General features: G+C 39.5%; 2 protein-coding genes, 1 long non-coding RNA gene and 1 other non-coding gene across 5 annotated transcripts; 2 read left to right on the top strand and 2 right to left on the bottom strand.

The window, feature by feature from the left end:
* Window positions 1-8,966: 8,966 nt before the first annotated feature.
* Window positions 8,967-10,277, bottom strand: LOC131018846 (uncharacterized). Its single transcript, XM_057947545.1, has 3 exons — window positions 10,032-10,277; window positions 9,394-9,905; window positions 8,967-9,294 (listed from the first exon to the last, which is right to left on the bottom strand). The coding sequence occupies exons 1-3, from the start codon at window positions 10,275-10,277 to the stop codon at window positions 8,967-8,969; spliced, it is 1,086 nt and encodes a 361-aa protein (XP_057803528.1).
* Window positions 10,278-15,653: 5,376 nt separating this feature from the next.
* LOC131015919 (chromo domain protein LHP1-like) lies at window positions 15,654-20,514 on the top strand. 2 transcript variants are annotated; one of them, XM_057944422.1, is made up of 6 exons: window positions 15,654-16,062; window positions 16,177-16,202; window positions 16,286-16,372; window positions 16,570-17,400; window positions 19,855-19,915; window positions 20,053-20,514. In XM_057944422.1, exons 1-6 carry the CDS (start codon window positions 15,757-15,759, stop codon window positions 20,095-20,097), a joined length of 1,356 nt encoding a protein of 451 aa, XP_057800405.1. In that variant the 5' UTR covers window positions 15,654-15,756; the 3' UTR covers window positions 20,098-20,514. The 2 variants fall into 2 exon arrangements, with proteins under 2 accessions (XP_057800405.1, XP_057800404.1); XM_057944421.1 differs by having other exon boundaries at window positions 15,655-16,062; window positions 19,855-20,514.
* Window positions 20,515-47,866: 27,352 nt separating this feature from the next.
* Window positions 47,867-49,378, top strand: LOC131015918 (uncharacterized). The gene is made up of 2 exons (XR_009098774.1): window positions 47,867-48,050; window positions 48,161-49,378. It is a non-coding gene; the product is annotated as an uncharacterized LOC131015918 (long non-coding RNA).
* Window positions 49,379-56,609: 7,231 nt separating this feature from the next.
* On the bottom strand, window positions 56,610-56,716 carry LOC131019264 (small nucleolar RNA R71). Its single transcript, XR_009100184.1, has one exon. It is a non-coding gene; the product is annotated as a small nucleolar RNA R71 (small nucleolar RNA).
* Window positions 56,717-72,089: the final 15,373 nt, after the last annotated feature.

Here is a 72,089-nt window from a genome sequence, read left to right as displayed (position 1 = left end):
AGAGGTCTATGCTGCTCAGAGCTATCCGGGGAGGCCTCAATTCGAACAGAGGCCCGTGTTTAATCAAGGGCAACAAAATTCCAACTCGGGTTGGAGAGCTCAGCAGCAGAACTACACTCAAGCTTATCAGCAACAGCAGCCCCCGCAGTATCAGCAGTATCAACAGTTTCCTATACAACAAGGGAATTTTCAGCAGCAGCAGCAGCAGCAATACCAGAATGCTCCCCAACAGTTTCAGAAGCAAGCTCAACCACAGAAGCCGTCTCTCGAGGACACCATGCAGTCTTTCATGGAGATGACCAAACAGAACATGGAGTCTCAGAGTGCTACCATCAAGCGTCTCGAGACTACAGTTGGGCAACTTACAGGAGCCCTAAATCAGCTGCAGCAAGAACAGCCGACTGGAAAGTTCCCAAACCAGGACAAACAGCCGCATCAAGCTCATGCCGTTGAGGTAGTCAAGGACAAGGCCCCAATAACCATGGGGAGATGGAGAAGCAAAACTGTGCAGGCAATCAAGGCTACCCAATGCCCCAGTGAGCCACTGCCACCCGTCACTGTTGCACTAGACCAACCACCACCCAAGCAAGGAGATCCAGGTAGCTTTATTTTTGATATTAGCTTAGGTGGGGTTGAAAAGGTTTTGGGAATGCTTGATTTGGGCGCGGCAGTCAATTTGATGCCGCTTGATATTTTTGAGAGGTTGGGAAATAAAGAGCTGAAATGCACGAACATTAAGATAGAGCTAGCTGACGGCTCCATTAGCAGCCCACGAGGCCTTGTTGAGGATGTTGAGGTGGTCGTGAGGGGGATTAGTGTTTTCACTGATTTTGTTGTACTTGATGAGGAAAAAGGGATTAGAGGCGAGAATGGGCATCTCGTGCTACTTGGCCGACCCTTTATGGCTACCACCCGTACTCGCATCGATGTGGGTACGGGAACTGTAAGTATGGTAGGGGCGGGTAGAGCGGTAACATTCTCTGTTTTTGATCAAAAACCTACTACCCCCACTCGCTTAATTCAAACCTGCTCTTATGTTGAAGCATTTGATGCTTTGGATGAGAACTATATTGTGCAGGAATTCCTTAATCAGCTGCAGGAGGAGGACGAGATCGTCGAGGAATTCCTTGCTAACCTGCAGGATGAGGCTGACATTGAGCAGGAATCTCTGGATAAGCTGCACGAGGAATATGACATAGAGCAAGGCTTCCTGTCTGCCTTGCCACTGGAAGAGAAGCTCGATGAGGTTGTGTCACTCAATCTCCTTGGATGGGTGGATAGAGGAGCATCTCATGATATGAGCATGGAACGCTCATTTGGAGGACCCGCAGCTGCAATTCAAAAAGATGTGTTTACAAGGGCGCTAAGGCAGCTGGAGCTCCAATCGGATTTTGGTTAAGGGACCTTCTTAGTCGGGCTGGCGACTTAAAAACTAGCGCTGCATGGGAGGCAACCCATGTTTTCTTGCTTTTTCTGGTTTCATTTTTCTGTCGTTTTGTTTGTGTTGTGTTTTGTTGCATCTGTTGTTTGGTGCAGGTTGTTGCGTTGGAGACTGCTTGTTCTTTGGATGAGAGAGAGGCAAACATCGTGGGACACTACAGACTCACCACTGGATCGGTATTTAGGGAAGTTTCCTCCTTCACCCCTCTTTTTGTTTGCACTGAGGACAGTGCCAGAGTTTAAGTGTGGGGGGGGTGTTTGTTGGTAGTTGTGATCCTATGGGTGCCTTTTTGTTGTGTTTTTGGGCTTTCTTGTGTGGGGCAAATGGTCTCCTTTATCTTGATTGTTGTTTGGCTTCAAGTAATAATGCACACTTTGATGATTTGTTCACAAGTAAATTTCATGCTTTGTGTTGGCTTGGTTGCTATCTTTGTCTCTCAGGCTATGCATATTCCTCTCTTGATGTAAGTTGTTTAATGTTTTGGATGCAACACCCTTATGAGCTATTCTTGACGTGATTTGTCCGGTAGATGCTAGAGGGAGTGTTTTCATTGTGATAGCCTACGATCTTATCCCTTGAGTTTGAATGTTGGTTTGTTGTGAAGTTTTCTATAGCTCTGGGTCTCTGCTCCTCTGACGGTAGTGTTATGAGCATGGAAAACCACGTGAGAACATTTTGGATTACCTCCAAAAGTGTTGATCTCACGAAAGTTGGCCCATCTATTGAGAATGGAATAACATCACCTTTAAAAGAAAGATGTATAAATTTTTTTTTTTGGTTTGATTGTTTATCATCTTCAAGGAAAATGGGATTTGATTATAAAGGCAATCACATTAGGGAATTCACCTCTAGCGGAGAATTGGGTCTGATCGGATTGAATTGTATCATGTGGTTGTTGCTTCTTAAAATCTTAACAATGAACATCTCGTGAGGAATGTGAATGGCTAAGAGACTTAGATTGGTTGGAGATGTGAATGGTGAGGAAGTTTTCTTGTGAACTATCTTTTGGTGTCGTGACTTTGCTTGAGGACAAGCAAAGGATCAAGTGTGGGGGGGTTGTTTAGCCCTATTTTGTGATGAATCTCTGGGTGTTTACGTGTTATATTGACTTTTATTTTGGTCTCTTTCACTTAAGAGTTGAATGATTTGAGCTTTTGTGCTAATTTTGTTGTCTCAGGATTTTGTGCTCACATTGATTGATATGTGAACAAAATTAAAGTCAGAATTTAGTTGAATGGTCTGATGAAGAATCAAAGTTCGTCTCGATACGAGTTCGTAGGCGAAAACGGATCTAAAATCCGACTTGAAACGAGGGAGAACGGACCAAAACAAAAACGCCGCGCGCACGGCGCCAGCCTAGCCTCGCCGCTCGCCTACTTTGGATTTACGAAAGGGGTAGTAGGCGGCCGCCTACTTCTCTAGGCCACCGCCTACTTCTAGGCCACCGCCTTCTCTAGGCCACCGCCTACTTCTAGGCCACCGCCTTCTCTAGGCGGCCGCCTACTGCGTGATCTGGCAGTTACGAATTTTTTAGTTTAAAACCCATCTCTAGGGTTTCACTTTATATTCTCGTCTCCAGCAGCCTCCATAGGCGATTTTCACCTCTTTCTTAAGGTTTTTAGAGTTCCACAACACTTACTTTCAATCTTGGATTCATTGGATTGCTTTGGATGTCAATTAACACTTCATCGGATTGGTTTTCCTTGGATTGCTATGTTTTGTAAGAACTCCCTTTGATTCTCTTTGTTTATGAATCCCTTGGTTATTTAAGTCTTTGTTTCTTGTCTTTAATGAATATGATGATTGAAGATTATTGTTGTTGATTCTATATTCTCTTGGTTTTATGAATCTTTTGGTTAATTGAGTTTTGTGTTTTATGTATTTGATGAATGTGAAGATTGAAGTTCATTGTTGTTGATTCTAGATTCTCTTGGTTTTCTAAATCCTTTGGTTTATTTGAATCTTTATTTTGTGTTTTGATTAATATGATGATTGGAGATAATTGTTGTTGAGTTTAGATAATCTACGTGATTCGTAGTTTGTTGCGATTGTTTACCCTTTTCCTTTCTTGTTGATGAATATTTAGAGATTTGTTTTATGGAGATTAAGATTTTCTTGCATTCGAATCTTATGCTTGATTGAGTTTCTTGCCTAGGTAGTTATTAATCTTAGATGTTTACGAGTTTATGATCGTTTGGTTTAGTGTTTGAGTTTGAAACTCTAGTTGATTTCGTTAATGTTCAAATGCCATGTTCTAATTAGTTTGTCCATGTGTGTTTGCTTAACATTCATTTGATTAAATGTTAATATGTTATTTCGCCTAGATAATCGTTGTTTATGGTGTTGAATTGATGATTGCTTTCTAGATTGCTAGTTTAGAACCCTAGCTTTGTTTGCCTTCTTGCATTCTTATTGGCTTTCTATCTTTTGCCTAGTTAACTTTATATGCTTTATTTTAATTACGCATTAGTTAATCGGAGAGAAAGTGTCAGACCCAAACTTCTGATTAGAGTGTTTAGGTTTATTTCATGTTTTCTGTGCGTAGCATGATCAAAGCCCTGTTTAGCCTTCCTTGAGAGACGACTTGGGTTAGCTTATCACACTAGGACGACCTCGTACGATTGCGAGTCAATCCATTAGGTGTTTTGGGTTGAGTCAGTTATATATGTTTTGTATGTGTTAGATACATTTGTTGAATTTATTTGTTTTGTATTTGTATAGTATTGAATTTTGATTTAGATATATAGTATTTATTTTTTATTTCGTATATGTTAGAATTTTATATGTTTCGAATTTTTATATGTTTTGTGTAGTATTGAATTTTTATTTAGATATAGTATTTGTTAGATTTATTTATATGTTTCGTATATGTTAGATATAGTGTACTTGAGTGTTGTTACAAGTTTGAGTATAGTTTGAGTGTTGTTAGAATTTTTATTTAGTTGAAGCATATTTAGATATATTTAATCGTGTTTATAGATCATTAGGTTAATTTTACTGTATTACGCATAAAATAATAACGTTTTTAGGTTATTCAGAATTTAAAAATTTATAACATATTAATAAAAAAAAAATATAGAACCACAATTCAGCATTATCCGCCAGTAACTAATATTTTTAAGAAGTAGCCGCCGGGTTTTTTCAAACCCGGCGGCTACTTCTTAAAAATATTACTCCCTCCGTCCGCCAAGATTATGTAAAAATTACTATATTTGGCGTCCGCCAAGATTATGTCACTTTCCTTTTATGGCAATGGTCCCACTATCCTCTTTAATATTTTATCCTTACTAACACTCTTTATTTACAAAAAAACCACTCAAAATTCAATCTCAACCACACATCTCATAAAGTGGTGGGACCCTTTCTCCACTACATCAAAATCATCACCAATTTTATTAAATCTCGTGCCCAAACAATTTTACATAATTTTGGCGGACGGAGGTAGTATTTACTGGCGGATATTGCTGAATTGGGGTTCTATATTTTTTTATTTATGTTTCTAGTAATTTAATAGTTAATTATGCATTATTATTAGTTGATGTTTGTTAATTCATTATGTTTTGTAAATTGAGTTATTTTTTGTATTGAATAGGTCCGTTATTCGAGGCCCGAGACGCTCAATCGTCCAAAAATTGAGATCAGTACGTACTACAATATTAAGTACCTGTCGATAGTAGCGGGGAGACTACAGGAAATTGGCGGTTTTGCACTGGAGAATACATTCAGGCAGGGGATCTTTGGTGTGATGTTGGATTGGGAGCCGGGCTATAAGTGCAATGCTGCATTACACCATATTGTCTCTCGTCATCTTAAGATGACGAGAGACGATGAGGATGATGAGATCTGCTTCTACATCAACGGGCGGAAGGTTGACTTGACTCCGAGAGATTTCGCTCTCGTGACAGGATTGGCCTTTGGGGATGATCCTTTTGATACTTTGGCTGAGCACGATCTGAGCGAGGCTCGGACATTTATACAATTTTGCCGCGGGAAGCATGTGTCAGTGCAGGAGCTGGCGGCTATATATTTCGACAACGGAACCCGAGTGGTTGACCCCGACGGCGGGTTCTACCTCCGTGTGGCCCACTTGTTGGTGCTACACGCATTTGTATTAGGAGTGGACGTGCGACGACCCGTGCAGCCCTGGACTTGGAAGCTGGTGGATGATTTGACGGCTTTTTCTAGATTTCCTTGGGGATCGTGCGCGTATAGGAGCTTGAACTACAGGTTGAAGAACACCACAATTAATATTGATAAGCCCAAGTACCACTTCTACGGTCCTTCTTGGGCCCTATTCATTTGGGGTCTTGAGGTTATTCCCAACTTGGCAGCAGCCATAGCCATATGCAATGCGGGAGTTTACCCTAGATTCAGGAGGTGGTCGTTCGTGAAGACCAAGGTCGCTGGGTTACAGAGTTTATTTGAGACAGAGGTAATAATTTAGTTGTTTATTTGTTAATATTATTTTATTTTATGAATATTAATGTTTAACTACATTTTTTTGTTTCTAGGAGAACGGGATATGGGAGATGATCCCCGATGAGTACGAGGCCACGACGCATTACTGGCTATCGGTGGCAGGCGTCAATGCCGGGATAGGGGTTCGAGTACCAGAGCCGGGAGTCTTTGGTCATAGGCAGCCTCGGGCGCGCTACAGTGGTGGGGACCGCAACGAGCCTACTATTGAGCATCAACCACGGCGTCGCAGTACGAGACAGGATACTGGCAAGCGCCCGGGACGACTAATAATGAACACCTCATCGAGCAGCAGCCATCATGATCAGAGCATTGGGGGCGATCACCCCGTTGATTCTGGTCGAAGGTCTCACAGTCACAGAGCCCCGAGGCCTAGGCACGAGGATCAGAGTGGAGCTCCTGCACCATCACAGTGGAGCGAGCAGGATTGGCAGCGCATGCAGCACATGATGCGCGAGAGTGAGGGACGGATAGCGAGGAACGTGGAGGACAGCCTGGTCACGAGGATTAAGAATTGGTTCGAGGAGAAGTTGGATGCTATGCATTGCCGATGCTCGCATAACACTGATGTTCACGTGCCCAGACCTGCTCCACGATCTCACTCTGACAGGAGACGCGAGCCCGAGCCCGAGCCCGAGCCCGACTCCGATCCAGCGCAGCGTACATCCTCAGAGGCCCCATCGCATCACCGATCCCCTGCACACGAGTCTCCTGCACGAGAGGCGGGACATACTACTAGTGATGCCATGCACACCCCGCAGTGGCAGCATGGTCCGTTTGGCGGCTCGACTAGTTTTGGGGATGTGCAGACTCCGCACATGGGTATCCACCACTTGCCCACATTCGGTGCGTCGAGTTCTTATGGTGGGCCACGCTACTCGTGGGCTGAGCAGGGCACGAGTTCAGCATACCCGCCTGAGCCGGCCCGTTCTTCGATGCCGATCCTTACTCAGGGAGAGATGCACGAGTATTGGAAGCAGTATAGTGGGGTATGTTGTCGTTGAATTAAATTTACAAGTCTGTTAAATTATGTGAACATTGTTTAACTTGTGTTGTTTTAAGTGAATTATAGGGAGTTTCTGAGGGAGTTTCTGAGCCAGTAGCTGCTGTTCCCCTCAGTATTTGTGCACCAGAGGTTCCACGCAGAAGCCACCGACAACGGAACCCGTTGGCTGCACTTCGATCACCATACGTGCACAGCGCCGTGCCGAGACCCGTCGAGCAACAGTATGTTGACGGGTTTGAGCGTATGATGGAAGCTGGCCGCCGTGGACACTACCAGCCGGTGGTGGTGGCAGAGAGTGAGCACCCTCTCCCATATAAATTTTGGACCCAAATGCAAAACACGAGGACTGACCTCTCGAGCAATGTTGGTTAATTTATGAAGCAGTTTTTATCATGTAAGTCTGGTTACTTATTACTAACATTTAAGTACGTGCAGGCTGTTGATATGTACATGATGACGATGAGATCGAGGTTGATGAGGGGTGCTGACTTGATAGACGGTGTTGATGCGAGGACCACTATCATATTGGATACAGAATTATTCGTAAGCATTTAATTAAATATTATGTTGTTATAATCAAAGACGGCTTTTAATATAATGTTTAATTGCTGTAGAAATATTTGGGATGATGAATTCACGGAGTTGCTGTCAACATGGAGCACTATGTTTCCCTCGAAGGTAGAAGGACGGCTTTCGAAGTCCGACGTAGTTTTTTCTTCGTGGGTACCGCATCCAGAGAAGCTGTATCTGGTGTATGGGTATGGGGTATCTTCGACTCATGGCTCTTGGATGCATGCCACAACGGTACACATATATATCTATAGTATAAATATGTTGGAGTAGTTCATTTTTAATTTCCTCTTCACCAATTGCATTTGCGTGTGCAGCTCATTTTGCCTATATATGTGTGTGGACGTTACATTACATGCCGAGTGGATTTGCTGAGGGGTATTTGCGACATCTTCGATTCGCAGTTGTTCAAGACCCTGGCGCAGAAGCGCTTCGATGTGATCGCCGCTCTATATCCGCTGCAGTGCCTGTTGGGTAGGCTGCTTGACGTGTCCAAGTGGTTCGAAAGGACACAGATTGTCCAAAACCCGTTGGAAAACCTCGCATGGCGAAGGTTGAAAATCCAATATGCCGAGGAGAATGAGCAGTTTCAGCAGCCAGATCAATGCAGCTCCGGTATTTTTGCGTGCATGTATGTGGAGCGTCTGATATCAGGCTCGCCGAGCCTTGCGTGGGGCAATGGGCACGCCGCCGACTATAGGCGCAAGATAGGCAGTAGCATCTATGAGTTTTGCATCCCCGCATCACAATAGATTATGTATTTCTACATTTAAATGATAATTATGCAAATGACGTTTTGATTAGATGTTGGAGTATCTGTTTGATTATGTTTCTATGAGTTTCCACTTGCATCCTACATAAAATTATAAAATAAGATGATTTACTGAAGTAGCCGCTAGTAAATGATTATCCGCGATCAGTAGCCGCTTGAAAAAATGTCAGCGGCTACTCACGGCGGGTAATGAATTTCTGGCGGGTACTTGAAAATTTCATCTTATTTGATAGTTTAATGCATAACCAAGCTATCTCTGGGTATGTTATGCTATTAACTAAACTTTTATATAAAACATTGTTCACTTCTCCAAAGTCTCATTCATAATTTCAACTCATAATTGTTAAGACATGTCCATGTTGGTCATTACTAAAGGCGTGTGTTTTCTGCTTCAAATATTTCAAATCAGGCAGCACAACAGCTTCTAAAACATCAAAAAACTGCTAAAATTTTAAGTATCCGCCAGTAAATGATTATCCGCGACCGGTAGCCGTGGATGTTTTTGTTGGGCGGCTACTAGTGCTAAACACTGAATTACTGGCGGGTATTGAGAAATCCGTGGTTTTTGCTAGTTCATAGATATTATTCAAGTGATATCGCTTCGAAATTTATTCAATTCAATACTGCCAACTTCAAAACATCAATTACTCGAATGAAAAAACATCAATATCCATCGAAATTTAATATAACAAGAAATTAAACTACTGCTCCCAGCCCGTACCCTTGCATGCTCTACGTGTGTGGCCAGGCGAGCTACATAGACCACAGGTTTTGGGTGCTCGTTTTCCCAGACTACTTGATGCATCCGCTGTAGTAGTCCTCTGAGTCGGCCTCTCACCAGCTGAAGGAATTCTAGATTCTCTTGGTCGACCAGCTTGTCGCTGAGAAAGGTTTGGCAAAACAACATCAGTTGCAACTTCAAACGGAATTTCCCAATGCTCTAAGGGAGGCAAGTGATTTACTGAACCGGAGTATGTTTGAACCAGTGAACTCCGCAGGTAGTAAGCTTCCACTGGCTCTTTCGCCTCACTGTGAAAAGAATGATTATATTTAGTAGGCATCTAATAACTGTAATTTTATAATAAAATAGATTTAGCATACGTAATGGCTGCGATCGCATGAGAACACGGCATGCCGTCCAGGTCGAATTCATTGCATTCACAGCTCTTCGCTTGAAGGTCAACCATGTAGCGACGATCACCAGCACGAACCCTGTATTTTCTCTCGGAGGTCCTCTTCGCAGTGTAACGACGACTCTTTGAGATCTCCGCACTTATCTTCTGTGTTGCCTCTGGAGTAAGAAGATCATCGCTCTCTTCCGCAGACGCAAGTATGTCATTGAACCACTGCTCCAGAACCATCCTGATTGCCTCCAGCATGGAGCATATAGGAAGGCGTCTGGCCCACAACAAACGGGCATTCAAAGCCTCGGCAACATTAGATGTAAGAAAACTATAACGGGTCACCGGACTTTGTGATCGTGCCCACTTCTCAAGGCCTACGCGCATCAACTTCTCGTACGCCGCCGGCTTCAATTGAGCCATAGCCGACATTGCACGTGAAAATTCTGAGTCCTCGTAGGCGTATGCAGCCTGGCGGAAAAGCTCAACAACAGCTTGCCCGTAGCCCTTAATTTTGTTCTGCAAGTGGTAGTAGCAAAGACCGTGAGTAGCATTTGGTAACTCGCTCTTCACAGCATTAGCAATGGAGACATGCGCATCAGAGACAACTAGTAAGTTGTCGGGCTGACCAAAAGTTTGTCTCACATTTGAGAGGAACCACTTCCATGACTCATCATTCTCGATCGGCCCGACACCAAATGCCAACGAAAAAACTTGCTCGTTTGCGTCTTTTGTCACGGCGACGAACAAAATACCATTGTTCTTCCCCTTCAAGTGTGTGCCGTCGACCACAATCACTGGTCGAAGCGAAAAGAAGAAAGGTGAGATGGAAGCCGCAAGAGCAAGAAACAGATGTTTGAACCGGTTGTTTTCGTCTACTTCCAAATCCATCACGGTGCCTGGATTCGCTTGACTTAGGGCATACAAATATTTGGGCAGAAGAAGGAACGAATCATCAATTCGACCGTATATCTTCTCTAAGCTGAGATTTCTTGCACGCAGCGCGGCATCATATTTGATTCTGACGCCAAATTCACGTAACAACTCCGCCATAATAGATTTCGGCTTAATGACCTCTCCGTCATCGCGTATTCTTTTTTCCACATAAGCTGCAACCACATTCGAATGTGCCTTTATTCGTTTCAAAATGCCCAATTCTCCTTGGCAAGAGTGCTCTTTAAACTTATGCACTCTCCACATCCCTCCGCCGTGACAAGATGCACGCACATCGAACTTGCACTTATCAGAGTGCTTGCACTTGTAATAGAGGCGTCCCTGATCTGAGCATACAACTTTTGCCTCAGCCCCTTGCTTCATATTCCAGAAGCCAACAGCAAAGACCAATTCTTCTTTACTGTTGTAAAAAGAGTTCTTCCCCAAATCAGCAACTCTGGACAGGTCACTCTCGCGAGCAACGAGCGAAGTCGTGGCGTCCATTGGAATCAACAGAACTATCCAATTAGATAGATCACCGGTCGAGTCCGTCGGATTTCCGTGACGGGTTCTACTTTGTCGGATCCAACCTGCTCGCTCGGTCGCCGTGAACTCTATCAGATCATCGTCTAATAAATCCTCAGAGGCGGCAGAATTTGTGCCCGACTCGTTCGTTGGATCGTATTCTTCGTCTTCTTCATCAGAATCGTCATCAGGTTCTTCGGCTTCGTCTTCAGGTTGTACGGCTTCATCCGTCCGCACCTGGTTGAATCTCCCGCACATTTCATTCAGATTCCATGCGGATTCGTCCAACGGTTGCCCATCCCATGAAAAGTATTGTGTTGGAGGCGCGCTCTCGCGACCATGATACGACGTCTCATACTGACTAGATTGTGCTTCATCATCTCCGTATCCCGAAGCCTGGGCAAAATCAAAAGTAGGGATGTACGCTTCTTCGGCCGGGTCGTTGTTGTGCTCAACGTACACCATGGGATATTCGGCAGTTTCCAACAAGCGTTGCACATCATCGTCGTCAGTCAAGCCACATTTCGTCTCCCTTCCAAATCGATTGGTCGCCAAATAATACAATTGATAGTTCGGGCTCAACGAATGCGTTGTCATTACATTGTTGATACTGTATATCAGGCTCACAACTGTTTCATTTAAGAGGGGAAGGACCTCCGTAGCCCTGCCAACATAGTATATACCATCGACGACTCCGTTGTATCTCACATATATGTATCTCACGAATTCCATCTATAAAACCACATAAAATATAGTATTAAAATACGCTTAAAAAGTTCAAAACATCACAATAAGCACGAAAAATGAAGTAGCCGCCATAATATTGTTAGCCGTCACCAGTAGCCGCTGACCTTGTGGGGTCGGCGGCTATTGTCGTCATCTAATGAAATTCTGGCGGATACTTCATTTTTTTTGTTCAAAACATTCAATTATATTAGAAACAGGTTTAATATTTCCCTAACATGCTTTTAAATTTCAGATAATAAAGAAATTCATTAAAATAACGTAAAACATGCTCTCAACGTTAAAACCAACATACGATTAAACATGCAAACTATAATTTATACAAACAATACAGGAGAATCACCTTTTCGGGCTGAAATTCAACACAAATTGCCTGCTCTTGCACAAAACCACTCAAATCTTTAGGGTATATATTCTTAAATTTCTTTTATGAAATTCAGGGTGAGCATTTCAATTTGTGTTTTGGTCATTCACAAATGCAGCCTTATAAGGACTAAACTTGATTCCTTAGAAAAGTTCACGTGAAGTGTAGTGTTCATTCAATACGGCTTCAATCTATTATTGCATGTCACATCACGCATGCATAAAATTAGCATTAATGCCCCACTACAACCAAAATTTTTGCAGAGTCACCTTCTCAGTATGTACTTTTAATTTTTTACTAAAAAATTAACAAAAAAAAAACAACAAATACAAAAGAGGAATGCGTATGTTATATTGAAACATTCATAACAAGCAGAAAAATTAAAAATTATACATATTTTGACACAAAATAATATTTTCTACCTCACAGACCTAGTATCCGCCAGAAAATCGTACAACGGAGCCAGTAGCCGCCCTATCTTTTTTGTTAGCGGCTACTGATGGCGAAAATAATTTTATGGCGGATACTTTACTTTTTGGCTATAGAATATTATTTCATTTCCGAATATATGAATTTCAAAATAATTGGTATATAATTTCTTATTATTTTATGTGCAAGTCTATTATTTTATGTGCAATCAAATCATACATAAAGTGAGTGTTATTACCCCCACTATAATCCAAATTTTGGCAGATTCACTATCTCTCATATTTCCCATCCATGTGTACTTCTTGTACTGTAAATATTTCACTATCTCTCATATTTCCCCTTGTAAAATTAAATAAAAATCTAAAAATAACGGTGCATATGTAACAATAAAAATTCACAAAGGATAAAAATTCACAATTATGTTAATTATGAACAAATTTTTTTTTGAAGCGAATAACACAAGTACCCGCCAGTAATTAGTAGCCGCCGGTCACAAACGTGAGCGGCTACTGCGGCCGGCTACGAATTACTGGCGGATAAGTGGTTCATTGGTTTCAAAAAAAAATTTTGCTTAAGAATTGACATAATCGTGATTTTTTTGGTCTTCGTATTAATGTTTATAACACACAAACGTCCCCTAATTTATTCAAAATTTTCAAATCTATTTAATCTTATAATGCATGAAAGTGACGTGAGTTCACATTTTCTCACATTTTGTACCAATTTTAATTGTTTTCTTACACAACTCTTACACAATTTCCATCATCATCAATTTTTACACAAAAAACCAAGCAAGCCATCACCATCAAACTTGCTTTTCGGTCTTTGACTTTGAATGTGGGTAGTTTTGCAAGATGTTTTATCAATGTGGGTAGATTCCCCTATTAACACACACACACACACACACACATATATATATATATATATATATATATATATATATATATATAGGGTGCGGTTCTAGTGAGAACCACAATTTTCGTGAGAACATGAGAACCATTAAAATTACTGCATCTGCTATACAAATTAATGCATCCGTTATTAAATTTACTGCATTTGAAAAAAATAAAATTTTTGCTCCCTTCAGCATTCAAACCCAAATTCTGCATTCATCCAACAAGATGATGCATCCCCCGTAGATCTTGATGATCGAATGACTCAAAATGATTCTCCGTTCTTATTTTATTTAGTAGTTCTTATTTGAACCTCTCCCTATATATATATATATATATCATAATATTTAAATTAAATTTATCACCAATAAAATGGTGACATGTAGCTTCATTCATACAGAAAAGTAGAGAGACCACGATGTCTCATCTCCATCGGTTGCAAACCAAGGTCAGTATGTTCCAAAAATTAAGCAATTTTTTTTTTCTTTTTTTTCAATTGTTAATTGTCTATTTGGCGGTTGACCCTGAGGAGTTGTGGGCGCCGTTAATTGTAGTCTAAGAGCATCTCCAGTGCAGAGGCAAGGAGTGACGCTAATTGGTGGTCCCCATCTTAGCGTCACCCCTCTCCAGTGCATTGACTCTATAACTGGTGCTATAATCTCCATTTCCATTTAATCCAATTTTTACTCTTTTATTTTAAAATTCAACATTTCATTAAAATTAAAAAATCAACATTGCATTAATTAAAATAAAATAAAAATTACATTAAGTTAAATAATTAAAATTAAAAATTCAACACTAATAAAAAACAATTATATAAATATAACTTACATCAATCCTCTACGCCTCATCACTTCTTGGAGCATGCTATTGTGCAATGCTAATTGAGCCTCCGACATACTCGAAGTATCCGCGAAGAGGATTTTGTAATAGAGCTCCTCCCTTCCTACCTCGGCTTATTTATCGCACCTCGGCTTCTTTGAGCTTTGCTTCGGCGGCTCTAGCTCGTGCAACGGCTTCTTTGACTTTTGCTTTGGCTTGTTTCGATTTTGCCTGGGTGATGGAACCAGTTTGAGTGGCATGTTCCTGGATGTTGAAGGCAACGCGCTCAAGTGCCTCGAAGTATGCCGACTTTTTCAACGAGGATTTCACCTTCTTCTCATTTCCTTTATCGTGCTTCGCCGCTTTCTGGCCTTGGGGCCTCGTCGTGATACTTGGCTTCGATGATATTGTAGTGGTTACTCCTTCCGACCCCTTGGACTTCTTTGACGAATGTACATCCTCGCCCTGAGATGTGAATTTTTGACATTCACGCAAGATCATCCAAGCTTTGATTTGCTTGAATCTCCCTCCATGGTTGGACTCGTAGATTTATTGAGCGACTTCCGTGATTTGCTCGTCGCTCATGCTGCTATTCCAATTGACTTTGCATTTATCGTATATCGTTTCCCAAGCTTTAACGTTTTTTTGAACGCGTTGAAAGTGTCATTTTATATGACTGAGCTCATGAGCAATAGTTCCTGGTGGCCTTCTCGCGTTGAATTTTTCCGTGATGCCACTCCAATATTCGGTACCATCTCCCAGTATAGAGTTGTGGGTAGCCTTCGCCCAAAACATGCATATGAGCTCCGACTCGGCGAAGGTGTACCCACTGCGGCCCTTTGAAGGCTTTGGCTTCACTTCGTCGACAACAGGCGGTGGATTCGCCGGGGGTGGGAGATTGTCCGCCTAAAAAACATTGGACGCTTAAAAAAAAGGGGTGAACTCCATCATCGGGTTGGTAGTAGGCAAACTCGAATCTTAAGAATAATTCTTGAAAAAAATTCGTCGAAACCTCTCTATTGCTTGAAATAATTTACAGAGAACAAATTAAAAGAAAAAATAAGAGAATAAATTAAGAATTGAGAGAGGGTTGTGTTGCATGTGAAAAAAAATGTGGAATTCATGTAGTATATATATAGAGAAAATAAAGTTAAAAAAAAAGAATAAAAAAACAACTGTTAGCTGTCAAACGGTCAATTTTTTATTTTTTTTTTGAAAAAACAGAAGACAGTCGAAAATTTAAAATTAAATTTAAATTTAATTCTTCTTTTCTTAATCGCGTCACACGCACACGCTCCACATATTCGGCCTCTGTGTCCGACACCAAGCGACGAGCTCAGCACGAGCCGTGCCGACATGCCAGCTCGAGCTGGCTCCAAACATCCCACGCTGCGGATGCTCTAACGCAATGCTAAGTCCAGCCCCAAATTCGGAGCTGATTTTGGCAGCTCTATTAGTAAATTTGGAAATGGAAAACATCTGTGAATTAAGCAAAAACAAATAAATTTCCCGATTAGGATAAAGTGAATAAGTAATAAAGGGCTCAAATCTCGAAAATAACCTTGCAAAATTGAAAAAGCCGGAAGCCCTCGGCAGCAAGCACCGAGGTGGACTCTAGAGAGAGAGAGACAGAAATTGGGTTTGTAGTGAGACAGAAAAAATGAAAGGAGGGAAAAAGAGAAATTCCAACTCTGACCCCCTTCAATCGTCACCTCCATCTTCCGACCTCCCTACCTCCGTCGACGGAGCCGCCGATGAGGACCGCCGAAAAACTTCTGTGGACAGCGAGAAGCGCGAAGATGCGGAGGACGCTGTTGAAGAGGACGACGGAGACGAGGAGGATTCCGAAGCTGAGAGGGACTACGAACAGGACGATAACGCTCAAATTGAGGTTCAAGGAGAGCGGACCAAGCTTGCCGATGGATACTACGAGATTGAGGCCGTACGCAGGAAACGCGTTCGGAAGGTTTATTATTACTCTCGTCTATTGTTAATTTAGAATTCATTTTCAAGTGGATTTGAGTGATTAACTGAAGCTTAATTTGTGTTGGGGATTAATTGGAATGCGGCCAAATTGCAGGGTCAAGTGCAGTATCTGATTAAATGGTGAGTGGTTTGGAACTTGAAAAATGGCATTCAGTTTCATATAAAATGGCTTTTGTGTTGGTTAATTGGGTATTTTTGAAAAGGCGAGGCTGGTCGGAGGCGGCGAATACGTGGGAGCCGGTGGAGAATCTGTTGCAGTGTTCGGATATTATTGATGCATTTGAAGAAAGGTTTGATTTTTATATTTATTACAATTTTATTTTATTTCCCTGTTCTATCGCAGTATGTTTTTTCCTTTTAGTGCTAGTATGTTTGTGAATCCGATGATAGAGTGAAGATTTAGAAATTTGTGAGTCCTGACTAGTGTTTAAATTTCCCCTTTCTTCTTTCTGGTTTTAAATTGCTGTGACATCTGTTGGATCTGTAGTCTGAAAACTGGGAAAAGTAGGTCGACACGCAAGAGAAAGCGCAAGGCTGGCGTAACTTACGTTCAAACCAAGAAAAAATTGCATCACCACCACCATCATCAGCAGCAACAACAGCAGCAGCAGCAGCCGCAGCAGCAGCAGCCGCAACAGCAGCCGCCACAGCAGAGGTCTCCTGCAGCTGCCACTTATAATGTGCCTTCTCATGTGATCAGGATTGCGGAGGAGCCCATTTCCTTTCCCAGGCTAAATGACTTGAGTTGTACGAACGGGAATGGGGAGAATAGTGTCATTGTCACAAAGAGTGTAGAAACTTCCAAGAAAGTAAATGAGAATGGCGCGAGAATGGGTTCTGTTATGAGAGAAGAAGATAATGAGCAAAATGAGTTGGATTTGAAACTGTGTGAACTGAAAGGAGCGATGGTGATCAGTTCGGAAGACACTGACAGAGTCGCTAAAACATCCCAAGAAGTCCATCTAACAGGAGGAGATACCTTGGCGATTGGATTGAGGAAGACAGATGTAGCTGATGCAGTCCATTTAGGTCGTTGTACTGGAGCTAAGAAGAGGAAATCTGGTTTTGTAAAGAGATTCAAGAAAGATCCAGAATCCTGCTCTGTGGATGATGCATCAAATGGAGTCCCGGCATGTGCTTCACTTGTACCAATAAGCATTCAACAACCAGAGTTTCTTGGAAACAATATGAATTGCAAGAGTAAATTTGAGGATTCCAAAAGCATGTGCACCATCACTGAAATTGTGAAGCCCATAAGCTATAAGGCTTCCATATCTAACAGTGTCCAAGAAGTCCTAGTAGCTTTTGAAGCCACAAGGTTCGTGATCCAATATCGATTGTTCACGTCATTTTCTTTTGATGAATCATATAATACTCCGTATTGTTTTTTGTTCTATTCAATTAGCTCATATACTAGAGGTGATATAATTTAAAAGGGAAATAGCTATAATGTCATGACCTTTACCACATTTTCACAAATTTAACATGACTCTTGAATATTAGCAAATTAAGTCACGAACATTTCATGATCTTGCAATTCCAGTCAAGGATCATATCTCTAACTAAGGTGAATTCTGTTGGCCCCTCCCAATTCTCAGTATCACTTATATCTTCTTTTGAGTAAAATTTGATCACCTTATTCACCATGCTTATGTTTTATACTCTCTCTGTCTCTTAAAAATATGCAGCGGTGTGGGTGGCACGAGTTTTAGGAAATGTTAGATAAAAGTATATTGTGAGTGGAAAAAGGGTTCCACTTCATGAAAAGTAGGGATTGTGGTGGGGTAGTGTTCAAAAATGGAAAGTGCATGTTTTTGTGAGACGACCTAAAATGACAAAAAGTGCATGATTTTAAGAGACGGAGGGAGTATTATTTTCCGTTTCTAGCCATGTTCCACTACACCCCTTTTTACTCTTTAAATGTTATCAAATTTCCGTTGTTGTAGAGGTTTTGGTTTCATTTCTCACTCTCTATATATTGTTGTTCGTCCAAAAACACAAAAAATATGAACTTTGACTTGCTGAGCTAATCCATGGTAGGTTTCTAAGCTCAAGAGATAGCATAACTTGCTCTATATTCCTTTTACAGAAACTTGTCTTAATGAGACACAAAACCCCAAAATTTGTTGTTTCTATTCTTCTTTCTAATTTTAATGGTAGAGATATGTAGGGAGAGAATTAACATATTTAGTGATTTTGGAACAAAGATAATAGGTAGAGGGATCATATAAGATTTTGCTGAGACTTCTTTTGAAACAATTAATTTATACATCCACTAGGTTTTTTCCTGTATTTGGGATAAGAATATCATATAAGAAGCTCTAGATGCAATTATATATCATTGTGTATCATGTACTAATTTATACATGACTTGCAGAAAGAGCGTACATTGTACGTGTAATTAATGTTATTTTATTTGATAATTTATTATTTTAGAAAATCTATTAATTTATTACTTTTATTAGATAATTTATTGGATGAATATATTTATTTGTAAGCTTTATCAATAGCTATAGATGCATAACATATAGATTTAGTGTAATATCTAATGAATAATATATTCTTATAAATATATCATATACCTTAAAATAAATTATGTAATAGGGGTAAAATAGGCAATCCACATGTTGTGCATAAGGCTCTTTTTATAGGTCCTCAGTTCATAAATTCAAAATTAAATAGAATTCTAATGCAATTAAAAATCTACTCGTCATATTTATAATTTGATGTAAATAAGTTTTAGTTTGAATTATTAAAATGTCTATGTTTTAGTTTGGATTATTATAAAGTATTAGATCTGATACATTTAAAATTAAATAGAATTCTAATGCGATAAGAAATCTACTCTTATCAAGTTTGAATTATTAAAATGCCTATGTTTTAGTTTGGATTATTATAAAGTATTAGATTTATTTTATAAATATATAATACAAAATATATAATAGAGGTAAAATAGACAATCCACAAGTTGTCCCATAGAATGCTTAGGCTCTTTTTAATTATTAAAATTAAAATGCCTATGTTTTAGTTTGGATTATTATAAAGTATTAGATTTATTTTATAAATATATAATATAAAATATATAATAGGGGTAAAATAGGCAATCCAAAAGTTGTCCCATAGAATGCTTAGGCCCTTTTTCTATTAGTATAGATTATTCTAGTTGCTTTCATGGTCTCTTAATATACATGCTTAGTATATGGCTGCTCATTGCTGATTACTAGTGTTTCATCAACAATGCCTAGACACTAGCAGGGCCAAGAGACATATTTTCTGAAATGATTCTAATTATCAATTTCCAGAACATATAGAGCTCTATAATTTACTTCTGGCAGAGCATGCTTTTTTTATGATTGTAGTGTGCCTTTGTTATTCTCTTCACTATAAAATTCTATGTGCTCCTCCCCATATTCTAAAAGTTCCAATACCCTGAAAATAAAATGTGACTGTTATGTCATCTAAAATAATTTCAGTCTGAGAGGCACAAAATGATCAAGACACCCATATTTTGGCTTACATGGACTTGTATGTTCATATAAATTTTATCAAATTTTTATCTTAGGGGAGAGATTGCTATAGGCTCCCTTACATTCACAATTATTCTTGAGCCTTTCAATAACTTAAAATATGGTGCAGATGATGATAATTGGGGGTGGAGGCGCAAAGTTAGTTTGCCATGTTTTGGATTAATTTTTGTACCTTTTGTTCTTTCACATTTGTAAGCAAACTTCATAAATGTTGCTTCTGTTACAATGATTTCATTCTGGTGCAGGTCTGATGGAACCAAAGTTATAGTGGATAACAAATTTTTGAAAGCTAACAATCCACTTTTGGTAAGTTTTCCGTTCTTTTCCTGTATATTTTCTTTCAGAAACCATGAACCTTCCTGTTACTTGATCATGTGTGAACTCATATCTATAATCTATGAAGGCATAACCACTCTGTTTTTCTTTCTCCAATTATAATGCAGCTGATAGACTTTTATGAGAAACATTTACGTTATAGTCCAACATGACAAACTGATTAAACCGAGTGCACGCGATCAGAAGCAGCGTTGTTTCACGTTCCTCGTTGTATAGTGTTGTAGTTTGTTGTAGCAGAAGGCCAGTTGTAGGCCATGTAGCAGAGTACCTATAGGAAGGGTGGTAAATAGTGTCGATCGAGCTGGATTTGTATAACAGCAGACCGGTTCTTATTGCGGGTTCGGTTTATCAATTTACCTTTATATGATTGACTTCTCAACTTCTCCTCGAACAGGTATCGTCGGAGCGATGAAGCTTCATTTTTATTCATTCATAATTGCTTGCTTGTTTTATAGAATGCTGTAAATCCAGCCCATTAACTCGGTTGGTGTCATTTTTAGCTTAATTCGAACAATTGATGTATTTCTAGGAATCCCTTGTTAGTTGTTTGCTGTTCCTGCGATTCTTTATTTCGTTTGTTATTTATCTCCTGTTGTTCTGCCTGTAGGCTGTGATACAGTAATGATGTAATTAAATCATGACCAACGTTATGAAGTATCCTTTTTTGTGGATATATGAAGTTATCATTATAGGTGGATATGGTGTGGCCTTTTTTTTTTTTTAACCAATTTAAAAAAGGAATGACCCTATATATACACGAGGATAAAGTTTATCTTGATTGGATATGAACTTTCAACATCGACTGAGAACGTAAATTACGGACAATATTTGAATTTCGAAATTGAAGATTTGTAGGTCACAAAAGCACGTACAAGTGGAGGTGTATTTAGCAAATCAATAAAAGTCTCATGCGACTTTTTGAATATTTGTGCAGTGTAACTATCAACCAAATGTCATAACCCTCGGATAGAACTCATCTCCAATACCAAAATCCCATTTGTAGAGAGGGGATGCAAAAAGAATTATAAACCACATTGCTCAGCCCATGCTAAGCGATGTGGGACCACTCAGATCATAATAACGATAGTCCCACACCAAGAGTAGCCTACTTTTTATTTATTTTGCTTTTCTACATTTTCGACCCTTTTAATTGTTGAATTTATAAGTTTTGTTTATTAACTTTTTTTTTTTTAATTTTCTATTTTTTGAAATTTTATTGTAATGTTTGACTTACAAATTTATTGTGTCAATTAAAACAAAAAAAATAAATTACATAAAAGTTAAATACTAAAATAAACTTTGAGTAATATTGTAGGATAAAATATCACTTTAAATACCAAACTATTTTGTCATTTCAATTATATTCGGGACTATCGCAAATATTTTTATATAATAAACTATCGATTTTGTATAAATTTTACCCTTCATTTGGTTTTTGGTCTCGTCAACGTCTTTTGCCGGATGCCACATTGTATACGAAATAATTCTTTTTTAACTTACATGCCACAAAACAAAGTTGTTTTATGCTATATTACTTTTTCAATTTTTTTTTTCCGGTAAAATCCAAAATGGATTTTATTTTTTCAATTAGAAAATGCACAAGTATCATTTTGTGCCATGTAAATTTAGAAAAAAATCTAAATACATCGTGGCATCGAGTGAGTCATTAATTTTTAGGAGTTAAAAAATAGATAAAAAGTATGACTGATACAAAATTGATACCGAAACCGTGAGGGTTAATTTCCGGTTCGGTTCCGGTTCCGGTTCCAATTTTTAGAACCAGAAACCGGCGGTTCCGATTCCGGTTCGAACCGGGACCGAACCGTGGCCATGTCTACATAAAACACATCTTTGATAATATGAGATGTAGCTCTTCTTGCTTGAAGTGGTATCGCTGATTTTCCATCACCAAGCTTAACTTCCGATGTGTAGGTCTCGTCAAAATCCACAAACATCTCCTTATTTCCGGACATGTGATTGCTACAACCACTGTCCACATACCAAATATTCTCATCAATTTGTTGAGAATTAAAGCTTGAGTAGAATACCTGATCGGGCTCATCTTTCTCAGCAAATTTGGCCTCCTTCTTTTCACCATCATTTTGATACCAGCAATCTCTCTGGGAGTGAGTTGCGTTTCTGCAGCTTTTGCACTTGTGGTTTTTTCTTCTGCAGATTCGGCAATATAAATCCATGTTTTGATTTGAAGAACATGGATTAGGTGTACCTTTCCTTCCTCGATCTTGATTTTGGAAATTCTGCGGTTTACTACGACCTCTTCCTCTTGTTGATCGTTGGTTCGAGAAGTTCTTTCTTTCTGATTTCTCTTCCCTTGTATTTTTCGGATGTGAAACATTGACTTTTCCTTGGCATGCTTGCTCCAGACTTTGATTTGAGAACTTGCTCATCCTCTTTTCGTGCGCTTCGAGTGATCCCATAAGTCTTTTGATTCCTCGATGGCAGCAACAATATGTTTGAACTTCTCCGGTAAGCAACGCAACACTTTTTCGACAATCTTCCTTTCTTCTAGAGTGTCACCATAGCCTCTAATTTGATGGATCTAGAAAAAAAAATCTTGCACATTCTCATAATCTTTCATAATTAAACTATCAAAATCACGCCGTAGATTTTGTAATTTGATAGAAACAACTTTTTCGTAGCCTCCGAATTGATTCTTCAAAATCTGCCATGCATCTTTTGATGTAATGTGCGGAAGAATGGATCGACTTACCCCTTGGTGCATAAAAGCATAGATATAGTGTTTGCATTACAACGCTTGATCCACTGCTCCTAGTCTTGTCCAACAAAGATTGAAACTCCTTGTTGGGAATATGAGAATGCTAATTCATTGTTGCTTGTGGAGGCCATTTGAGAAAAGGAAATTACGATTAAATAACATTAATAAAAACAGAGCATCTCTACATATTCCAAAACTCTTTTCTTGAACAGAATTGGCACAATATAATCAGATTGTGGGAAAGGCATGAGTCTCCGGAAGAGGACTTCCTGTTGAAACATTGTATTATCATAATGCATAGAGAAAGAGAAGCTAAAGATTGTAATTGTATTTCTTGTTATTTCCTACTGATACACTTCTCCCATTTATAGTGTTTGATGGGAGATGATATTCAATATTGCTGATACAAAGTCATAAGGATCCCTTTGATTAAGGGATCCTTAGTTTTCTTTTGACTACCTTTAATACTTGCTGCTTTTACTGACTTTGGTATCTTATTCTCAACACTCCCCCTCAAGTTGAGTGACGGGATTTTCGATACTCAACTTGGAAAGAACTTCTGAAAAACTTTTGAAGTCCACAGCCTTGGTTAGGATATCAGCGAGCTGATCTTCAGACCTCACAAACGGGAGCTCCACAATCTTTTCTTCAATCTTCTCCTTGATAAAGTGCCTATCCACTTCGACATGTTTAGTTCTATCATGTTGAACTGGGTTCTCGGATATGCTGATGGCAGCCTTGTTGTCGCAGTACAATTTGCACGTCTTTGTTGGGTGAAGGCCTAATTCCATCAACAATCTTCTTAGCCAAAGGACTTCAGTTAACCCACTCTTGATCCCTCTGAATTCTGATTCTGCACTTGAGAGAGCAACCACCTTTTGTTTCTTGCTTCTCCATGAGACAAGATTTCCTCCCACAGATGCAAAGTATCCAGCTGTTGACTTTCTGTCATTCGGGTTTCCTGCCCAGTCAGCATCGGTGTAAGCTTGTATCTCAAGGTGTCCAGCCTTTTTGAACAGCACTCCATAGTCAAAAGTCTTCTTCAAATATCTCACAATTCTGAGCGCAGCTTCCATGTGGTCAGCCTGTGGTTGGTGCATGAATTGACTAACAACACCAACAGCATAAGCAATGTCAGGTCGAGTATGGGAAAGGTAGATTAGTTTCCCTACCAGACGCTGATATTGTCCTCGATCGGCTAACTGAGCTTCTTCCACAATTTGTAGCCCATGATTTACGATAATAGGAGTTTCTGCTGGCTTGCAATCTAGCATCCCAGTTTCAGCTAGGAGATCTAGAGTATACTTCTTCTGGTTGATGAAGATCCCCTTCTTTGATCTGAGAACTTCAATTCCGAGGAAGTATTTTAGTTTTCCTAAGTCCTTCATTTCGAACTCTTTGAACAAGCTTTCTTTCAACTTTTGAATCTCCTCTGTGTCATCCCCTGTTATAATCATATCATCAACATAAATGACCAAACAAGAGATCAGATCACCTCGTTTCTTTAAGAATAAAGTGTGATCTGAGTTGCTTTGCTGGTACCCAAACTTCTTCATGGCTGCGGTGAATCTTCCAAACCAAGCTCTGGGAGACTGCTTGAGCCCATATAAGGTTTTCTTCAACTTGCAGACTTCACCCTCTCCAAAATCTCATGAAAAACCTTGAGGCACCTCCATGTAGACTTCTCTCTCTTCTTCAAGCTCTCCATGAAGGAAAGCATTTGTAACATCGAACTGATGAAGATCCCAGTCCTTATTAGCAGCAATTGAGAGGAGCACTCTGACAGTGTTCATCTTTGCAACAGGTGAGAAGGTCTCCTCGTAGTCGATCCCATACATCTGTGTGTATCCTTTTGCGACCAATCGAGCCTTGTAACGCTCAATAGATCCATCCGGTCTCCTTTTGATTGTGAAGACCCATTTGCATCCTACCGTTTTCTTCCCCTTTGGTAGTCTACACTTCTCCCATGTATGGTTTCGATTCAGTGCACTTATTTCTTTCTTCATGGCATCTCTCCAATGTGGAATCTTTAAGGCATGTTCCGCATTCTTTGGGATCTCTTCGTCATACAAAGCTACTTCATAGGCAGCGACAGTTTTGGATAGGTTCCCTTTGGCGATACCCCCAATAGAATACCGAGAGTTCTTCCCAAACTTTTCTGGTGAATAACGTTTAGGAGGAATTCCTCGAGTACTTCTAGGGGGTAGCACATATCTCCCCTTGTCTGCACCCATTGTATGCTCCTCCTGTACTTCTTGTTCTTCTTCTTCAACCACTTGAGAAACAGGATCAGTAGAACCCGAAATCATAGTAATAGGTTCAGAATCTCTTACCTCAGATATCAGTGGCGAAGAAGATATTTGGGGCGGCGGTGGATTGGATTGCTCAGATGTGGATGAAGTAAGCTCGGTGGCTAGGTTAACCTTTTCTGTTGGATCTGCTTCCGGGACTGGCATTGGTAACCAACTTAACAAGTCGATCTCACTCTCACTCTCCCCCTGACTGGTAAGGTGGTTATCGTAAAAATACTCAGTTTCAAGGAAATCACAGTTCATGGTGGTGATGATTTGACGGGTTTTGGAATTGTAACACCTATATCCTTTTTGATTAACTCCATATCCTACAAACACACACTTGACTGCACAAGGAGAGAATTTGGTGCGTTCATGTTTAGGAATGTGAACGAAAACAGAGCACCCAAAGACCCGTGGTTGAAGTGTTAGGGCAAGAGGTATGGAGGCCAGAGTAGACAATTTCTGTAATGGTGTTTGAAGTTTAAGAGTCCTAGTAGGGAGACGATTAATAAGGTAAGCCGAGGTTGCCACGGCCTCGGGCCAAAACGAGGAGGGAACATGAGACTCAATCATCATAGAACGAGTCATTTCAAGTAAAATTCGGTTTTTTCTTTCGGCAACTCCGTTTTGTTCAGGAGTGTGGGGGCAAGTAGTTTGATGAATAATCCCTTTTGTTTGACAAAATATTTTCATGGAATTATTAACAAATTCCCCTCCATTATCAGTTCTAAGGGTTTGGATGTTTTTCTGAAACTGAGTTTGAACCATAGTATGGAAATGAGTAAATTTTTCAAAAACTTCAGATTTGTGTTTTAAAAAATATACCCATGTCATCCTAGTGCAATCATCAATAAATAACAGAAAATATTTAAAACCTTGTCCCCCTACCACGGGTGAAGGACCCCAAACATCAGAATGAACAAGAGAAAATATGGAGTTTACTTGTGTGTCATTAGGCTTAAAAGATTTTCGGTGGCTTTTAGCTAAAACACAAGTTTCACAAGATAAATTCTCACCATTTTTTATTAATTTAGGAAATAAAAGCTTAAGATACCCCATGGATGGATGCCCTAACCGACGGTGCCAAAGCCAGGCTTCCCGGTCAGCAGTTCCGTGAGCCAGCATCACCTTGCCTTGTTGAGCTATCTCATCCACATAGTACAAACCATCCCGCTCAGTGCCACGCCCAATAATCTTCCCCGTCCTGATATCCTGAAGTAAACAGAAGTGAGGATGCATTATCATGGTACAATTGAGTTCTTTAGTAACATGACTAATTGACAACAACTTATGAGATAGGGACGGAACATATAGACAATTGGATAATCGCAAGGTTGGGGAGATTTCTATAGTTCCGGCCCCTTCTACTTGAGTTAAGTCACCATTAGCAGTTTGTACATGAGTTCTAAAGGATTTTGATGACTCAAGTATATCTGATTTGTCAAAAGTCATAGTGTCTGTAGCTCCACAATCAAAAATCCAATTTGTTTTTCTACTGACTTGTTTATTTGACACTTGACATGCAGTAGGGGTTATTTTCGAATTTTGTGGCTGTTTTTAATAACATGGGGTTCATTCTGGGATTTCCATAAACTTGAGGGACTAGACTCAAAAAAATGGGGTTTCTTTTGTAATTTACGAAAAATAGGGGACTGCAATTGAGATAAGGGAAAAATGGGAGGGTTTGATGGATATTCATCAAACCTTATACCTAAAGTTTCCTCCCTTTGACTGAATGCATGCGCCTCCTTCTCCCTTTGACTGAAATCATACGCCTCCTTCTCTCCCTTTCCTCTCTCGATTCTGCCTCGGCCATCAACGCCGGCAGCGGCGCTAGCAGCCGCCGATCGGCTGCCTCCTCGGCCCTCTCGGCCATCTACGCTGGCAGCCGCATCTCTCGCCGCCGGTCTGTTGCTTCCTCGGCCATCTCGGCCATCTACGCCGGCAGCCGCATCGCTAGCCGCCGAGCTGCTGAGTTTTCGGCCGTCGCCTGCCCACGTGAACTTGCCGCCATGGCCGCCTTTCTTAGGGGAGCCGAAACAGCCGCTGGTTTTGGAAGCTTTCTTCATTTTTGGAACGGCGATGTTGAGCGCCGGCTTCGCCTTCTCTCTCATCGCAATGTGCGATTTCGTCTCGAATTCGAAACAGTCGCCGGTAAGTATCTTCATTTTGAGATCGGAGAGATTGGAGCTGGTTGAGCTGGAGATTCTCGAGATTTGGGATCGAAACTGTCGCCGGTGAGTTTCTCCACAAACTGATTTGAATTGGCTAGGAATGTTTTGGTTTTGGATTATGAACGATGATGATTCGTTTCTGAGTTCCTATGGTTAAACCTGCTTTGATACCATGTTGAAACATTGTATTATCATAATGCATAGAGAAAGAGAAGCTAAAGATTGTAATTGTATTTCTTGTTATTTCCTACTGATACACTTCTCCCATTTATAGTGTTTGATGGGAGATGATATTCAATATTGCTGATACAAAGTCATAAGGATCCCTTTGATTAAGGGATCCTTAGTTTTCTTTTGACTACCTTTAATACTTGCTGCTTTTACTGACTTTGGTATCTTATTCTCAACACTTCCACCTCCAAACCTGCTGCTTTTGCAGCTGTAGCTTCTTCGTACACAAACAAAATCTCCCATGGATTGTCCACTCCTAGAGTTTGGGTGATGTTTACATAGGATCGCGTTTCATTCTTGTTCCTTGAAGAGAAATGCATGTCACACCAAATTCTGCAGGAATTTGAATTGAAGTCAATGAGCCTTACCCTATGATGCTGCAGTCGCACCCCATACTTGGTGTTGCCAAACAAGAGCTTCTGTGCTACTCTGCTCCCACTCGAATATATATACACCTACAACCATTATTTCGAATGATATTTCTACATCAAATTGTTATTCAAGAATGCTATCTACAAATTCATAGAGATAGATTTGCACAAGGTAATGCAGGATAAAAGTAATTAATAACCTTTATTCCAAGAGAATGCCACTTCTCCAGAGCTTGAGGGACGTCATCAAATACAACTCCCTCTAAGTCGTGATTCAGAAATCCAGTTCGCCATATGTGAAAATTAAGTAGAAGAATTGATGATGGATATGTAATTTTAATTGCCGGAAAAATATGTATAGGCTTTTTCCTTCCATACTTGTAACTGTTTCAAGGCAGTAATTTTCCTGTCTGCCTTTATCATGGCCCTCACATTCGCGGCTACGGCAGCATCTACCTCTTCCTTCCCTCCATCAACGGGAATGAGAAGGGCACCAGGAACTCCATTCTTCAAGTCTTGATTCAACAAACACCATAACTATAAGGATAATCAACTGCATGCATCGCCTGCCTAGTTTGTTAGATGCTCCATCGCCTTACTTGTGCAACTAGTAGCTTAATATCATCTTGAGTTTCTGCAGTATCATACGTCAGCTTCAAATGCTTTTCCACAAACGATATGGGACTAGTACTTCCTTCCATGTTCAGCACATTGATGGCAAGTATCATTACATTCGGTCTGTGGTCAAGCATGGTGATGTAGCTTTGATGCATATTGCGGGAGTTGATAATCTGGCTGATCCTATCACGAAGAGTCTTCCTGGTGCGGTGTTCAACAAGCATGTTGAAGGCCTTGGAGTTCGTGGCCTCCATATACTAAATTAAACTTTAGTATAAGTGGGAGATTTTGTAATAGCTAGAGGATATTATCAGTTTTTCAGTCACATTGTATACTAAAAGTTTGCTTTAGTATAAGTGGGAGAATTGAAGGGTTGTATACTGAAAGCAAGACTTTATGCTTGTATACATTGATTCCTTAGTTCACTGTGTTTCTTCTATTTGAAATATTGTTATTGCATAATCCTATTATAGTCCAATTTATCTCATACTATAGATTATATGGTGTGTTGTAGATCACAGAAGATCATATAATTGGAAAAAGTTGAGATATAAATTGAGTTCACAATCGAGGCAACTATGGACGAGTTGCTGGTTTAGATTGTAGCATAAATGGATAAATAGTTTGTCTTGGCTATTTATTTATGCTGGTACCTTCGTGTATTGAACAGGATCACAGTGAGATGAATTCTTATATTCTGACTAATTAAGAATCAAGATCTCGGCGACTTAAATAATCTTAACCTTAGTTGGATTAATCGGTGTAAATAATATATTGACTATTGCTTTGATTTATCATGGGTGAGAGTTCTCTTGAAGCTCAATATACTCGATACTTTGGGTGATAGCAATTATTATTTGACATGCGATTATATTGCAATAAGGATCCGTGTCCTGCTAATAACAGGATGATAATATCCTCTCGAGGAACTTAATAAGTTTATCGTATTAAACCCTGCAGGTGGAATTAGTTCCAATACGATAATAAGTTTAAGTGGTAGCACTCGAGATGTCGTTTATAATTAAACGACTAATTAATTAATTAATTGATCGTCAGAGGAATTAATTAATTAATGGATATTGGATATCTTAAACACGGGGATTAATTAAGTCTAATACTAGCCCCGACTCACCTAAAGAATAAAGAGGTAATTCAGTATTAATTTTCTAGTGGAATAAATTAATACTTGTGTCTCGATTTTATTCTGGGCTGAATAGGAAAATCGAGCACTGGGAGGCCAAACTTTATTCAAGCTAGTATATCCCCGCTTGGCCCAATAAAGGCTTAACTCCATATGGGGCGTCCGTCCATCTATTTCTCACTTAAGCCTTTGGGCTTTGTTTTAGTTTAATTAGATGATGGGCTTATTATTTAGGGTTTTAATGCCCAGTATAAATAATAGGTACAGCCCTAATTCTAATTACTGGTGACATTACGTGAGATAAAATAGAGAGAAATCTGTGAGAGCACAGAGAAGTGAGGCGGCGCGTTTCCCTAGAAAAAGGAGAGGACTTGAAGATCGTTGCCACCCAACGTCAAGTCTTGCCGTGGGAACAAGTTGGAAGATCAACACTGGAGTCGATCATTGCCGGATTTGCAAGTAAGATTCTATCCTCTTGCTATAGGCACATGGTTTTTGTATGTATTCGTTTGATATCCGAAATGGGTCACGGACACGTGAATCATATATCAAAATATGGTTCCTTCAATTGGTATCAGAGCCGTGGTTCCAGAATTTCGGCTCTATCGGATAAATGAATAGTAAAACCATTAAGTTTTTTTTGTTTTTCCTGTTGTTGTTCTTCGTGGCTTGTTGATTCGTGGGATACGTCGGTTTGACGTTGTAATTGTTTTTCCACCACGAGAAAATCCGTGGTTAGACTAGATTTTCGAATTCTATTTTTGTTTTCGAATGTAATCTGTTTTGCTGGAGTTCAACACGAATTACGAGGTTGGCACGAAGAACGGCGTATGTGGTCGCCCGGCACCGAGACTGCTGTCTGGTGTAACACCACCGCGTTCGGTGAAGGACAGCCATGTCCGGTGTGACAGAGCAAGGCTCAGATCTGTTTCGAGGCACCCTCAAGCGCTGCGCTGCTGTTCTGTGGCTGAATCGCTCTCGGCATCTGTGGTTGGGGGCGCTTCGGCGTTCCTTACTGGCTCGACTGCCAGAGGTCTGTGCGATGCCGTTTAACGACGAGCGTCGTGCTGTGTCATCTTCACTCAGCCGATATTTCAGCAGCGTGCAGACGGAAGGTGCGGCGACAGGCGGAAGTCGCGGCGCTGCGACGCTGGTGTCGGGTGGAGGCTCACCGGAGCAGCAACGATGTCGCCAGCAGGAGAGCAGTTGGTATACGATGGCGCCTGATCTCGGCGTGTGCTGGTTCTGCTCGACGGTTGTGCAGCGCAGCGGTTGAAGAAGATGGCGGCGCCGCGCTAAGAGGCAAAACCCTAGGCGGCGCCTGTTTCTCGCAAACCCTAAATCCAGACGCGGGTCGATGGCGGGTCAGACGGGCAGGGCACGGGTCGACGGGTCCTGAGCGCGGATCTGGGCCAGAGGAGGTTTGGGCTTGCGGCTGGGCTGCTTCTTTGGGCCTGGGCGGCTGGTTTTTCGGCCCAATCTCGTTTTTGGCAGCTGCTGCACGGGTCTGGGCGGCTGGGCCAGGCGTTTTGGGCCCAAACAAGGGCTGGAACGTTTTTTTCAGCCTGTTTAGGCCATTTTTTTATTTCTTTTCTATTGTTTTATTGTAATAGATTAGAAATGGGATTCCACGAATGGGCCGCGAAGATTTTTCTTTATTGTTCTTAGCATGTCGTGGGTTTTTATCACCGTTAAGGTGTTTTGAGCATGATTTTATTTGCATATGTGAATGTAAATGCACATAGAATATCATGCTAGGTTCTATCACGTTTTCACTAAGAACGTTTTAATTTCAAGTGAGCATGTTTTATTACATGTGTTCTAGAAATGTATGCTTAGGTTTTCCGTGTCAACGTGATTTAACCTGTAAACCTTTTGAAGTAAAAGACTAAGCGGATAATTTAATTTTTTAAATAAAATTGATATAGACCTCCACAGTTGGTTTAAGACAAAGTAAATTGATAATTGGTGTAAACGTCCACATGAACGTGGCTTGCACTCGTTATTAATTTGCAGTTTTTGTCGGTTAAACTTCTAAATTAAAAATATTTTAATCTTGTGAATAAGTGGGAGTTTTGCATGTAAACGTTCACACTATCGTGACTTGCATGTATTAATTTCTGTGAGTTATTCTGGAAAGGATTAAAATTAATTATTTTAACCTTGAGAATAGTGGGAGCTTCTCGTGTAAACGTCCACACGAACGTGGCTTGCACGGGTTAGTTTTCATGGATTATTCTAGGAGGGGTTAAAATAAAAGATAGTCATAAAATTGACTAAATTGTGGTCATTGCTTAGACGTTAATTTCAAGTACAACTCCCCAACGGAGTCCCTTCTTGAAATTGCGTGGTCTAGTAAAGGTCCGTTTTTCCGATCAAAAAAAAAAAGTAAAGGTCCGTTTATTGGTCCCATTTTGTCATAAGGATAAGTTGGCAATGGAATGAGACCAAAGACTGGGTGTCTGGTCAAACGAAGAGCGCGTAAACGTCCACACGAACGTGGCTTGCGTGTAATTCGATTGGGCTAACGGAGGTTTCAATAATATTGTTTTATCAAAAGGTTACAATATTATTGTTACGAATCTTTATGCAATAACGTGTTTTTCTAATGTGCGCTTGTTTGTTTATATTTCAAATATGACTGTTACCCCGCTTTTGAATGTTTTATCTGCTAAGCCGCTTACTGGTCCGAATTTTTCGGAATGGAAGCGCAATCTGGGATTTGTCCTAGACGCGGAGGAGTATAAGTTTGTGCTTACCACTCCCGCTCCGGCGAACCTTCATACTCGGTCTTCCGAAGAGCAAAGGGAGACCCATAAGCGGTGGCATAGGGCGAATAATATGGCGAAAGCTTATATTATGACCACTATGTCTTCTGCGTTGCAGCTGCAACATCAGTTGTTGGAGACTGCGGCTGCAATTATGAGGAACCTCGAGGAGCTCTTTGGGGAATCGGACCGATCAGTCCGTTTTGAACTCATGAGGAAACTCATGTCTTCAAAGATGACGGAAGGATCGTCTGTGCGCGAGCACGTGCTTGGAAATGATTAATCGTTTCAATGAGCTGGACGTGCTCGGTGGAGGAATCGAGGATGCTACTAAAGTAGACATGGTTCTCCACACTCTGCCCAAATCCTACGAAAACTTCCGACTCAATGCCGTAATGGACAAAAAAAAGTTCACTCTAAATGAACTGCTTAATGAGTTGGTTGCGGCCAAGGGGGTCATGGGAAAGAGTCCACAGGCTTTGGCCACTGCCACAGGACCCAGTTTTCCACCGAAAGGTATGAAGAAGAAAGGGCCCAATGGCAAGAAAGGCCAAGCAAAAGGTGGGAGCAAGAAGAAGCTAGGCCCGACCGGAGGCGTTGGCAAGCCAAAGGGGAAAGGGAAATGCTTCAAGTGTCAACAAGTAGGACATTGGAAGTCTGACTGTCCCATGATGAAGAAAGCTCAAGGTATTTCTACTGCTCTTGTAACAGAAACATACTCAGTTTCGAGATTTTCCCATCAATGGGTTGTTGACTCGGGTGCAACTGACCATGTTTGTTACACCTTGCAGGGGTTCCTGCGGACAAGGGAGCTTAGTGGAGGCGAGCTAGCACTCTCCATGGGAAATGAAGCAAGCTTACCTGTTGTTTCAATTGGAGATGTGAATTTATTGATTGATGGACATGTTTTAGTTTTGAGAGATGTACTCTATGTTCCGGGTTTTCGGAAAAACTTGATTTCTACCATTCAATTACGAAAGTATGGATATTCTGTTCTTTTAGAAGACAGTGCAGTATTCATCAAAGATGGTCAAGTTTTATTTAGAAGTGCGGCTGATTCTCTTTATACTTTTTCATGTCCATTCGATTATTCTTCATCTGCTTATACTTTGACTACAAACCAAAAGAAGAGAAAGGCTTCTTCTCAAGATAACCAAACTCTTCTTTGGCACCTAAGATTGGGTCACATCAATCTAAGGAGGATCCAAAGACTGGTTTCCGATGGTATCTTGGAGTCTCTCCAAGTAGAATCAATCCAAGTCTGCGAATCTGCATAGAGGGAAAGATGACGACTCGGCCTTTCAAGGCCAAGGGGTATAGGGCCAAAGAAGTGTTGGAACTGGTTCATTCTGACTTGTGTGGACCCATGTCCACTCAAGCTCGTGGAGGGTACGAGTATTTTGTCACTTTCATTGACGATTACTCAAAGTACGGATACATTTACTTGTTGCGCTACAAGTCTGAATGTTTTGACAAGTTTCAAACATTCAAGGCGGAAGTAGAGAAGCGACATGGTAAAAGTATCAAGTCACTGCGATCTGACCGCGGTGGCGAATACCTCAGTAACGAGTTTAGAGCATACTTGTTAGAATCTGGGATTACATCTCAGTTGACTACACCGGGTACACCCCAACAGAATGGTGTAGCAGAGAGAAGAAATATGACTCTTCTAGAAATGGTTCGTTCGATGATGAGTTTCGCTACTTTACCTATTTCGTTCTGGGGATATGCCTTAGAAACAGCCACTTACATTCTAAACTTAGTGCCTTCTAAGTCGGTTGCAAAGACCCCGTCCGAGCTGTGGTCAGGGCGCAAGCCTTCTCTTAACCACATCCGGGTTTGGGGCAGTCCAGCACATGTGCTGAACAAGGATGCCGATAAGTTGAGCCCTAGAACTGAAGTAAAGCTGTTCATAGGATATCCTAGAGGAACAAAAGGTGGTTATTTTTATTGTCCTAAGGATCAGAAAGTTGTTATTAGCACTAACGCAAGATTCTTGGAAGAGGACTATGTAAATAACCACAAAAGTAGGAGCGAAATCATCATTGGTGAGGTTAAAGACATTGGCACGACAAGTCAACCAACTCAGCCAATTGTGCAAGATGTAGTACCATAAGTCTCATCAGAAAATGCACAAGCTGTCGATACTGAATCTGCAATAGTGCCACGTCGTAGTGAGAGGGCATCAAAGGGCAAACCGCCCAATCGATATGCGTTTGTCAATGAATCTACGGATTCAGTTGATGATGGGCTTGTCGAAGAAGATCCCTGGACTTACTCAGAAGCACTAGCAGATCCAGATGCTCTTGAATGGGAAGCATGTATGGTTTCTGAATATGAATCCATAACTGCCATGGATGTATACGAGAAATGTTTGCTACCTGTTGGTCGTGAGGCCATTGGTTGCAAATGGGTATACAAACGCAAGAGAGGACCGGACGGGAAGGTTACGGCCTTCAAAGCGAGACTAGTGGCGAAGGGTTATACTCAACGACCTGGTATCGATTATGAGGAAACTTTTTCGCCAGTAGCCATGCTTAAGTCTATTCGAGCTCTCTTGGCCATGGCTGCCCATATGAACCTAGAGGTGTGACAAATGGATGTCAAGACCGCATTCTTGAATGGGTATCTTGAGGAAGATAGAGACATCTATATGCTACAACCAGAGGGGTTCATCAAGGAAGGTGAGGAGCATCTAGTGTGGAAGCTCAAGAAGTCCATTTATGGACTTAAGCAAGCTTCACGATCCTGGAACAAACGTTTCGATGACGTGGTCAAAACTTATGGTTTTGAGCAATGTGTCAACGATAGTTGTGTTTACAGGGTCTGTATCGATGGGAGTTTGGTATTCCTTATACTCTATGTGGATGACATACTTCTCATTAGCGATAATGTGAATGTATTGTCTGGCATTAAGGAATGGTTATCCCAACAGTTTCAAATGAAGGATTTGGGAGAGGCAGCATATATTCTCGGAATAAAGATTGGTCGTGACCGATCTAAGAGAATGTTAAGTTTGTCTCAAACATCCTACATTGACACTGTTTTGGCGCGGTTCAGCATGCAGAATGCCAAGAAAGGTTTTCTACCTTTCAGACATGGTGTTCCACTATCTAAGGCAATGTGTCCCACAACGCCTGAGGAGATAGCGAGCATGAAGATAATTCCCTATGCCTCGGCTGTGGGAAGTCTCATGTATGCAATGCAGTGTACCAGGCCTGATATTTGTTTTGTTGTTGGCATTGCAGCAAGATATCAGGCGAATCCAGGTCAAGCTCATTGGACTGCTGTAAAGCACATACTCAAGTACCTTAAACGGACTAAGGAGTATGCGCTAGTTTACCAGTCTGATGATCTGACACCGGTAGGGTATGTGGACGTTGATTATCAAGGTGATAAGGACAAGAGGCGGTCTACTACTGGCTATGTGTTTAAGTTTGGGGGTGGAGCCATTGTGTGGAGAAGTGTAAAGCAGAAATGCAATTCACTATCCACCATGGAAGCCGAGTATGTAGCTGCTTGTGAAGCTGCTAAAGAGGCTGTGTGGCTCAGGAACTTCCTAACTGAGATTGATGTGATTCCTAGTTTGCCGAAATGCATCACAATTTATTGTGATAACGAGGCTGCTATTGCGAATAGCAAGGATTCAAGATGTCATCAATCCATGAAACACATTGATGGCAAGTATCATTACATTCGGTCTGTGGTCAAGCATGGTGATGTAGCTTTGATGCATATTGCGGGAGTTGATAATCTGGCTGATCCTATCACGAAGAGTCTTCCTGGTGCGGTGTTCAACAAGCATGTTGAAGGCCTTGGAGTTCGTGGCCTCCATATACTAAATTAAACTTTAGTATAAGTGGGAGATTTTGTAATAGCTAGAGGATATTATCAGTTTTTCAGTCACATTGTATACTAAAAGTTTGCTTTAGTATAAGTGGGAGAATTGAAGGGTTGTATACTGAAAACAAGACTTTATGCTTGTATACATTGATTCCTTAGTTCACTGTGATTCTTCTATCTGAAATATTGTTATTGCATAATCCTATTATAGTCCAATTTATCTCATACTATAGATTATATGGTGTGTTGTAGATCACAGAAGATCATATAATTGGAAAAAGTTGAGATATAAATTGAGTTCACAATCGAGGCAACTATGGACGAGTTGCTGGTTTAGATTGTAGCATAAATGGATAAATAGTTTGTCTTGGCTATTTATTTATGCTGGTACCTTCGTGTATTGAACAGGATCACAGTGAGATGAATTCTTATATTCTGACTAATTAAGAATCAAGATCTCGGCGACTTAAATAATCTTAACCTTAGTTGGATTAATCGGTGTAAATAATATATTGACTATTGCTTTGATTTATCATGGGTGAGAGTTCTCTTGAAGCTCAATATTCTTGATACTTTGGGTGATAGCAATTATTATTTGACATGCGATTATATTGCAATAAGGATCCGTGTCCTGCTAATAACAGGATGATAATATCCTCTCGAGGAACTTAATAAGTTTATCGTATTAAACCCTGCAGGTGGAATTAGTTCCGATACGATAATAAGTTTAAGTGGTAGCACTCGAGATGTCGTTTATAATTAAACGACTAATTAATTAATTAATTGATCGTCAGAGGAATTAATTAATTAATGGATATTGGATATCTTAAACACGGGGATTAATTAAGTCTAATACTAGCCCCGACTCACCTAAAGAATAAAGAGGTAATTCAGTATTAATTTTCTAGTGGAATAAATTAATACTTGTGTCTCGATTTTATTCTGGGCTGAATAGGAAAATCGAGCACTGGGAGACCAAACTTTATTCAAGCTAGTAGATCCCCGCTTGGCCCAATAAAGGCTTAACTCCATATGGGGCGTCCGTCCATCTATTTCTCACTTAAGCCTTTGGGCTTTGTTTTAGTTTAATTAGATGATGGGCTTATTATTTAGGGTTTTAATGCCCAGTATAAATAATAGGTACAACGCTAATTCTAATCACTGGTGACATTACGTGAGATAAAATAGAGAGAAATCTGTGAGAGCACAGAGAAGTGAGGCGGCGCGTTTCCCTAGGAAAAGGAGAGGACTTGAAGATCGTTGCCACCCAACGTCAAGTCTTGCCGTGGAAACAAGTTGGAAGATCAACACTGGAGTCGATCATTGCCGGATTTGCAAGTAAGATTCTATCCTCTTGCTATAGGCACATGGTTTTTGTATGTATTCGTTTGATATCCGAAATGGGTGACGGGCACGTGAATCATATATCAAAATATGGTTCCTTCAAGTACTTCCTTCCATGTTCAGCACAATGCACTGATATATATATATATATATATATATATGCATCGTAATTAAATGAAAATGCATAATATATATATCAGCTCAAATTCAATTAATGTGTCATATCATCACAAAGACTCCCTGAAATTGTACCCTTGATTCTCCATTTGAAGCATTTCTGAGGCTGCATTGATGATGAATGGGACCACGACGTGGGGTTGACCAGTCCAACCCTAACTCATGAAGTTTGATAGCAGCATCAAAGAGATAGTGATAGCATTCACATTCAGCCTGGAAAAGTACGTTTCTTCTTCTCAATCTATACCGAACATACTATAATTAAGTAGTTCTGTGATGCTGATGCTCACATGAGATCAACGAAAAACAGGGTACACAACTTTCAACTAAAACCCGGAAGAATTTAAATTCTTGTATACTACTCCCTCCCTGCCTGAAAATTGTGACATGTACGTCCTTGAAAATTATGATATTTCCTTATTTGGAAATGATCCTGCAAACTTCTTGCTATTCACTATTAAAAAAAAAATGTGGAGCTCAATCTTCACGCAAAACATAACTATCCCACTTTTCATAAAACCCGTGTCATCTCCATTAGGTCAACATCTTTAGGAACAGAGGGAGTATCTTTTTTCTACTTGCATAATTTATGATTACGATCTAATTTATGGATTGAGATTCAATGTATTACACGACTTGATGTCCCACTTTGTCTCACTTTCAATTTTATTTATTTTCGTATATATTTTTTCTTCAATTTCAATTTTGTATGCGTTAGTTTAATTTTGTGATTATTAACTAGAGTTTATTCCATCTAATCAGGGTATATATATAATTATATTGCATCGTTTAATTTCACTTTTATTAACTAATAATAGGTTGATAACTTCAAAGTTATGGTATATACGTTTTAAAAATTAAGTATAATTCATAGTATTATAATAAATTTTATTTTTATAAAAAATATATTATTAAAATAATAAATATAAGAGTGATATATAGTGACACACATAAAAATATGGAACATTGGATCTCATTCCCTAATTTATACCTATTATAAAATAGGCTTGTTTTACAAAAAATATTGCCTATTATATCTCTCATATGTACTTAATTTAAGGTCAACTGTGTAACTTAATATTATATATATAATAAATCTAAAAATATATTATCATTTATCTTTTATATTTTAATAGTTATTTAAGTAGTAGTGTCCATTAGTACTCTTTATCCACATAAGTTACTATTTTTTATTCTGTAAATTTAATAATATATAATAACAATATAAAGGATTATTTATAATGAGTTACTCTTGGGTCAGGCGGGTCTGACCATCAGACCGGGTCGGGGCGCGGGCTTACGGGCTTGGGCATGGGCTGGGCTGGACGCATATATAAAGTAATCATTGTTATGAAGAAAAGTAGTAATCAATCTGAACAAATGTAATGTTTCAAAACATTACTACATTTCTTCATATGAATAATTACTTTTTTTTTTCTATTTTTTTCATTTATTTCTGTTTTTTTAAATATTACATTTATTCATATAAATGATTATTTTTTCTCTAATTAAATAATGAATACTAAACCTTAATGGAAATATTTACTTTTATTTATCCTAAGATATACATTCAATATTTTTCTACAACCTAAATCCTGAATACTAAATCCTAAATAATCAATATTAAGCCCTAAACACTGAATACTAAACCCTAAACCTTGAATATTAAACCCTAAATAATGAATACTAAACCCTAATGGGAATATTAAACCCTAAATAATGAATACTAAACCCTAATGGAAATATTAAATCCTAAATAATGAATACTAAACCCTAAACCTTGAATATTAAATCCTAAATATACATTTATTTGATCAAATAACGAAAGGTACAAATTCTAATATATAAAAGTAACAATTATCGTGAACAAATGTAATAATTTAAAAATATTACATTTCTTCATAATAATAATTACGTTTTATTAAAACAATAGTTACTTTTTAGGATTTAGGTGGGGAGGGAGGCGCGGGTCAGGGCTTCCGGGTTCGGGCGCTGGTCAGGCGACGGGTCAGACCCGCCTGACCCAAGAATTTGCGATTTATAATAGCTTTATTCGAAGTTTAATTTTACTAGAATAGTTAGAATTAAAACCTAGAAAATAAATATGAGAAAAAAAATTAGGTGATGTTTAATTAATTAAAATTAATGCTTGTATGCTAAATTTAGATGATTTTTTTTCAACTTTATGAGTTTAAAAACATTATACTATTAAAAAAAATTACCCATTAATGGATTCAGAAAATATATTACTTAAATGATAAATATTACTATAAAATAACATATAAATTTACACTCATCACAATTATTTATTAAAATAATTCATTTTCTTCAAAAAAAAAAATTAAAATAATTCATTTTTACTTGCATTTCATGTCTAACACACTCACTTGTGTTTTAGCACTGATCCATGAATCTCCCCACACATATATTCCGTGGTTGCGAACTAGGACCGCCGTGGTTTTCGGGTATGCTTTAATCTGCAACATAAGGTAAGCTCTTGAAAGTTTTGACATACCAAGTTCAGAGAAGAAGCAATTAGCTAGGCAATAATATGTTTCATTTGGTTTAATTTATTTGTTTCCATGCATAGAATGAGTTATCACAACCATAACACAGTATGAATGGCACATTTTAGACAAAAGATAGAAGTGTGTCGACATTAAATTACTTATGCTTTACAAATAGGCATTCCTGTCAATAATTAATGATGCAAAACTGAGTTTAATTTGGTGAGATTTGTCCAAACACATATATGAGGAAATTAAAATGACTAAGCTCTCTTTCATGAGCGATATTTTCTATGATTGGAACAACAAGTTGGTCATAGTAACCATGCCCTGGGATTCCTTTGATCATCTCCATATGTGTGATCTGTAAATACAACCATCTATAATTAAAATATATAACGTTTAATTATCTTCTTCTTTAGGATGGAAAATCAAAGTCCCACACTCGAAATTCTTTTGACTATGGATTCAGCATTGTTACGAGGCAAGATTCCATTCCATGGCTGTGGATGACACAACCTGCATTAAGCATTTCATACGCCTGCAAAATGCAACAATTTAGTTTTTCCAAGAGCAAAGATACAGAAACCAAATACATTCATTGTTTATATATATATATAGGAAGAGGTTCAAGAAAGAACCATAAATAAAAAAAAAGAACGGAGAACCATTTTCAGCCATTCGATTATCAAGATCTACGGTGGATGTATCATCTTGTTGGATGAATGCAGATCCTGGGTTCGAATCCTGAAGAGAGCAATTTTTTTTTTTGAGTGCATTAATTTTAACAGCGAATGCATTAATTTTTACAGTGAATGCATTAGATTTGATGGTTCTCACGTTCTCACAAATAATGTAGTTCTCTCTAGAACCACACCATATATATATATATATATATATATATATATATATATATATATATAGGGAGAGGTTCAGGAAAGAACCATAAATAAAAGAAGACCGGAGAACCATTTTCAGCCATTCGATCATCAAGATCTACGGTGGATGCATCATCTTGTTTGATGAATGCAGATCCTGGGTTCGAATCCTGAAGGGAGCATTTTTTATTTTATTTTTTTGAGTGCATTAATTTTAACAGCGGATGCATTAATTTTTACAGTGAATGCATTAGATTTGATGGTTCTCCCGTTCTCACAAATAATGTAGTTCTCTCTAGAACGACACCCTATATATATATATATATATATATATATATATATATATATATATATATATATATATATCTTGTGATAACAAACTAAATCTTCGGCTAGCATATACCACATCTCACACCATTAACGCCGTTTCTCCAGATCATAGACACGATTTAACATTTCCACACTCTAAGGGGGCGTTTACTTTGCATGATTGAGTATTTTTATCCTCAAGAGTAGGATTGTTTCAATCCCACCTTTTCAATGGGATAAGAATCAAGCAAAACTAACTTGAATGATAAAAATAATCAAGGGCCTTGGGATATCCAAAGTTACAATCCATCAAAGTAAACAAGAGATTTATCTATCAAGGCTAATCCTTCAAAGTAAACGCCCCCTAACAATTCACGACGACTGACTAATCCAGCAATAATAGTATTGATAAGCTAGGCTTTGAGAGAAAAGTAAAATTCTGGATTTCATTATGATGAATCAATTACAAGGAGAGCAGATTACATTGCTTTATACTCATCCTATATATTCTACAGCATAAAGGAAAGAGAGTCTGTTGTAACTAACTTTCATAACCAAATGAAACTGATCCTAACAAACTAATCTGACGTGGCACATGCCTTGCTGCATGCTTATGGTTATACTCCAATACACCCTCGTTGAATCCTAGCCTGGTTTGAAGTCCACCAAGTTTAGTTTATCTCGAAGATGACAAAAATGAGAATCAGACAAAGGCTTCGGGAAGAGATCAGCAATCTGGTCTTCTGAAGGCACATGACCCACATCAACAATTCCTGCTTTGATCTTTTCGCGAACAAAATGCACATCAACTTCGATGTGCTTAGTTCTTGCATGGAACACAGGGTTCCCAGCCAGGGCAATAGCACTAACATTATCACACCAAAGTTTGTGTGGTGAGATCAAAGTAATACCAAGTTCAACACAGAGAGCATTCAGCCAAATGATATCAGTGGTTGCATTAGCCATGCTGCGATACTCAGACTCTGCACTGCTTCTTGACACAACCTCTTGCTTTTTGGCAGACCATGTGATAAGGTTGCCTCCTAGGTAGATACAATGGCCTTCAGTTGAACGGCGATCGTCTATGTTACTCGCATAGTCTGCATCCGAGTAACCTACAAGTTGTAAGGAAGACGAGGGGCAGAATGCAAGTCGCAGAGAGCTAGAGCCTTTGAGATATCTTAACATTCGATTTACACGCCGTCCAATGAGAAGTGGTGGGAGCAGTGAGATATTGGCTCAATTTATTTACGGAATAGGCAATATCGGGCCTTGTGATTGTGAGGTATTGCAGCGCCCCTATGGTACTTCGATATAATGTGGGATCATCAAATAGAGCACCATCATCTTTGGATAGTTTTGTAGCTGGAGTCATCAGTGTGGAGCAGGCTTTACTATCAAGCATCTTGGTTTTTGTCAGCAACTCATGAATATATTTGTGTTGACACAAATAGTAGTTACCTGCATCATGTGTAACCTCTATGCCCAAAAAATAGTTAATTCCACCAAGATTCTTGACAGAGAATTTCTGATGAAGATGATCAATCACAGCCTGTACTAAACCAGAGTAATCACCAGTTATGAGAATATCATCAACATATACCAAAATAAGAGTAAGAGAAGTTCCTGAATTCAGATAGAAGAGAGAGAAGTCTGATGTGGATTTTTTGAATCCAAGGCTGCAAATCTCAGTAGTCAAAGTATCATACCAAGCACGTGGAGCTTGTTTCAATCCGTAGATTGCTTTTTGGAGTTTACATACATGATCTGGAAACTGAGAATTCACAAAACCAGCAGGTTGCGCCATATAAATAGTATCTGATAATGCTCCATTCAGAAATGCGTTGTTAACATCTATCTGCTGTATTGGCCAACCATGAGTAGCAGCAAGAGAAAACATAAGGCGAATAGTGGATGCTTTAACTACGGGACTGAAAGTTTCCATAAAGTCCACACCTGCCAACTGCTCAAAACCCCTTGCTACTAGTCTAGCTTTTAGCTTGTCAAGAGTGTAGTCAGGGTTGAGTTTGACTCTAAAAATCCATTTATTGCTGATGACTTTCTGACTAGAATCTGGTGGAATAAGAGTCCATGTTCCTTTACCCATAATTGCATCAAACTCTTTAGCCATAGCTGCATACCATCCTTTTTGAGACAAAGCCTCATCCAGTGTTAATGGTAAGGTGGGAATGGAAGTATTAACTGGAGGACTCTCTAACACAGCCACATAGCACTTGGGTTTGAAGATACCATGTTGGGATCTTGTAGTCATACTGTGAGAAGAAGTGGGAGGTGGTAGATTTGGTGGTGACAAATGAGCAGGAGATGGAGATGATGATGAACTACAGGAGGTAGCTGTTTTATCAGTGCTTGAATCAACTGAACTTAGAGATGGAGAGGGAACTAGAGAACTGGGAGTTGGAGAAAGTGCTAGAGGACTGATAGGTGATGGGAGAGCTGAAGAGGGAGAAGTATTGGATGTGGGGCTGAGTGGTGGTGAGATATCTGGAGAAGGGGAGATATGTGGTGGTGAGATAGTTGGAGAGATAGCTGTAGTGGTCAATGTTGGGGGAACAGAAACATAAGTGTTAGGAGACTCAGCTGTAGATTTATTAAAAATAGTAGAAAAAGGGAATTCTGACTCATTGAATCTAACTGTATCAGCAATGTAAATTCGGCCATTAGCTCCTAAGCACTTAAAACCCTTATGATGACTGCTATACCCCAGAAAGACACACTTCTTAGACCGATATTGGAGTTTATGATCATTGTAAGGTCGGGTGTAAGGATAACATGCACAGCCAAATACATAGAGTTTAGTATAATTAGGTGTAGTTTTGTGAAGAATGTGAAATGGGGACTGCATTTGTAGTGTGGCAGAGGGTAGCAAGTTAATAAGGTGAGTGGCTGCTTCAAAGGCATACCACCAATAGGACATGGGAAGACCAGCTTGACTTAACAGAGTTAGGCCTAAGTCCACTATATGTTGATGCTTTCTCTCGGCCTTTCTATTTTGTGTATGTATGTGAGGGCAGGGATGTTGAAAATGAACACCTAGATTGTTGAAGTAGGACACTAGAGGTCGGTATTCCCCACCCCAATCAGACTGAAAAGTTTGAATAGAGCTAGAGAATTGACATTTGACCATTTGAAAGAATTGATGAACTATAGTACTTGTTTCTGACTTTAGTTTGAGTGGATAAATCCATGTGTGTCTGCTATAATCATCTACAAAATGTATATAGTATCTATAACCTTGAGTGGATGGAATAGGTGTCAGAATGTATTAGCTGGAAAGGTCTAGTGGTCTTGAGAGGCTGAGTTATGTGAGGTTTTTGATGTAACTTACCAAGACTACCTGCCTCACAAAAACTAATGACTGACTTCTTTACTGATACATTTAGAGTTTTAAGCACAGAATGAAGAACAAAGAGACTAGGATGGCCCAAACGTTGGTGCCAAATATCCATTTTATTGATAACAGGAGCAGAAGGATTACAAGAGTTCTTGCTATTACAAGTGGAAACTAAAGCAGAAGAGTTGTGTGAAACAACAGTAGATGCAGATGATGGAGTAGCATAAGAGTCTGACCTAGCATGAAACTGTGACAAGTCAAGTTGGTATAGTCCTTTGTGAAGTGTTCCCTTCAACAGAGTTTGAAGACTCCTCTTGTCCTTCACAAGACAACAGTTATCATGAAATTCAAATATAACATGATTATCTTTTGTGAACTGTGAGATGCTAAGTAGATTTTTGGTGATTTGAGGAACAAAAAGTATGTTATTTAGGAGCAGAGATTTGTGAGGAGAGACATGTGACTGAATTAGAGAGTGACCAATGGAAGAGATGGGAATAGTCTTACCATCACCAACTGTAAGAGTTTCTGTCCCTGTGTAAGGAGTTTGCAGCTGTAGATGATTCATAGCATTGGTGATATGATTGGTGGCTCCACTATCCACATACCAAAGGCCTTCGTCTGCATCATATTCATACTCAGGGAGTTGGTGAAGATCTGTAACATAGGCCTGAGGTGTAGCAGTTGGAGTATCTGCACCAGTGAAAGAGACATCAAATCTCTTAAAACATTTTATAGTAACATGTCCTGTCTTTCCACAAAGTTGACAAACAATGGCAGATTGCTTGGTGCCTCTTCCAATCATGCCTCTTCCTCTGGTACCACGACCACGTTGCACATAGTTTGCCATCGGATCAAGGACATATGTGGACTGCTGCAGGCGAATTTCATGAGATTGCAGTACATATTGCATCTCTTGAAGTGAGGGAGGTTCAAGGCGATGTGTGAGATGGATAACAACAGCCTCGAACTCAGGTCCACATCCATTGAGAATATAATCACCTAGCTCATCATCCTGAATGTGATATCCTGCAGCACTCAATTGGTCAGCATAGCTACGCATACGAAGAAAGAAATCATCTACACTAAGAGAGCCTTTTTTTTGTGAGTTCAACAGCTTTTTCAATTGAAGCACCCGAGCTCTGGATTGAGAGTGAAACAGTTGTTCCAGAGTTTGCCAGATAGTTGCTGCGGTTGAACATCTAACTACATGACCTAGCATCGTTTCACCGATCGATGCTAGCATCCAACTGACTAAGAACTGATCCTTCCGAATCCAATTCAAATATTCTGGATTTGTGCGAGGTGGCGTGCGTGGTGAGTTGATGTTGACTGGAAGGAGCTGCGGCGGCGGAGCTGCTGTTGGAGAGATCAGATCTTCTAAACCATGAGCACGAATTGTGCTTAAAACTTGAATGCGCCAGAAAGCATAATTGCTTCGATCTAGCCTAAGAAACAGTGGATGTAAATTTGGTAGCGATGAAGGAGCGGAAGTTTGAGCGTGGTTTGTGGTTATCGCCATGATTGAAACAGGATCGACAATAGAGAAGAAAATAACAAATCAGCTGAATAGAAAAGAAGAAAAGAATTGCAAATCACCTCAAGGATTTGCTGCAGCCGATTTGCTTCTTCGAGAATAAGCTCTAGATACCATATTGATAAGCTAGGCTTTGAGAGAAAAGTAAAATTCTGGATTTCATTATGATGAATCAATTACAAGGAGAGCAGATTACATTGCTTTATACTCGTCCTATATATTCTACAGCATAAAGGAAATAGAGTCTGTTGTAACCAACTTTCATAACCAAATGAAACTGATCCTAACAAACTAATCTGACGTGGCACATGCCTTGCTGCATGCTTATGGTTATACTCCAATAAATAGCATTGTGAATCAAAGCAAAAAAGAGACATTCAGACATCGATGTAGTTTCTGAAAAGGTTTCCCCATGCCTTCAAGAACAATGGACCACAGTCAGAACATTTAGGAGGCTTATTCGGCCATGGCTTCGACAATGGCTTAGATAACACAGTTCCATCCGTAGACAACACATATATATCTTCCTCCATCATCCTCTCCTTTTGCACTCCTAAAAAACACCCAGATCAATTAAACAACCATCATTCATCTAAAACCCCACAAACAAATGGAATCTTTGCAAATATATCAAACTACAAGTATGCACCTGATGGTGACATGACGATAAGCTGTTGGGGTTTGGGAACTGCATCATCGTGGACTTTGATGGTGATGCTGCCGCCGGTGCCGGAGACCCAACCGAGGTTGTAGAAGTGGCGGCAGAGCTATGCAATCAGGGCCTTGGTCTCTTTCACCTTGTTGCCCTCTAAATACGCCTGTAATGTGGTGGCCGTTTCTGCAGATCCGTTTTTGGCTGCTGAAGCCGCATCCATGGTTGTACCTATGCGTGTGTGTGTGTGGATAGTGGCTACCGACAATGATGCTTTATTATTAATATGTGTGTCAGCTCCGGCGTGATGAAGGTTGGATTCTTGATTAAAATAAATATTTCTTATTTGATGCTGTGTCTTTTGCATGGTTTTTTTATGTTTGGTTCTTTTGAAATCTGAATTATTGTTTAATAAAATATAAATTAATAAAAAAATTTGATCATATGTTGCTGGTTTTTATGTTTTTTTAGGATTTATTTAATAAAGGGTCACGATTGGCAGATGGGATCCTCTATCCCACTATTTTGTGTGTACCACCGTGTACTACACTTAATTTAGTTATTTTATAATTATATTTTATAAAAATAAAAAATATTATTATATTATGAACTCTATTTAATATTTATCACTAAAAATTGAAAATTTTAAAAATTATATACCCTAACTTTGAATTAATGAACCTAAATAATCAATTATTAATTCAAATAAATGTAAAAAAATAATTATAAATTCTAGTAAACCCTTGTTAATTATCTTTTTATAATATTAAAGCATAATAAATTAAAATTGAAGAAATTATAATTAAAAATTATAATAAATTAATAGTAGCACATGGTGGTACACACAAAAAAATGGGACAGATGATCCCATCCGCACAATTGGATGTAACAGACTGCATCTATGCGGCCAGTTCGGATCCCCTGTCCCACTCCCTATCCCAAGACAATACTGTGTCATTTTGTATATAATATTTTTGCCCACTTTTAATCTTCAAAATCTGAAGATAATTAGATCGGCTTAGCTGCTCAAGCCGCAAATCCCCTTTCTCTCTCCTATACCAAATCGAATTCATTTATTTACATTTAATTTTTTTTCTATCTCCACAAAATCGAGAGAATTTCATCTTCCACACATGATTTGCTTCAATTTTTGCAGAAAGGGAAAAAAGGTTCTTTTTGCAAATTGGGTTAACTATGTATTTATCTTATTTTAAGAAAACCCTTTTCTTGGTAAAAACTAGCTTGAAGTGATATTTTAATGAAGCTATATTATCTCTAGAACCCTGATTTTCGCATTGCATATGTTGGAGACGACAAGAACAAATATCAGACCGATGAAGGTGTTTTTCGAATATTTGGCTTTGAGAGCACGTAGCTTAACCTTGCCCAAGCTGCTGCTGAGAGCTTCATGAGCCCAACGGCGTGTAACTTAATGTGGCGATCCCGTCTCATTTTTGGAAACAATGAACACGCTCTATGCTTCCTAAATCCTTTGCTTGCTTTGAAGGTTTATTTTATCAGGACGTAGACTATTTTAATTTTTTCCCTTTTTTGAACTGCAGCTGGTCTAGCCCTCTGCTTTTTGATACTGTATTGTAATTTAACAAACATATAGTAGTATATTATTTATGTTTATATAGTTAATTACGAGCAGGCCACACACAAAGATTAGTACCTATAAAGCAGAAAGCATTGTAAATTAAGATCATGTGCATATGTGAAGCTGTTGTTTCCCATTTCTATTACGATGCCTTTGAAATTGTTGGCTGGAAGACTTTTGGTTGTTATGCAATGGCACTTGAGTTGTGTGTTTGTAGTCAAATCATAGTTCAATGGGATCGAGTTTGTTCACCATTTTGGTTGTTATGTTGATTGTCTCTGACATTGTTACACCATTTAGTTGAGAATTTATGTCATTCATTTCCAACTGATAATATGCCTTCACTTCTATGCCATTTCATGTATCTCAATCTTATCATTCTTGTAAAGTATGACTAATCAACGATTCAACATTCATTTCATCTGGAAAAATATTGTTGTGATTTCTGCAGAAGGGGAAAAAAGGGTTCTTTTTGGATTAGCTACAACACCAGCACACTTTGAGGACAGACTCAATGATGTTCGGCTTCAGTTGGCAGAAGAAATGCCGTGTGATCACCCGCAGTCAAAACAAGGTAGGGAACCAGCTGCTGCTACGAGGCTCGGTATATTTGATGGGAATTCTGCAGCAACGGATGGGTTAAGTCCTAATGACCCCGATTGTTTCTGCCGCTTGGGAATGGACTTCATCATTTGAAGAGAAATGCCTGTTCAATTTACCCAGACAAGTTGTTTCCTCGACTACACCATGAATGAATGGGGATGAATTCTATTAATAAAGAAAAGGATCATGAGCTTGCTTTTGATGTTGGTGTTAGTTCTTTGATGCTTTTGCCTTTGTTCTTAACATGTGAATTCACAAATCTTAATGGGAAAATCATTACGTCTCTTTGCTTCATTTATTTTATTATTGCTTTCTTGCCAAAAATCTTCTGAAATGCAAATTCCTTATCAATCCTGAGCAGGAGGATTTATAGCCCTTTGCTGGAAACCAATTTGCATCCGCTAACTGTAACACCTGATCAGTAAGTGACAGATAGTTTTCAGTAACTCCAGCAGACAACATATATTCCTTCATGCAACAACTTCATCCATTTCTTTGAAGTGACATCAACAACAAGAATATGAGTGACATGCTTCAAATCATCAAAAATTTCATATGAATGCAGGTAGTAAAGGTCATTCAATACTGATTATGTCATGAGAATTGATTCACACAAAGAGACAAACTTTGATTTGGCAGCCTTCCCATCTGCAATAACAGATACCTCAATAACTTAATTAAGACTTACATAATTCCAATTGCTTGCTATTTGAAAGTATTGTCCTCATAATAAATTGATTGTAAATTCATCAACGCAAAACAAAAAAACTAGTCTTCAAAGTATACAGTTCGATTGTGCCGAAGATGGACGTCGTGATATTCCCCACAGTAAATTGACTCTTATGATAGAATAAAAGCACTGGAAATTTATTATGAAATTTTGTGAAGAAGAAGAAGAAGAACAACAACAAACGATGGACGAAGAGATTGATTGATGGTGAATATCCTTAGCCAAATCATGTGATGCCAATGAAATCCTCATTTTTCGGTGGAGATACAAAATTTCCAAAGAAATCGGATATGAGTTCAATCTGTTAAAGGAAAGAGAAAAATTCGATCTGGCATAGGAGAGAGAAAAGAAAAATTAAGATGAAGATCACGGATATATGAAATTATCAGCTTGAGCCGAGCTGATAATTCACAGATTTTAAGTTGGATTGTTAATTCGGTATCAACTTATTTTATTTAATTAAAAGGGGCGCTTAAATTCTGGGCAAAACGACACAGTATTGTCTTGGGACAAGGAGTGGGACAGGGTATTGGGGACATGGGATCCAGACTGGCTATGCGGCAGGGGTGTACGGGCTGGGTCGGGCGCACAGGTCGGGTCAGTCCATATAAAAATAATTAAATTTAACAAAATCTCATTTATGTATAAATAAATATTTTTTTAATAAAAAGTATTTCCTCTATCCCACCTATTTTGGCACATTTACTTTAGGCACGAAAATTAAGAATAAAGAGTGTTAGGTCCGGGGGGTCTCGAATAGGTGTATGGGGGGGGGAGAATACACCTATAGGCTATTTTTACAACAATCTACCGACCTCAATCAGAGGGATCTCAGTCAGAGATTAAAGCGAAACTTTACATGCAAACAAGACACCTGTTTTACCGAAATTAGTTTTGACCAACAGGGTTGACGATTGATACTGAAAGCTCTTCAGTAAAGAGTTATCAGTTAAGTCACTGGAACTTAACTGATCCACGTAAGGGCTTCAGTCGTGTTTGCAAAGATAGAGATGATATCACTTTTCCTTACTATCAGAGGATAGTTCAGTCAGATTGATATCATACGCAGTGGAAATTAAACTTAGTTTCGAATAGCCTCGGTGGAGCAGATAGTTGGATTAAGGTTTCTCTTTCCTGTTAGTCAGTGTTCAGTTTTATCAATTGAAATTGCACAAGTATTGAATGTAAAACTGAAAGCTGTAAATAACACAGAGACTTTTACGTGGTTCGGAAAAACCCTTTCCTACATCCACGGCTGGTTGATCAGACCAACAATCCACTCCGCAAGTGCTTGCCTGGTGCACTGCAAACCGTACCCGTGTGCTTGCCTGGTGCACACAACCGTAAACTGAAGATAAACTCTCTTCAGCACCCACACACCTCGCGTAGGATTTCCCTGCTAAGCACACCTCGTGCTCAGACTTCCCACTCAGGGTTCAGAGTACCTTCCTGAACTCCGAATCACTCAAACACTCTTATGGAGGAGAGGTTTAAACGAGTGCCAACTATACTTACAAAGAACAAGTTCTTTGAAGCAAGTTTGACCTTTGGCTTCTGGGTAAACAGATATATGCCTAGGGTCTAAGAGAATATATGTAATCAGTAGAGACTGATTTTGGCTTTGGAATTCTCTTCTTCGATTCAAGCTTTGGGCGGTTAAGCTTTAGGCTGAGTAGCAATTTCGGCAGAGCTTCAGCTTATGTCGTTGAATCGGTGAAGATTGAAGTGATCCTCGAGCGCTATTTGTAGGAGAACTCTTGAATAGATCCGTTGGCGTAAATCGTCATCAAGATTTCTTCCGTTGGAGAGCAATTCGAATTTGGGCTGAGGCTTCAATCTTCGAGGTTCCTTGTCTGTGTGGAAACGGCTCTCTTTGATGGACAGGAGAAGTGACATCTCTGAAAAGTAACCACCAGATAGGAATGACCTCTGCAGAGATAAGATATTGTGATATCTCTGCATTTAATGCGGCTGTACTTGTGCGTACGTGGCTTCCTCTGAACGTTGGAAGATCAGTCCTAGGAGGAATGTTCAACTGATACTTGACTTTAGTATCAGTCCATTGCGCGCATTAAATAATCAGTCTTCAACTGATTCTTCAACTGATACTTCAGTTGGTAACTCCAGTCTTCAGTCTTCAGTCTTCATTCTTCAGTCTTCAGTCTTTAGCACCGCAACTAAACTAGAAACGAACTCTAACACTTGAGTTCAAAACGATTCTAGTCTATTACAACTAAGTCCTATGATTTTTGGTATCATCAAAACAAGGGTTAGGATATTCCACAAGGTTCCCAACAATTTCCCCCTTTTTGATGATGCCAAAACCACACGGCAGTTCTAGACAACAAAAAGACTGAACTCATAGTACAAGTTCTAAACAAGAGGTGAAAACAGTTCCTCCTTAACAATAGAACCTAAACAACTTGTACTTAGAGCAAGAACGAAAACAGTTCTAAAAACAGAACTTAAAGAAGACAGAAAAACCATAATCAGAGCCTGGACAAAGAGTCATTGTCTTCAGGTTGAGATCAAAAAGAAGTTGTTCTTTTCATTAAGGAGAGACTGATAAAGCATCAGTCTAAATTACAACTTGAAAGCATAAAAAGAACATTACAGAGTACTACCATCCGACTCAAGGTTCTTGATTGTAGAGTTTGAAGACTGTTTCCCATACCTTTCTGCCATTGTCGGAGTTTGGATGAAAGTTCCAAATCCTGCAAACGGTTCTGATTTCTTTCTTGATCTTCTCTCTGTCAACACCATTCCTGAACCTTGGTGGAGCCACTACTTTCTTCTGAGGGTCAGGTATGCCTTGCCCATTTTTCGTCTGAGCTTCCAACATTTGACGAACAGGTTCTCGTTCTTGGAGATGCATCAGGAAGTACTTCCAGGCTTCATACCTGCGCTCTTTGTCGCCTTGGATACTTGCAAACACCATCCATTTGGTGTAGCGTTCCTTGAGTTGTTCCCACCAATCATTCAGCTCTGACGGTATCCATTTATCTGATCGCTCAAACTTTTCCAGATGAGATACAATCAGTCCACTCTTGAGATAAAGTTCAAGCCTTTGACTTTCCTTCAGAGTTGAGATGAATTCGACGGTTTTCTTCTTCTTCAGTTCTGATTCACTTGAAGAGCTTTCTCTGCCTCTCTTTCTGCTGGCTTCTACTGAGGCGAAAGTGGGGGCAACCCTTGCAGCGATCTCCTCAGCCCTGTTTTCCACCTTGTTGAAGACAGAGGGGAGCATTTCCGCTTCTCTTTGCATACGCCTCAGTATATCCTCTTCCCCCCTTTTGGGCATCAGCTGGAGGAAGTCGGCTTTGTAACTCTTGAAGATCAGTGAGCATCTTTTGAACGAGAGCGGTGTCAGGAGATTCTTTGGTTTGTTGGAGTTCCCTTTCCACCTTTGCCAGTCGTTCCATGATAGGCTGTACTGTCGTTGCAATGAGTTCCTGGACCTCGGTTCTTGGCATGAACGTTTTTAGGAACTCAAGTTCCATTTTCTCGAGCTTTGTAGTTAGGTTGATATAGTGTGTCTTCCTTTCAATCTCTGATTCGAGAAAGAGAGTGTAGAGTTCCTCGTGCTCCTTCTGAACTTTGGGGAAACCAATCTTTGTATCAAGCATTTCAAGCTTATAATTTATCAGTGCATTTTTCTGTGCCTTTATCCGCAGTTTGAGTCCATTTATCAAGCCGGCATGATGGACCATGTCTGTTGTGGCCTGTTGCTCGACTTCTTTGAGCTTCTTTATGAACTTTTCACCATAGATTCGTTGTCGTTCGAGCTCGTGCCTAAGTGAGTCGATTTCAAACCGTTGATTAGCAAGCTGGTTCAGCAGTACATCCATTGGTCTTTCTTCATCATCAGAGATCCGTAATAGATGTCTGCGCGGCCGATTATGTTTCCAGATGGTGAGGCGCGCATCAGTTTCTGCATCCGAATCAAATAGAACAGGTCCTTCTGCTCGAGGAAGCTAGACGTGTTCTATTGGAACATCTGATTCGTCAGGATATTTATGCTCTTGTTGATGCTCTTCATCAGTCTTGGATGTGGATGCCTCGGCGTGAATGGAAGGGTGATCTGTTCTTTCTTCAACAGATTGTGGAAATTCTTGCTCCTGGCTGATGTTCTGGCCTTTAGGTGGAATAGGCTCATCAGTGTTCAAAAGTGTTGATGAAGTCGGAGGAGACTTGATGATGTCATTAACTCGTTCTTCAGGATTTGAACGATCAGCATTGTGTGCTGATTCATCTTCTTCTACTGACAGAGGAGCATTAACGACAGTGATGGTAGCCTGGTCTACTTCAGTATGAGACGTCGGAAGAGAGGATGGTAGCTTCGGTTGATTGAATGAATCAGTCACTGGTTGATCATCGATGGCAGGGTCAGCAGCAGCTTCTGCTGGTTGATGAGCGACATTAACATGCGAGCTATGAGCTGCAATAACTTTCTCTATGATGAGAGGCTCGTCCAACACCTTTGATGTCCCGGCATCGTCGTTTAGTGACTGGAGGCGTCTGAATTGTTTGGATGAAATCAAGTAATTCATGGCAAAACTGTCAAAGTCATGAATTACGTCCCGAACATGTTCAATTTGAAAGAGGCTGATCAAGGTAGCCTCTTCCATCTCAAACGAGTCTTCAGCTGCATGGCTGTGAAGACTGTTGATTCTTGGACATGGCGCTGTCTTCAGAAGAGTATACCTTAGAAGTCTATGAAGATCCCGGTAGACTTCTAGAGACGTATCGACATCACCAATTATACGTCGGAGGCGGTCGGTGGCAATTTGTTGAGCATCAGACTGAAGTTCAACAGCTTCTAGTGTACTTTTGAAGATGAAGGTGGAGGCCAGGTCAGAGAAATCATCCATTCCATTACAGCAGAATCGAGAATGCTAGAGCAGAGGAATCACCCATTCCTCTGCAGAAAAGCGTCAGAGCGGAAGAAATCCGCTGGCGACCCATTCCGCTGGCAATACCATTCCTCTGGCGATAACAGGGAAATCATCCATTCCTCTGGCGAGAGCTGCGAAGTTGGCAAAAGTGGGAGTATTTCCGGAGCGCGCATCCAGCTGGAGAGTTGCCTTATTTCACACGATTCTATTACCTTTAGAATTCTACTTTGCATGGCAACTTCCATGGTGATCCGAAGGAAATCTGAAGCTTATAAATAGGTCCTCTTTTGACCTATTGAGGACACACACATATCCGAGAACCCTAGCATTCATACTTTAGTTTTTCTAGCTTTAGAATTTTATTGTTTTTCAGTTTTCAAGGCTTGGATCAAGATTGAAGATTCAAGCCGCTACTTCAGTTTTTATTCGGTTTTTATCCAATTCAGTTTTTACAATTGCGTTCAATTTAATTATGCTTTTGTTTTATTTTGCTATGTCTGGCTAGTTTCTTTTAGCTGATTCTAGGGTTTGTAAATAGTTGATTGAATTTATGTGATTTATTTGTTAGTACCTATTTACCTTCCAGTTTATGATTCATAATTCCTGGTGCTTAATTTCTTGTGAATTATTTGATCATTGCATGTTTAGCTATTCGGTTTGAGACCTAGCGGAGATAACTGTTTAGCGGATTCAGGAATGTATGATATGATTTTAACCTTGAGACCTAGCGGAGATAGGTGGATCATAGGGAGCTATTCTTAGGAACTTTTGGGAGTTAGTAGATTTTCTTGAGACCTAACGGAGATAGATAATTTACTAATCTACGATCGTTGCTGCTCTAGCGAGAGTAATTGATTAATTAAGTGATCTCTCATCATAACTGGATTAAATTGTTACATAGGATTAATAGATTAATTGCGTAGATTTAATTGATGAATTTACTACCCTAGGATCAGTTGTCTTTTATATTTGATTTTTCTTATGATCTTTTATTTATTGCTATTTGCGTTTAGTGTTAATCAATCCTCTTTATTTTCGTTTGCCTGAATATTACTAGAGTCTATTTAGGATTACTTAGAGTGATTCTCTATAATAGTCCCTGTGGATACGATACTCGGTTACTTGTTATTTGCTACAATTACATCGTGTTAGTTGCGATTTTTGTTGCTATAATAATAGTGATCAACTTTTTGGCGCCGTTGCCGGGGACTATTTAGAATTTACTTTAATATTCCTGATTAAATTTAAGCATTATTTCAGGCGTTATAAGTTTTTATTTTATTTTTAGTTTTTAAATTTCTGTTTTTGTTTGTTGTCTCAGGCGTGTATGAACACGAGATCCAAAGGAAAGGAACATCTAGTACCTTTGAACTTGGAAATCGAAAAGCAATACAAAAGAGACAACCGCAAAAAGAAGAAGCAAGCAATGGCAGAGCAACAGAATAACATGGACCTTGAAACTCTTGTGCGAGCTGTGACACACCTTCAGAGGCAGCTAGACGAAGAGAGAGAGCGCAACCGGGCTCCTCCACCAGAGCCACCACTGAATCACATGTATCAGCCTCGAGTTGATCAATTCCAAGGAGGCAGCTGGGGACCAACTGTGCAGGCTAACACGTTCGAGCTGAAGCCGGGATTGATAAACATGGTGCAAGCTGAACAATTTAGTGGAGCGGCTTCTGAAAATCCGCATGCTCACATTACCCAGTTTCTAGATATCTGGGACACTATTAAGCAGAATGGAGTGCCACCTGATGCCATCAGAATGAAGATGTTTGGATTCTCTCTCAGAGACAGAGCAAAGGAGTGGTTCAAGAGTTTGGACAGAGGTGCCATTACTGGATGGGAGGATTTGTGTAGAGCTTTCCTGGCAAAATACTTTCCTGCTTCTAAAGCTCAGAAAATCATTGCAGAGATTTCTCACTTTTCCCAGCTAGGAGATGAGACCATTCATGATGCCTGGGAAAGATTTCGCGAGCTGCTTAGGAACTGCCCACAACATGGTTTCACGGAAGATCAGCAAATCATTCACTTTTATAATGGTTTGACTGGTCTGACAAAAAGTATGGTGGATGCTACTGCAGGTGGATGTCTTCTCCATAGAAATACAAAGGAGGCTTATCGTGTGATAGAAGAGATGGCCTCCAACAGTTATCAATGGCCGAATGACAGAAATTCTACGAGAAGAATTGCAGCTGTAAACGAGGAGAGAGATGATTTTAAAGAGAAATACGAAGCTTTTCAAAAACAGTATGAGTTGGAGAGAAAAACACTGCTAGCCAAAATCCCTCAGCAGCCGATTTTATCCGATGTGGCACAGTCTGAAGATGCTAATTTTGTCCAGCGGCAGTACAAATTCCATAGGCCAAACTATCAGGGACATCAGGGTGGAAATCCCCCGTATCATCCAAATAATAGGAATCATCCAAATTTTTCCTATTCAAATCCCAACAATGCTTTGCAACCTCCACCAGGATTTTCTGTTTCTAGTGGGGGAGTAATCAATGAGCCAAAGAAAGATTCAATGGAGGAAATGATGAAGCAAGTATTGGTAAAGGTCACCGAGATGGAGGCAAACTCGGCAAACTTGGGAACTAAAATGTTCATCATGGAACAAAATGTGTCAGCACTGTCCAAGCAAGTGCAGATATTGGAGACTCAAGTTGGTCAGATGGCCAACCAAGCAGCTGCGCAGCACAAGCCAGGCCAATTTCCTAGCAACGCTCAGTTCAATCCGAAGAGCCAACATCAACAGCCTCAGCAAAATCAGCAATGTCATTCCATCCGGGTGGTTGATAATTCAGTTGAGGATGAAGAGCAGCGGAATCATGCAGAGCAGAGGAATCACCATTCCTCTGCAGAGCAGAGGAATCGTACAGAGCAGCGGGATGGCAGGGACGACAAGGATGGCAAGGAAAAAAATGTAGAGATTATGGAGGATGATGACCTGGAGACGATTGTGTGCGATTCGCCACCTACTTCTAAGGTATCGTCGAATACCTCTGCTGTTAAGAAGCCTATTCCTACTCCTACGTTTCCCAGGCCAGAGTACAAGCCTGTAGCACCTTTCCCTCTTCCATCCCCGAGGCCAAGATTAGATGAGCAAAGCTCAAAATTTTTGGAGACATTTAAGAAGTTGGCTGTGAATATTCCCTCCGTGGAGATCTTGAGAAATAAGCCAAATGAGGTGCAAATTGTGAAGGCTGTGATGGAAAAGAAGAGTGCATTCAATGAATTTGAGGAGGTGCTCGCAGTGAAGGAGTATCAGTTGGCTCCAAAGAGAGAAGATCCGGGCAGCTTCAATATTCCTGTGAAGATTGGAAAGTCATTGTTTGAGAAAGTAATGTGTGACACCGGAGCAAGCATAAATGTCATGCCTCTCAAAGTGTATAGGAAGTTGCAGCTGGGGGATTTGAAGCCAACTAACAAGACAATTCAGCTTATTGATAAGTCTTGCTCTACACCTCTAGGAGTTGCGGAAGATGTGCTTGTGAAGGTGAGTGATTTTTTCTTCCCAGTCGACTTTGTAGTGTTGGATATTCCGGAGGATCCAAAGATGCCTTTGCTGTTAGGGAGACCTTTCCTTGCCACATGTGGAGCAAAGCTAGATATGCAAAGGGGGACGATGACATTGGGAGCCTATGGGGAAACTGTGATTTTCAAGAAACCTCCACCAAAGGAAGTTCCCCAGAATGAAGTGGTTAATTTGGCTGACAGTTTTCTAGCAAAGTCGGAGGATGAAGAAGTTGAGAAAAATGAGCTGCCCAAGGATGAAGCCAAGAAAAAGACTCCAAAACCAAAAGAAGTTCTGACTTTTGAGATGTGTCTGTTTTTGGAGCATGATGGGGGGTCTTTGAAAACCCATACCCCCAAGAAGAAGAAAGTGAAATTCCGGATTTTTCGGAACAAGAATGAGAAGGGGGCAATGCTGGTGGAGGATGTTCGAGCCAAGAGAAGTGTTTTGGTGGAGAGGGCACCCAAGAGTAGAAAAGCTTTCCAATGGTTAGAGTGTTGTTTCCGACCTCCATGAGTTTTTGAGGTATCGTCGAGCTCTAGACGTTAAATTAAGCACTTGTTGGGAGGTAACCCAATTGTTTTTCTTTGTTTTGTTTTCCTTTCTTTCTGTTTCGTTTTTCTTCGTTTTGTTTCTTTTTGTTTTGTTGTTTTGTTCGGGTTTTTAGTACGGTGTTGAGCTTGGAAGTTGCCAGAACTCGCGCTTTGTTCATGCCACCGCCAGAGGAACATGTGTTTCTCTACCAGATTGCTGGAAGTCTTCATGTCCAGCGCAGCCACTCGCTTCGCTGCCCCGTTAAGCGCTGCTCTGCCAGCGATATACTTATCCGCGCTGCTCTGCCAGCGATACACTCACTTCGCTGCCCTGTCCAGCGCAACCACTCTCTACTCTGCCCAAGGCCACAAACCTCCCTTTTCACCGCCTCTCACGATGGTTCAGCTTTGCATTGCCGATAATCAGGGATGTTTTCTACACTCTTCGTATTTCTTTTATGCCCTGAGGACATGGCATGTTTTAAGTGTGGGGGGGTGTTTAGTTGCTTATATTTTTCAAAATTTGGGTGAGATCAATTTTTCTATGCTTAGTTTTTGGCCTCGAATCTAGCTAATTTTTATGAATTTGTGGAAGAGAAGATGGTTTTCGATGTGCATTTTGGGTTTGTGAATGAATGGAGGATATTCTTGTTTTACTTTTGATATATGTTTCTTGTTTGTGCGAAGAATTATGAGTTTTGTTGCAACACTTTTGTAAGTTAGTAAAACGTAATTTGTCCGGTAGATGCTAGAAGGAGTGTTGTCATTGTGATTGCCTACGATCGTATCTTATCTGTGAAATGTGAAAAATGTTGGACGAATTGCCAACTTCAAAATTGCCAGCTCTGAAACATCTGGCCTGTTCTGAAATGTGATAGCTCTGAGTCTCTGCTCCTCTAGTTTAACTATGAGCATGGGAAACCACGTGAAAAGACTTTGGATTACATCCAAATGGTTTTATTTCATGAAATATGGCTCAACTGTTGAAATCTCAAAGCACACAAAGTGTGAAAAATTGATGATATTGATTATAAAGGCGATCACATTAGGGAATTCACTTCTAGCGGAGAATTGGGTCTGATCGAATTACTTGCATTACTCTTTTGTTGCTTCTTAAACTTTGAGTTACTTGCATGATCGAGAGATGTGTGTTGACTGTAAAGTTTTGAATTGACTTTGTGAATGTTTGATTGGAAATTTACATTATTGAAATCAATTTCATCCTAGGATTCATATAGATTTTGTTTAAGGACAAGCAAAAGACTAAGTGTGGGGGAGTTGATTTATGCTTAATTTACTCTATTTTTAAGGGTTTTTTGTGCATGTTTAAAGATAATCTTCTGGAAATTGGTGCGTTTATGGTGTATTTTATGCTTTGCAGGAGATTTAGGCTTTCGAGATGGAAGAATGCAGTTTTGAATGAATTTGGAAGAATTTGGCGTTCTCCAGGTGTTCTGGTTTCCAGAGCAGAGGAACCGACATTTCTAGAGCAGAGAAATCACCATTCCTCTGGAGTCAGAGAAATCAAAGTTCAGTGCAGCGAAATCCGCGAACGCCAGAGGAATCGAAGCGAGCGCGGAAACGCCAGAGGACTCATAAGGCGCCAGAGGAGTCGCCATTCCGGAGCGCTAGTCAGAGCAGAGAAATCAAATCGACAGAGGAGTCGAGGCCAAATGATTCCCTTCCCCGCTGTCAGAGGAGTCGTTTTCCCTCTGAACAGGGAAGTCGCCCAGGTCAGAGAAATCATCCATTCCATTACAACATAATCGAGAATGCCAGAGCAGAGGAATCACCCATTCCTCTGCAGAAAAGCGTCAGAGCGGAAGAAATCCGCTGGCAATACCATTCCTCTGGCGATAACAGGGAAATCATCCATTCCTCTGGCGAGAGCTGCGAAGTTGGCAAAAGTGGGAGTATTTTCCGGAGCGCGCATCCAGCTGGAGAGTTGCCTTATTTCACACGATTCTATTACCTTTAGAATTCTACTTTGCATGGCAACTTCCATGGTGATCCGAAGGAAATCTGAAGCTTATAAATAGGTCCTCTTTTGACCTATTGAGGACACACACATATCCGAGAACCCTAGCATTCATACTTTAGTTTTTCTAGCTTTAGAATTTTATTGTTTTTCAGTTTTCAAGGCTTGGATCAAGATTGAAGATTCAAGCCGCTATTTCAGTTTTTATTCGGTTTTTATACAATTCAGTTTTTACAATTGCGTTCAATTTAATTATGCTTCTGTTTTATTTTGCTATGTCTGGCTAGTTTCTTTTAGCTGATTCTAGGGTTTGTAAATAGTTGATTGAATTTATGTGATTTATTTGTTAGTATCTATTTACCTTCCAGTTTATGATTCATAATTCCTGGTGCTTAATTTCTTGTGAATTATTTGATCAATAGTTTGCATGTTTAGCTATTCGGTTTGAGACCTAACGGAGATAACTGTTTAGCGGATTCAGGAATGTATGATATGATTTTAACCTTGAGACCTAGCGGAGATAGGTGGATCATAGGGAGCTATTCTTAGGAACTTTTGGGAGTTAGTAGATTTTCTTGAGACCTAACGGAGATAGATAATTTACTAATCTACGATCGTTGCTGCTCTAGCGAGAGTAATTGATTAATTAAGTGATCTCTCATCATAACTGGATTAAATTGTTACATATGATTAATAGATTAATTGCGTAGATTTAATTGATGAATTTACTACCCTAGGATCAGTTGTCTTTTATATTTGATTTTTCTTACGATCTTTTATTTATTGCTATTTGCGTTTAGTGTTAATCAATCCTCTTTATTTTCGTTTGCCTGAATATTACTAGAGTCTATTTAGGATTACTTAGAGTGATTCGCTATAATAGTCCCTGTGGATACGATACTCGGTTACTTGTTATTTGCTACAATTACATCGTGTTAGTTGCGATTTTTGTTGCTATAATAATAGTGATCACTGGTTCTGGTGCAGTTTCTACAACTGCTTTGCCTTTGGAGCTCGGAGAGAGTTTCCAAGGCATCTCAGTTGGTATAGATGGTTTCTTGGGGCGGATTGTACGTACTCGTCGTGGCACATTCGTGCGAGGATTTGAAGGAAGTGAATCAGAGGCTTCAGAATCAGATGAAGGAGGAGAAGAGATGTCGATTACCTTCTCTTTTGAGGAAGGTTTGGGATCTCTTCATGCAATTTTGAAGAGACGTAGGCTGTCTGTGAATTTGATCATCTCAGGCCATTGCACATACTTGTGCTTCTTTGTCCCCTCGATGATGATCTGGGATACCCTGTTCCCTTGTCGGACCATCGTTGCCGGTCGTGTGTTGTGGGCTTCGTTGTAAAGAAGCTTCAGGTAAGCTTCTTCCCAGTTGAAGCATTCTTTCTTCATAAGAGCAGCCATTACATTCTTCTGCGGTTGAGATGCTTTATCAGGAGTCCCTGTAGCACCAATCCAGCACTTCTGGATAATTTTGCCCAACATGGCAAACTCTGGATGAAGATGAGATAGAGTGATCTGACTTTTCGTTGATTCAGATTTATCCTTCAGTGCAGTCTTGAGAGTTTCATTTGCTTCATCATCAGTCAATGAAGAGAGTAGAAATCCGTTGTTTGGGAGATTGAACAATTCCCTGACAATTTTGGAGACGTTGAGAGTCTCCTCAATGCATTTTGCTCCGTCGATGATGCTGACCTTTGAGATTAGATCTTCGGAGTTGCTGAATCTAAGATTTTTGTAAAATTCTCTGACAGCATCGTCGAGTAAGTACTTTGGTTCGCTTGTGACAAACTTCTTCCATCCGTTCTGGAGAAGTATATCTGAGACCTTCGTAAATTCCGACTTCTTTTCAAACGATTCCTCATGCACCGTCTGTTCATATCTGACTTCTTTCTTTATTGAAGCTTCATTCTCGTTGTCAGTCTTTTTCATGTTAGTTTTAGCCATCTCGAATTGAAAACCTGTGAAAAGATTTCTGCAGAGAGTGATCTCACAGGAGAGTGCTGTGGATTTTGAATGTTAGTGAGATCGTGCAGAAGTGATGGAGAATGGGGAATGGCAGTAATGGAGAAAGTGTGATCGTGGGAGGAGAACAGTTTCCTAGGGCAATTGAAAAGACGTGGGCGGTTTGAAATCTACGCGCCAAATCAAATATAATAAATTTTGACGTCCGTAATAAATGCCCATCAGATAAATGCCTAGAAAAATGAGATATGAACTGATTATAGAATATTTGTCATAATCTCTTGCCATAAATAGGCGGCGTAGTGCATACAGTGATTTGAAAAGATATGCATAAAAAGGAGATTTCGGAAATTGAAAGACTGAAGTAGAACATAATTTCACCAGTTAAGCATAATCACACCTAGACCTTATTTTCATTTAGTCCAAGAAGTTCCCAAACAATAGTCAAGAAAAAAATTTAAACAGTGTTCCCCCTAAATTAGATAACTCATAATCATCAAGTGTAAATAGGCAAAAGGAACAAAGATAGGACAAACAAGAATCTGCTTGAGCTTACTAAAGATCAAAAGAAAACAAACAGAAGTATGAAAGAATTATAACAAGGAAGAACGAACTAAAACAATCTAGGAACACCATAATCAAAATAATGAGTCTCTGTTTAGATGACATTCCTTGATCTTCCTTAGTCCTTAGTTGATGTGGAGTTGTTTGCTTGGCTTCCTTGGAGGACTTCCTTTGGGTTTTTCAGTCAGCTTCCCTTTTCCTTTTCTGTCCTCTTCTCGTTTGTTCTTGTCATCAGACTCAGGGACCTCGCTGAATTTGTTCTGGATTTCCAGTTGCTGTTGGAGATGAGTGACAGTTGATTCAAGAATTGCAATCTTGACTCTCAGCTCATATGAGACTTCTTCTTGAATCATCATCCTTTCTTCCAACATCTGGACTCTCTCATCCGTGGAAGTTTCAGGAGGCTCTTGTTCTTTAGTTGGCGTCCCTTCTTTAGTTGCTTTGGCTGGGGCCGACTGATGAGGTGGAGTTTTATGGAGGTCTTCCATGTTCTCAGCATTATCTTCTTTGAGAAGACCTCTGGAAGTGAGGTACAGTCTGAAGTTGGGTGCCCAGTCATGGATGCCATCCCAAACATTTGTGACTCTGAACTTCTCAAAGATGCTATTCTCCAAGCCTTCCATCTCACTATCAGTGAGGACTTCATCTATCTCTTTGTATTGGGATTTGGGTAGGGTTCTGACGAAGATATAGAAGAAATAGCTGACAAGAGCTTGGAATTCTTCAGGATTCAGGGAGGCTAAGATTGTAGGAAAAAGGGTTGTGACACAGTGTTCGGACAGTTGTGTCACGAAGCTTTTGAGAAGGGCCTTTTGATTGACAAAGGTTGAGGATGAGGCATTGTCGTTAGAGACTTCGTCAAACTTTGCCTTCTTGTTGAACCCTTCAAGACAGTAATGGAAGAAACCTCTGAGAGGAAGTTCTTTAGATTCCGTTTCTCTGTTGAAGGTTGCTCGTGTCTCCTCTGTTGGTTGATTTTCTTCATCTGCTAGAGGGACATGCAGAGCCTGTTGTTGAGAAGTTTCTGTGCTCGGCATTGGAACTTCTTCAGAAGATTTTGGAGCATCTTCTTCATGTTCCTCATTGTGGGATTTTTTAGGGGTGTCCAGCGAGATCTTGACTGGAGACGACACGCTGTCGAACTTTTTCTTGGTTGAGCCTCGAGTCTTGTATCTTGGCTCGGAAGTGAGGAGAGGAACTTCAGTCGAGATACTGATATTTCCTCTGAGTGAACTTTTCTGTTTTTCAAACAGGTGTATGGTGGAAGACACTTGAGTAGTGTTCTTCCAGAAGCAAGGTGTCTCCTTAGCACTATGAAGAATGAGTGCTGAGACTCTTGTTCCTTGGCGCAGATGTTTGGTGGAGTGGGATTCCTCCTTCTCTTCAGCGAGAATCTGAATGTAGGCCTTCTCCTAGTTGAATGGGCCTTTCTGCATCAGGGCGATAAGCACAAGTTTGTGTGGTCTTGAGAGATGACCAGGGGATCCAAGGGTGCCAAACCAGCATTTCTTGATCATCTTGGCAATGGGTCTGAGATGAGGATGAATTCTTGAAATGCTCAGAACATTGGTGATGACGCGATCGGCAGGTGCATTGCTTGTCAGTGTTTCCCTCATGTGCTCAGTAGCTTCTTCGTCGGTGAAGAATGGAGCTGGTCCCTCAGTTGGAAGATTGAACATATCTTTCACTGCTTCAGATATGTTGATGGACAACTTGATTGATTCTGAAAAACCTTCATTTGTGAAAACAGAAATCTGTGTTTTGAGTTCACCAGTCGATTCATCTGATTTGATGTTGTCGTAGAATTCTCGGATGATCAATTCGTCGAGAAGGAACCTTGGTGAGCATTGGATGAACTTATTCCATCCATGTCGTTCTAAGATCTCATTGATTTTATTGAAATCAACGAATTATTGGAGTGACTCCAGTGTTGCAACAGATTCGTAACACACAACTTGTTGTGATGCTGATTTTCCCATTTGGATTTTGAGAAATTTTCTGCAAAAGTCTGAAGATTGATTCTCACAGAGATGGAACTGTGGATTCTTACTGTTAATCTTGCAGAAACAAGCACACTCAAAAATTTTGCACACAAAGATTTCTCTGAGATTGAGTAAATCTTTTAGTTGAAGATGAAACGTTTTTGAAGATGTGAGAAGTCGTGCATAAAGCGATTTCAATAAACGTTTGAAATCCGTGCAAATGGAGTCGTGCCACGTGGATCACTCCGCTTGTTAGTAAAAAGGGCGAGTTGGTGTGATCGTGTGACAACCGTTTTAAAAACAAATGTGCACGTGTCAATTAAACAAAATAAGGAGTGTAAACATTTAGACACATCAGAATTAAGCACAATACAGCCAAAAGTTATTAAAGAAAAGCAGTCATATATACAAGTGACATTGTTGAGAGAGGCTTACACAGGATAGTTACAAGTTCCGTTAGTATAAAGTGTAAGTTCCCCCTGAGTGTTATGACTGATTCTCCTTTGATCTTGAGTCCGTTGGCTGTTGTTGCATGCTCCTTTTTCGTTCCATCTTTCTTCTGTGCAGTAGAGATTCCTCATGAATCACTCTTTCAAAAACTTCTGATGTCGATTTGAATTCTGTCTCTGTTTCCTTGAGACGTTGTAGAAGTTCTTGTTTTCGAGACTGAAGTAGTTTCAGTCTGTTGATCAGTCTGCGCTCCTGTACATCTCTTTTGTCTGCTTCGTCATCATCTGAAACGAAGTGGCGCATGATGATCCTTCGAGCATCTTGCAAATGATCAATCTCTTTGATGATCTGTTTGTGCTCCCTAAGGAGATCTTCAAATCTCGATCTTAGGTGTTGATACTCTAGTCGCATTTGATCATATCTGCTTGATTCTTCGGGTTGTGAGTGAGTTGGACTCATGTTCTCTTCTGGAAAGATGAATCTTTCTTCTTCATCGGAGTCCAATGATCCCAACTCAAATCCGCTGATTCCTCGAAAATATGTATGAGTGAAATCACTGGAGGAATCCTTCTTGTTCCTGTACATGGTAAGAGAATGTAGGTAGAAGCACACGGAAGCAGGAAAGGGACACAAAACAAGCAGACTTAAGGGTAACCTCGAGAAGAGAGTTTTTTTTTTTTTTTTTTTTATCAAAAACAACAATTTCCCCAAAAGGATCTAGTTCAAGTAGAACCTAGTCAGATACAACCTGCTCTGATACCAATTGTTAGGTCCGGGGGGTCTCGAATAGGTGTATGGTGGGGGGAATACACCTATAGGCTATTTTTACAACAATCTACCGACCTCAATCAGAGGGATCTCAGTCAGAGATTAAAGCGAAACTTTACATGCAAACAAGACACCTGTTTTACCGAAATTAGTTTTGACCAACAGGGTTGACGACTGATACTGAAAGCTCTTCAGTAAAGAGTTATCAGTTAAGTCACTGGAACTTAACTGATCCACGTAAGGGCTTCAGTCGTGTTTGCAAAGATAGAGATGATATCACTCTTCCTTACTATCAGAGGATAGTTCAGTCAGATTGATATCATACGCAGTGGAAATTAAACTTAGTTTCGAATAGCCTCGGTGGAGCAGATAGTTGGATTAAGGTTTCTCTTTCCTGTTAGTCAGTGTTCAGTTTTATCAATTGAAATTGCACAAGTATTGAATGTAAAACTGAAAGCTGTAAATAACACAGAGACTTTTACGTGGTTCGGAAAAACCCTTTCCTACATCCACGGCTGGTTGATCAGACCAACAATCCACTCCGCAAGTGCTTGCCTGGTGCACTGCAAACCGTACCCGTGTGCTTGCCTGGTGCACACAACCGTAAACTGAAGATAAACTCTCTTCAGCACCCACACACCTCGCGTAGGATTTCCCTGCTAAGCACACCTCGTGCTCAGACTTCCCACTCAGGGTTCAGAGTACCTTCCTGAACTCCGAATTACTCAAACACTCTTATGGAGGAGAGGTTTAAACGAGTGCCAACTATACTTACAAAGACAAGTTCTTTGAAGCAAGTTTGACCTTTGGCTTCTGGGTAAACAGATATATGCCTAGGGTCTAAGAGAGTATATGTAATCAGTAGAGACTGATTTTGGCTTTAGAATTCTCTTCTTCGATTCAAGCTTTGGGCGGTTAAGCTTTAGGCTGAGTAGCAATTTCGGCAGAGCTTCAGCTTATGTCGTTGAATCGGTGAAGATTGAAGTGATCCTCGAGCGCTATTTGTAGGAGAACTCTTGAATAGATCCGTTGGCGTAAATCGTCATCAAGATTTCTTCCGTTGGAGAGCAATTCGAATTTGGGCTGAGGCTTCAATCTTCGAGGTTCCTTGTCTGTGTGGAAACGGCTCTCTTTGATGGACAGGAGAAGTGACATCTCTGAAAAGTAACCACCAGATAGGAATGACCTCTGCAGAGATAAGATATTGTGATATCTCTGCATTTAATGCGGCTGTACTTGTGCGTACGTGGCTTCCTCTGAACGTTGGAAGATCAGTCCTAGGAGGAATGTTCAACTGATACTTGACTTTAGTATCAGTCCATTGCGCGCATTAAATAATCAGTCTTCAACTGATTCTTCAACTGATACTTCAGTTGGTAACTCCAGTCTTCAGTCTTCAGTCTTCATTCTTCAGTCTTCAGTCTTTAGCACCGCAACTAAACTAGAAACGAACTCTAACACTTGAGTTCAAAACGATTCTAGTCTATTACAACTAAGTCCTATGATTTTTGGTATCATCAAAACAAGGGTTAGGATATTCCACAAGGTTCCCAACAAAGAGTTAAGAGTGTAAAATGAGTAGGGCCCACTTATTTTATATGTGTAGAGAAGATAGAAACCACATGCTATTTTTAGATAGTGCCATTATAAATGGGACAAACTAAAAAGAAAAGTACGCAAAGGTAAGTGGGACGGAGGGAGTATTATTTTTAGCTCTTAAGAAAAGAGTCTTAGTTGCATTGTCTTTCGCTCATTGATAAGAATAATTAGTTAACTCAAGTATTAGTTTTCAATTAAGTGATTCGATCAACACAATGTGACTGAGATGACTTTGTCAAAATGAGAAGTTTCGTTAAGAGTGTAATAAGTTAACTAACCTACTGACAGCTTGAAAACCTATTTGTTAAATAAATAACTGATATTGTGCTAGATATGGTGGTTAAATTACTCGCATTACTTGAAAAGCTTTACCTAATTACTCCCTCCGTCCCATTAGGCTTGTCCTATTTCTTTTGAGCACGGTTATTAAGGAGAGTTAAATTAGTGTAGTAAAAATGTGTAAAAGTGTGAGGCCATATTGTTTGTAGTGTAAAATTATTACCAAATATAGAAACGGGACAAGATTAATTAACGGGACAACCCAAAATGAAAAATATGACAAGATCAATGAGACAGAGGGAGATTCAACTTGTAGATTAATCAGTTTAAGATAGATCAGTTGATATGGTCAGCTGATGAGAGATGTTGATTAGATACTGATTAGCTAATGTAGCCAAAAGGTGTATAAGTGTGCTAAGTGATGACAATTCTATAACACTTTATTAAAAAGCAGAGAGTAAATGCACACGGTGACGTGGTTTGATAGAAACGCTCCTACGTCCATCCTTGAAAACAGGGGAATCCACTTAATTTATGATTCCTTGTTTAACACTTTGCAGCTTATTTGTATCTAACTTTGCTTTCAGAATGTTAAACACTTTGCAGCTTATTTGTATCTATTTCTAACAACAAAGTTACAACAAACTTTTAACTCTTAGGTAAGAGATGAACGTTTAAAGGTGAGTTCCAATGATGAGTAATCTATTAAAATAAAGAATAATATCTGAGGACCAGATTACTCGATTCTAGGTTTTAGGATGAACAAGAAGATCAACCTAGATTATTACGAGAAGCAACTAGAGGGTTTCAAGTGATAACTGTATAAAGCTTGATTCTTCTTAGTCATTGAGTATTTCTAGTTTCTTGTGCTGCTAGATATATGGAAAGATGATATACACAAATTTCTGCACGAAACATGACACGAAGCCATGCACCAGACCTTTGAACATATCTATTTAATCATAAATAAACATCCAAGTGAAATTAAATCACTTAAAAGTGTATCAAAGATCAACCCGCATAAGACAGGCACAAGCGTCGAGACAAGGTATCTCGTCCAATTCGAAGTCACGATACTCGCATGTCCGGTTTTCAATGTCGACCATGAAGGATGTTTTCTATTATTCGATTGTAAATATATGAGTGGTTGTTTTATAATCATTAAGCGATGCCCCTATTCCACAAACACATGCACATTTGACGACACATTCTTAGTCAACTCATGCGACCTTGTATCAACAATGGTTTGTTATTAGTCAAATCATTTCTCCACGATAGCCTGAAAAGACTTAACCAATGATCAAACCGGTAGACACCGAGCCCACAACAACCTTGCAAACGAACCCCAAACGTGTGGTGCTTGACTGATCCTCGTCTTCACCTATGTACTCGGCTCTATTCTAATGACCACCATGACATATAATGATACGTTGATGTGTCATCTGTTGCAACAACATATACATAACACAATCAATTATATATAGTGAAATCACAACAGTGTATGGACGTTATAAACCGTGACATCATAATCCTAATCGTGTACAAGATCGTGTACCAATCCGTGTATTAAAGAACAATGTCTCCAAAACCCTAATCATGCAGAAGAACAATGTCAGGAACGTACATAATAATATTTACAATTATGTGTACAAATAAACCCTAGTCGTGTTCAATTTCGTGTACGTATAAACTTTAGCCTTGGATAGTTCTGTGTCTGAGTTTAATTTCTAACTAATCTATTATTTATACAATATATGTTGTCCTAAACATAAAATCAACAATAAAACCATATTTCAGGTCGAAAACTCAAACATGTACACTTTGTGCACAATTTCGTGTAATCAATTCCGTGTACTTAAGATTTTTGTGTCCTACTATAAATAAAAATAATGTACTATATATACATTCAATATCTAGCCCGAAATATTAAATTATGCATCCTCATATAGTAAACTAAAATACTATGTTTGTAGCATTAAAATGTATTCATGTATAATATCGTGTCTAGTTTCGTATACTCAAGAACATACGTTTTCTTCAATTTATAAAAAAAAAATGCAAAAAATGACTTGCAAAAGCAAAAAACAAAGGTTTTATTTACTTATGTCAGTCGAAAATGACATGCAAAATATACATCTTTTGTTTTTCCATTTCTTTTTATTTGATATTACTTTACGTCACTTTAAAGAATGGTACTTATGTCCTTTTACTTAAAAATCACTACTTTTGTTATGATTTTATAACTAGGGCAATATAAGAATTGTTTCTCACTCCCTCCGTTCCATTAATCTTGACCTATTTCGTTTAGGCACGAGTATTAAGGAGAGTTAAATTAGTGGAGTAAACATGGTGACCTACTTGTTTAAGAAAAAGTAATTGTAAATGAACGATCCTTTATTAAAGTAGGTTGACTTTTTAGTAAAGGTGGTGGCCTACATGTTTAGTGCATTTTAATTAGAGACTAATTACGTCCTAAAATGGAAACATGACAATATTACTAGAACAATTCAAAAAGAAAAACAAGTCAAAATTGTTGGGATGGATAGAGTATTTTTTTGGGTACTTGTGCATATTAAGACTAAAATAAAACATATTTGATACAACACATTCATCCTTAAGTCTATGTAGTATCTTCTCTCCTACTCTTTATTTGATCAGCTTTCACTTAATCTTCTCCTTGATTTCTTCCGCTTCATCAGCTTTGTCGCAGTGTAATATATTTTCCCGGGTCGTATCATCTTTGACCCTCGTTCGTCTTTATATTTCATAAATTATAATAAATGAAGGGCTGATTAAATAAATAAATAAGTTACCAGTATTGGCGTATACTTTACTCCTCATTACACATATGGTTAAAATGAGAACACTTATTTACATTGAGAACGTGAGAATTTTTTAAAACATTCAATCGTGAAGATGTGTGATCGAGAACATAAGAATTCATCTTGAAAGATGAATGCATCACTTGTATTCAAATCCTATAAACTGTAAAAAAACATTCAATACACAATTAATTTCACGATGAATACAGTTACTTATATAGATTCTCAACTTCCCATGTTATCACGAGAATCAACCCCTACAAGCACCGATTACAAAATAAATTATGAATTATTACATATGATCAATTACGTGTGATTTAAACCTTAAGTTGTAGAGATCTATTGTTGATTTATAACCTTGCTAAATGAATTTTTGATCTATATGATTTGAATTGGTGGCAAAAGTTTTACTTTTTAAAATTCATAATTTTATACAGTAAAAACTCAATTTTGTGTTGTGTTGATATCAAATTACTCAGCCGTCCCAATTTAATAGGACACATGGTCTAAGCACGAATGTTAAGAAATAAATATTTTATAATAAAATAGAAGAGAGAAAGTATATTTTTTAGAGTATATTTGTCCAAAAAGTAGGAGATATAGATATTTTTTAAAAGGGGTTATTGCCGTAAAATACATCAAGTTTGTCAATTTTCTAGTTTATATCATCACTTTTTTTTTTATCAGAAAATACATGAATTTGTACTTTGTTCTCAATTGTCCCACCATTTATAATTTTCCCCAAATTAATTTGAGGTGCTAGTCGGATTGCCAACGTGACAACCGGAATTGCCAACGTGGCTGCCGAAATTGTCAAATCACACATACACACACTTCTCTCTCTCTCTCTCTCTCTCATAGACACACACAAACACACGCACACACCCACTGTGCACAGCCCCTCCCTACTTCCTTCTCC

Source organism: Salvia miltiorrhiza, chromosome 3, assembly GCF_028751815.1.
Source record: "Salvia miltiorrhiza cultivar Shanhuang (shh) chromosome 3, IMPLAD_Smil_shh, whole genome shotgun sequence".
NCBI lineage: Eukaryota > Viridiplantae > Streptophyta > Magnoliopsida > Lamiales > Lamiaceae > Salvia > Salvia miltiorrhiza.
This window is presented reverse-complemented; position numbering and strand designations above follow the sequence as displayed.

Coding starts and splice junctions, on each gene's coding strand:
- LOC131018846 (XM_057947545.1), bottom strand. CDS start 10,277: ATGGATTTGGAAGTAGACGAAAACAACCGGTTCAAACATCTGTTTCTT. Junction 9,906..10,031: donor GGAAGTGGTTCCTCTCAAAT/GTGAGACAAACT, acceptor TACCACTTGCAG/AACAAAATTAAGGGCTACGG. Junction 9,295..9,393: donor TTCGACCTGGACGGCATGCC/GTGTTCTCATGC, acceptor TTCTTTTCACAG/TGAGGCGAAAGAGCCAGTGG.
- LOC131015919 (XM_057944421.1), top strand. CDS start 15,757: ATGAAAGGAGGGAAAAAGAGAAATTCCAACTCTGACCCCCTTCAATCG. Junction 16,063..16,176: donor GCAGGAAACGCGTTCGGAAG/GTTTATTATTAC, acceptor GCCAAATTGCAG/GGTCAAGTGCAGTATCTGAT. Junction 16,203..16,285: donor GTGCAGTATCTGATTAAATG/GTGAGTGGTTTG, acceptor ATTTTTGAAAAG/GCGAGGCTGGTCGGAGGCGG.